The 66,056-nt window shown below is 38.6% G+C and overlaps 3 protein-coding genes across 3 annotated transcripts; 1 reads left to right on the top strand and 2 right to left on the bottom strand.

The window, feature by feature from the left end:
• Positions 1 to 1,859: 1,859 nt before the first annotated feature.
• LOC121387402 (protein mono-ADP-ribosyltransferase PARP6-like) lies at positions 1,860 to 10,331 on the bottom strand. Its single transcript, XM_041518509.1, has 3 exons — positions 10,206 to 10,331; positions 7,361 to 7,601; positions 1,860 to 2,046 (listed from the first exon to the last, which is right to left on the bottom strand). Exons 1-3 carry the CDS (start codon positions 10,313 to 10,315, stop codon positions 1,939 to 1,941), a joined length of 459 nt encoding a protein of 152 aa, XP_041374443.1. The 5' UTR covers positions 10,316 to 10,331; the 3' UTR covers positions 1,860 to 1,938.
• Positions 10,332 to 12,951: 2,620 nt separating this feature from the next.
• On the bottom strand, positions 12,952 to 34,380 carry LOC121387233 (protein mono-ADP-ribosyltransferase PARP8-like). Its single transcript, XM_041518259.1, has 8 exons — positions 34,293 to 34,380; positions 26,245 to 26,343; positions 24,590 to 24,679; positions 21,629 to 21,789; positions 20,287 to 20,375; positions 15,028 to 15,088; positions 14,173 to 14,263; positions 12,952 to 13,025 (listed from the first exon to the last, which is right to left on the bottom strand). The coding sequence occupies exons 2-8, from the start codon at positions 26,336 to 26,338 to the stop codon at positions 12,952 to 12,954; spliced, it is 660 nt and encodes a 219-aa protein (XP_041374193.1). The 5' UTR covers positions 26,339 to 26,343; positions 34,293 to 34,380.
• A 1,498-nt stretch (positions 34,381 to 35,878) lies between these two features.
• Positions 35,879 to 43,122, top strand: LOC121387232. The gene is made up of 2 exons (XM_041518258.1): positions 35,879 to 39,469; positions 42,614 to 43,122. The coding sequence occupies exons 1-2, from the start codon at positions 35,879 to 35,881 to the stop codon at positions 42,728 to 42,730; spliced, it is 3,708 nt and encodes a 1,235-aa protein (XP_041374192.1). The 3' UTR covers positions 42,731 to 43,122.
• The last annotated feature ends 22,934 nt before the right edge of the window (positions 43,123 to 66,056 follow it).

Below are 66,056 nucleotides of genomic sequence, written 5' to 3'. Positions count from 1 at the left end.
AGAATTATTATTAATATTAGACCAGCCCATCTAAATTTGCGTTGAAAATATATTATATTAATAATTTATATAGGTTAGGTATGTTGATATTTTTCTTTAACTTTTAGCCAAAACTTTTTAACCCCAATTTTCCCCTTTTTATACTTTTCGCGTTAATATTCAAAATTTCCCCTATTTGTTAGGTTATTCCTCTCCCGAATCAGACCCCCGATCCTATTGGAGGCCGGACTCGGGATAGGCGTGTTTGAAACCCTAGTGGTATATGGACATGTTAAACAAGTTACTAAGTAAGTAAGTAACAAGAGTACACTTCAAGGGATTATTTTTGTACAATTAATAAATGTTGTGTTTGACATAAAGTTACTCAAGGTAAGTGGGTATAATTCTGGTATATTTCACAAGATGTCAGTAATGAGGTTTTACTTATGATTAGTGGAAATTCAGTGTTTATTGCATCGTTATAATGATTTTAAATACACAATGTAAGTACTACGCCATGGTTCCTCATTATAGTAAAAACTCAATATTAATTTATAAGATTTATATAAATTTGTCTTAGGTACTTGGGTACACAAACCACAAATACTGATATAACATAACATGTAAGTGTAATACCGTAAATGTAAATGGATAAAAGTGTTATTTTTTAAAATATGTATTAAAGCCTAATAATATTTAAACTTTAAAAACAAAATAATAATATATATACTCTTAAAAAAAGTAGAGGTAGTCTAATAAGAATTTACAATTGCCAAAATTGTAAGGTATATTAGCTGTGGGGAATGGTTATATGATAATAGTGAATTAATTGGGCAAACATTACGACCGGTAGTTCAGTATTACAGTAGGTTTTATGACCACCAAAGATCTTGAAGGACGATTGGGGTCAGAAGTGAAATTTGAAAGTTGATGGGTTTTTTATCAGTCAATCGCAAATTCAAACAATAAAAATTACTAAAAACAAAACAATAACAACTGTATGATCAACAGAATGAAAAAGATTGACAGAAATAATGTTCCACAGTGATTAATCGACCTTCCTGGAAATTGTCAAAATCGTGAATGACACCCCATGCACCTGTACGGGGCAACTGCATGATGCACATGCAAACTATGGAATGTGTTTTGGTGTGTTCATAAACAGACCTGAACGTTCTTTACTAGGATGTCTGTGGTCAAAACATATGTTCGGTCTAATAGTTGATATTAACATTAATACTTCAGGTTCCCCTACTCATTTTTAGAGTATATATAATTATATTTTTATTTTTTTATTTTTTTATTTTTTTTAATGCCAAGATCTAAGGTTGACAAGTATATATGACATTATGTAGTGTTCATATAACTTATTGTAATAATTTTTAAAAACTTATTTGGTTAAATCAAGTGCATTTAAAAAATCTCCTGCTTTTTGACAAAATGTCCTGCTTTTTCAACACACACCTGCTTTCACTTGACTAAAGGTTGACAGGTCTGTGGGAGATTGGATGTGAAATATTTTTAATTCCGAATAATAGTCTTTTAGAGGAAACCTGCTACATTTTTCAGTTAGTAACAAGGGATATTTTACATGCACCATCCCACAGACAGGATAGCACATTCCACAGCCCATGATATACCAGTCGTTGTACACTAGCTGGAACGAGAAATAGCCCGATGACTTGGATCGATCCCAAACAGATTGCATATCAGGCGAGCGTTTTACCACTGGGCTACATCCCGTCTACTTGATTTAAGAAAGTTTTGTTGCTCTGCAGTGAAAAAATGCAAATACATTTTGTAATGTCTTTCTTTTGTCTAGAGAACACATATAAATTTAGGAATCACGTAAACCTGAAGGGGATAGGGGTAGATTTGCATTCACATTACAAGTGAAAAACCATGATTTTGGAAGGATTTTAGAAACTGCCTGATTTTATGTTACCTGTAACGTCACCACTAGTGACTCACCTGCAACATGGCGCCATTTTGAAAAATCTGAGGTTCATCACAGACAACACAGTATTCATTTAAAGTGGGAATCCTCTGACGAGTGTAGCGGAAAATCTGAAAAAGTTAAAGTTTTTTTTAGAGCACATTGATTTTGTTAATTTTAACATAGTCTTAGGGATGGAAACCTGCTACATCTGAGAAAATCTGAAAGTCAACAAGCATTTTGAAAGTACTGCTAAAGCAATACATGTTCCCTACTATGGAGAACAATTTTTCTAAGTTCAAGGGCCATAATTTTGTAGGAAAACTAAAAAAAACTTAATTTGGCAACAACTCTGGAAAACATAGGTAAATCCCAATAAAAGTCAAACTTGATCTGTAACTTCACATGATAAAACTATGTATCAAATTTGAGCTCCATATCTTGATGTATTTTGATTTAAAAAACAGTCAAAGAAAATTATATGTTGGACAGACAAAAAATGAAGAAAACTTGGAGTGTTTTCTCTTTTATGGATACATTACCTGTCCTCAAACAAGTGCACCTCCCCCCCCCCCCCCCCCACACACACACATAAGTGGTCTGGTCCGAACATCCCAACAGCCAATGGGATGGCCTAAATTCTTCTACTGCATACTGCTCTCTAGTTCCGGTCACATGACTGTAACTTCCTTCTTTTTCCCTGAGCACATCGCATGGAGAACAGGAAGCGGGGAGGCTCGGGCGGGATGAAATTCTTGAGGACAGGTAATGTATCCATAAAAGAAAAAACACAAAGTTTTCTCCATTTCTTTTCACATTACCTGTCTTCAAACAAGTGCAGCATTCAACAGATAGTGGTGGGTTCCACGATCCATAGATCATCTGATAACTCCCCAAGATCGGATAGAGGCTGACTAGTGGAAGAATTAGGCCAACCATGGTAAGCCCTCCTCCTGGGGATGCCCGTCACAGACCAATGCAGGTGATGTTAGTAACAACCAGAATGGTGGCATCCGTCAGCAGTGGCAGGTACGGCTCCTAGAACACATGGACAAGGAGGCGGAAAGCCACATCTTATGCTTGTTCCAACAGGGTGGGAAGACGTAGCCACCAGGGATGCAGGTGTTAGGTAACCCCTCACGTATTGAAGTGTTAGTAATAACAAGCGACAACTTAATGAGGTGCATCCATCAGAACATTGAACTGAACAAGCCCCCCCCGAGTGTTTTCTGTCTAGTCCACCAAAGAATTGTTAGTTCAATAATGACAACAGATAACCACATGCAATGCAGGGTAAATGTTATCGAGACAAAAGTTCCGGCACCAGTGCGTGAACCGTGCAAAAGAACTAAAGTCTAAGCAGTCCTGTCGATTCAATGAACATCTCTGGATGCAGCCCAGAATCCGACAGACATCAATGACGACGAGGACGGCTTGTAGTCACCAGAGTCGATGCAGCAACAACAGGACCCAAATGATGCAACCCCTCAACGTCTTCTGTGGAGACATCCCTCAGATAAAAGGTAGCAAATATGGAGTTCGTAACCCACAAGCAACCAGTGAGAAGGTGCTGAATGGGTGTGTTGCAGTGCAGGGACACCGTGGCAGCCAAGGCACGTAGTTCATGCGGGTTAGTAGCAGATGGAGCAGGCAAAACCTCTTTCTGATAGGCACTCAGGATTGAAGACCGAATCCAGATGGACACCATGTTCTTCGTAATATTCGTCAAACAACTCTAGTTACAAAAGAGGAAAAGTCTTTTGCAGTGTTGGCGAAAAGATCTAGTCCTCTTGATGTAGTGGAGTAGAGCTCTGACAGGACACAAAGCCAAGTCCTCAACATCCGCTGAACCGACAATGGAGGAGAGGGCTTGAACGACACACAAGCGAGGCGCTTGGTCGGGTAGCTGATTCTTTGCCACAAAGTTCATGAGGAACCCCAAGGTAACCGCATGATGGTCTCGGTCCACATCAAGTGCATGGATTTCAGAGACACAAGCAGCCGTGGCAAATCCAAGTAAAAACACTGTCGTCCGAGCCAAATCTTGTCAAGACGATTCAATCAGTTCATAAGGTGTGGTCGACAACGTTCGTAACACAAGATTCAAGTCCCATTTCGGTGGTCAAAAATGATGAATTTGATCTTCAAGTCAAAACCCCTTGATCATCTTATGTATCTCAGGGATGCTCGATACTTCGTTCCAGTAGCAACATCACGAACAGTAGCGATGACCGAAACGTAGCCAACAATGGTTGGCCCCTTCAACTTCAAGAAAACGTCTGTAAATACAGCAAAAAAAGTCAGCTAGACGAGGAACTTGAATAGTCTGTGGTTTGATTTTCTGCTGGACACACCATCGATGAAAACAAAGCCATCGGACATTGTAAGCCGCAGTAGTGGATGGTCTTTGAGCTTTCAAAATGGCTGCTGTGGATTGGGAAGAAAAGCCTTACTTCCTCAAACTCTTGGTGATAATGTCCACGCATGCAGTTTGAACAACTGAGGATGTGGATAGTGTAGTCTTGACATGGGATGCAACAACAGATGATCCCAGTCTGGCAGAGGTAGTGGATGTGGTTGGGCAAGACAGACGAGGTCTGGCGCCAGCGGAAGTAGCGACTAACTGGCAACACCACCGGATGTAGCGATTGACCTGCTGAATATTGTGGTAACTTCATCGATCAATAGACGGACCGACGCATTCAGTCTTCAGCACCTGCCTGGAACGCATGTAACTGCGAATCGATGACGTAGCACAACTGACTGTGTGGCCCAACAGTAAGAGCGGCGAACTGACAATTGACTGTAGCAAACATCGGAGTGGGACATTTCGTCGAAGGTACCAGAGAATGCAAAAATTATGGTAACACACAACAGCAGCAAGGCAAGCACGCATCAACAGATGAGCTGCAAACACCGTATCTTCAACCACAGATGGGGCTGGAACATCATGTAGAAATTCTTCATAATGCGAGCACAAGCAAGGCCATCGGAAGGAATAGCAGTCGCTGGAGACAGAGACTATGAAAAGTCCAGTCAGGATCCATCAGAAGCCTGGAAGCTAACATCAGCCGAAGATCGGTGACGACGGTCCGTGGGACCCGTGACAGGCCGTAGAGACCGACTGCGTGCACGGCTCCGATGAAAGGAGGACGACTGGTGATGAGAAGAGTATGACGAACGCTAACCCAGGAAAACTGATGATATCCTTTCCACAGTAGCCGCAAGCGACGTAAACGGCAAAAGCAAAGCCGCAGGATGACCCGCATACGGAAAAATCAAGACAGGCGAAGTCTAGATAGGGCCACACACACAAAAAAAGGTGTCGCTGGAACCATCACTGGACCCTCCTTGAAACCACAAGAACCGTGGCGGCAGCCATGAAAGCAAACGTCATCTGCAACATCGTCGGTAGCACCGACTTGCAAAGTACCGGCCGCCAAGGAACAACCAAAGTATACATCGGTGTCGGGCCTCATCTGCGAAGTGTCACATAACTTGAGCACAGGCAAGCCGGTCCGCTGTAACGGACGCCGTAGGTAATCCGGACCGTGGACAGTCCCGTCTAGAACCGTCAGAGGCCTTGGAAGCCACGTCAACTGAAGATCTGTGATGACGGTCCATGGAACCTGTAGGAAGCCGTGAAGGCCGCAGAGAACAGCTACGGTTCCGACTCTGATGTGCCGGTGAAGCTCTGTCCTTGTCCCATGACGGTACCGAAGATCGGCAAACCGTGGATTCCGTAGAACGTCTACCGGAATGAGCAGGCTTCTTAGAGGGCTGAGTAGAGGCCGCAGGACGCTTGTCATCCGAATTCTCAGCAGGTGGAACCGAAGGAACCAAATTGCCCGAAGAGGGGACTGGAACCAGCCCTGACCCCGAATCCGCTGGTTTGGAAGTAGCCGCCATCGACGCCATAGTCTCTTGAAGCATGGACTGCAAGATGGAATGTAAAATGTCCGCCACTGATTCTGCGATGGAAGGAGAAAAGTCCACCTTCTTAGCCCTCGCTGACACCACCGTCAGGTACGCAGAGAATTCATCTTCTGATAGGCCCGAACAAAGTTCGCATCTCGAGTCAGTAGCACACGGAACACGACACCCCGGACATAAGTCGTGTGGGTCGTCACCGGTGGTAAACTTCTTACAGCGTAAACACGCACGCACAAGATGTTGAACACTAACATCAGACATGATAATAATTTCTATCTGTGAGATAGAAAGAAAAAACAACCATGAAAAAGCACAAAGCCGGTCAACAAAAGACGCCATTTTGCAAACCGGCCTCGGTGGCGTCGTGGTTAGGTCATCGGTCTACAGGCTGGGTAGGTACTGGGTTCGGATCCCAGTCGAGGCATGGGATTTTTAATCCAGATACAGACTCCAAACCCTGAGTGAGTGCTTCGCAAGGCTCAATGGGTAGGTGTAAATCACTTGCACCGACCAGTGATCCTTAACTGGTTCAACAAAGGCCATGGTTTGTGCTATCCTGCCTGTGGGAAGCACAAATAAAAGATCCCTTGCTGCTAATCGGAAAGAGTAGCCCATGTAGTGGCGACAGCGGGTTTCCTCTCAAAATCTGTGTGGTCCCTAACCATATGTCTGAGGCCATAAAACCATAAATAAAATGTGTTGAGTGCGTCGTTAAATAAAACATTTCTTTCTTTTTTCCATTTTGCAAATGGCTGCCGACACGATGCTAACCGACAACATAAAACAAACATTTCAAGCAAAATAAACACTTGGAAAACCAAGTGAAATACGCGAAACGAAGTAATAAATACAACGAATACAATGGAGGAAAAGATTCCACCAAAATACATGAATACAAAACCAAAGAAGATAAAAAAAAAGGTGACTCTGAAACAGAGCCAAAGAAAAGACGTCCAGACCCTTTAGCGAAAAGAAAAAGAAGGAAGTTACAGTCATGTGACTGGAACTAGAGAGCAGTATGCAGTAGAAGAATTTAGGCCATCCCATTGGCTGTTGGGATGTTCGGACCAGACCACTTGCGTGGGAGGGAGGTGCACTTGTTTGAGGACAGGTAATGTGAAAAGAAAATGGACAGACAGACATACGGACGGATGGACGGACGGACAGACAGAAGGACAGAGACAAAACTTGCAGTCCCCTCTTTGGACTGGTTAGTCCCCTCTGGTGGGACCATTAGGGGATGAATAACATGTCCTTACATGTTTTCATACATCTGAAAATGTATAGAGGTATATATGACACACACATTAAATAAAAAAAATTAATCAGTTTTTATGTTATGCACATACATACACATATTAAAAATATCATATTATCACTGTCACAAAAATGCAACTAACAAAAAAACAAAAAGTATAATTATGTAATATTATAATAATTCAAAGACCTACATAACTGTGTCTTAAAAATGTATTTCACAACCAATCCAATCCTAAACATATCCTCACTCACTTGTACAAGAAAACCATTTTCTAAACTGGGTAAAGCTTTGGCATTTTTTCCACAGAGTGTTGACGTAGGCATCAACGTCACGTCATCCACTGTTGATACCATACCAGCAATGTCAGGTGCTCTACCGGTTGCCAACGTAGAAATGCTTTTACATCGTCCATAACCTGGCTTGTTCTTCTTTCGTCTCCTCAATGATGCTGGCAGCGACAACTGTCGAGATAATTTTGGCACAGGTTTCAAACTGAAAATGAAATGAAATGTATGAATGGATGGATGGATGGATGGATGAATGAATGAATGGATGGATGGATGGATGGATGGATGGATGGATGCATGGAGGGAGGAAGGGAGGAAGGGAGGGAGGGAGGGAGGGATGAATGGATGGATGGAGGGAGGCAGGGATGGATGGAGGGATGGAGGGAGGGATGGAGGGATAGATGGAGGGAGGGAGGGAGGGATGGATGGAGGGATGGATTGAGGGAGGGAGGGAGAGAAGGATGGGTGGATGGAGGGATGGATGGATGGAGGGATGAATGGATGGATGGGTGGATGGATGGGTGGGTGGGTGGATGGGTGGATGGATGGGTGGATGGGTGGAGGGATGGATGGATGTATGGGTGGATGGATGAGCGGATGGATGGGTGGATGGATGGGTGGGTGGTTGGATGGTTGGATGGGTGGATGGGTGGAGGGATGGATGGATGGATTTTGGCACAGCAATGGTTGGATGAATGAATGAATGAATGAATGAATGAATGAAAATATTAATGAAGAAAATTAATGAAAGCATGAATTAAACAATAAACAAAATAATAAATTAATTAATTATGCATCACAGACTAATCAAGTTTCAGGGTAACATATGTTACAGATCAATCATTTTCGATTGTGGGTTTTTTTTGTTCATTGGATAGTATAGCTGTTGCCACCAAGTCATAAAAAAAAAGGTCCACTAGAGCACATTGATTTATTAATCATCGGTTATTGGAAGTCAAACATTTGGTTATTGTGACATATAGTCTTAGAGAGGAAACCCGCTACATTTTTCAATCAGCAATAAGGGATCTTTTTATACGCACCAACCCACAGATAGGATAGCACATACCATGGCCTTTGATATATCAGTCATGGTGTACTGGCTCAATGAAAAATAGCCCAATGGGTCCAACAATGGGAATCGATCCTAGCCCAACCGTGCATCAGGTGAGTGGTTTACCACTGGGTTACATCCCATCCACAGCAGACCAGACGCACATAATTATGTTCCCATATACAATCATAAACTGTGTATACAAAGTTTTAACTTCCTCGACCTGTCGTAAACCATAGCAGACTGAGACAGCATTCCCATAAAAGCTGTCAGCGACTGGATCAGTAGTGATCAGCGGTGTCTGGGATCGATCCCCGTCATTCTAGCCTGTGCCCCATGACTGGTATATTAAAGGCTGTAGTATGTGCCATATCCTGTCTGAGGGATTGTGCACATAAAAGATCCCTTGCTACTAATGGAAAAATGTGTCAGGTTTCCTCTCTGAGACTAAGTGTCAAAATGATCAAATGTTGGACATCCAATAGTCGATGATTAATAAATCAATGTGCTCTAGTGGTGTTGCTAAAGAAAAACAAACTTTAACTTTGATCTGTGGTGTAGTGAATGTTTTTTATGGTAACCATGGTTATCATGCCTTCTACCTCTCTGGGTTATTCATCAGAAGATCGAGAGCTTCCTGGATGTTGCCATGGGTGATAATGAGAGCCTTACAACTGACCTCCGACGAGAATCCCATTTTTACAATCTGAGCAAGAGCTTCATCATTTATACTGGAGAAACTGTCAGCGTGTGTGTCTTTACAAAAATGACAGGTACGTTTTTCTCCAAGTAAACATTTTCAAATTACATGGATAGCTTATTCATTTTTAACATCACATTTTTATATTTTGTGTGAATACAATTATCATGCTTTAGATGATTATGGTGATATAGTCTCCCACTAACACAACGAGTTTGAGTAAGTCCTTTTTTTTTTTTTACATCTCCCGACACCTTTAGATCAGTCATTGATGTGAAACCCTTTAATTCAAGCCTGTAGCCAGCTTGGACCAAGGGGTGGGTTATTCTTATCAAAATGTGGATCTTTTGTATGATCCTAACTTTTTAATAGACATGTTAATGTTTTTAATATTTCAATGCTGGAATTTTGTATAATTAAATCATTTTACAATGTTTGAGGTGCAGTTTTGTTCTGATAAATACAGTACAAAATTATTTAGCCTAACCAAAACAAGCCATTCGTCTCCCCTTTGAGGCCTGAATTAATATGTCAGCAATTTCCAGACACTAAAGGGACATTCCTGAGTTTGCTGCAAGATGTTATCGACTAACACAGACTTTTTAATGATTGTAATTACATATCAAATATATTTTTCTGCATAAAATATTAGTGGCTGTATATTAAACGTATTTCTGATCGTTCTAATATTTGTACTAGGTTAAATGTTTCCTAAAATATTTTTTGGGCTCCTTACAAATATTAAGACGGCCAGAAACACATTATACAGACACTGATATTCTCAACTAGAAAATATATTTAAGATGTAAGTTTTATCATTGAAATATTTTATTAGTCGGAAACATCTTACAATGCAGATACCTTTAAGGTTTTTAATATTTCAATATGAATTTTATGCTGAAACTTGAATAATTAAGTTATTTTACAATGTCTGAGGTGTAGTTTTGCTTTGATAAATACAGTACAAAATTACTTATCCAAAACAAGCCATTCAACTCCCCTTTGAGACCTGTAATATGTCAGCCATTTCCAGATATTAAGGAATACAGTGATACCTGTCCGTATCCTTGGTGAATGACGACAGCTCAGCAGGAACACTGATTGACTTTGACGCAGCCTGCTGACCTCGGTTGCTATAGCTTTTCCAGTTATCATTTATGAACATCTCCAAAATTCTAGAAACAAACAATATAATTATTGCTCCATAGTATTTTTTCAAAAGTTTAAAACATTCTCGAGACTAACATCTTGAGTCTGGACATTAATGTTTCATAAGCACAGATACTAATGTTACATATCTTGTTTACACATGTATATTAATTTTAAAACATTCTCGAGACTAACATCTTGAGTCTGGACATTAATGTTTCATAAGCACAGATCCTAATGTTACATATCTTGTTTATACATGTATATTAATTTTAAAACATTCTCGAGACTAACATCTTGAGTCTGGACATTAATGTTTCATAAGCACAGATCCTAATGTTACATATCTTGTTTATACATGTATATTAATTTTAAAGTTTCATTAAATATATAATACAGGGAAACCTCTCAAGACTGGACCCTCTGTAAACCGGAATTCCCTCAAAACCGGACGTTTTACAGAGTCCATTTTTAAAAATCTGTGCAGAACTTAACCTCTGTACACCGGATCCCTCTTAAAACCGGACATTTGTCTTGGTCCTAAGGGTGTCTGGTTTAGAGGGATTTCATGGTTTCCTAAATCTGACACTACTTTTTTATTGCCATATATTTTTACAATTTATTTCCATACAAACATGGAGAGTGATTTACCTTTATGAGTTATTATACACATGGTTCAACATAACCGAGTTAATATAATCATACGAAGCACACATGCAATGACAAGTGTAATGACATAATTTTGGGAAGCGACGTCATAACATGATATCACTTCCTGATGTCGTAGCTCAGACTATGCATCTGAAATATGACATAATTTTGTGGTTTCCTTCAAGTTGTAGTTGAAACATTTTGAGACGGCCCTTATTATTCATAAAAAAAGTAAAAATAATACATGTGTAATATGAAAAAATAAAACAAATTATTACACTCGCATGTGAGCAGTACTGATTTTATAAAACTCAGGTCAGGATCCATGTATTACCCTCGCTCTTGCTCGGGCAATACAAAAATCATGATACTCGCTTCGTAAAATCATTATGACATACAAGCTTCTATAATAATCTCTATTTATCCTATAACTTACCCATGATATCCATGTCATAAACCCATGTGATAATTTAGTATATTAACCCGGTATGCAAATTTAAAGGTATATGCAAATTAGCAAGGTCTCTAGTTGCTGTGAATGGGTCATTTGTTTACAAGACAACAAGATCTGTATACCTGAGCGTAACATTTTCATAAGATTTACTTAACCTAATGACTACTGCAGGCAAGATATCTCGCCCGATATCACGCCAGTCGATCTACTGTACACTGTATACAGTGAATTCCCCAATTCATATTTCCCGCCGTTTTTGCTTGACAACAATGGCGGCACGTCGCAGTCATTTTCAGGGATCGATAGCTGGATGTGACAGCTATTTTGATAATAAATTTGATAATTTTACCAGCAACGAAAATCACCAAATATTGGGATAAGAATCGTAGTTCATTTTTTTTTAATATTCTGGTCAGAAAGCCACTGTTATCGGGAATAATGGACATAAATACTGGACAGCTGGCCACAGATATCTGTAAGTAAATGCGACTTTTTAGGTTTTTTGCATAATTTTAAACAACATTAACTGATTTAAAATATTATAAAAATTAGAAAAATAATACTTACCGATTCAAATATGAACTTTATTTTATGTATTTATAAAACATTCAAGTGAATATATGCGAGTAAAATTATAAACTTGTACCCACTCAACGTGTTTTTTGTCCAAAATTAATCCAGTAGTCTAGAGGTTAAAATGCGTGATGTCAAAGTAATTTGTGCTAATCGAAATTACGTCAAATATTACCGATGGATTTTAGAAGTGTTATAGGATAAATCGAATTCGCTACTCATGTTTTTTTATATGTAAAATATCAACCTCATCTAGTTAATCGGTATTTGTCTCGGCAGAGCTTCAACAAATACCGATTAATGTAGCCTTGGTTGATATTTTACATATTAAAAAACACATTTTTTGACGAATCCTCTATTTATTAAATTCATAAATAATAGTAACATAATTAATATCAAACATCACATACCTTTGACTGGTCATTTTCAAGGTCACTGATATCCAGGCCCTAGTCTAGCTGGTGAAATGAGTGATTTTTTTCGCCAAACATTGGCTCACTTCTTAACAATAACTTAATAATATTGTGTGTTTAACATAAACATACAACTGTTTTGCTTAAATTTTATTACCGAAAATAGTATCTTAGATTGAAATAGCACAATTTGAACTCGGTGTATAATTTGGAGTCTTTCCAAATGAATGCGGAACATGACAAAACTTTGCAAAATGTACTAATAATGTTCACTTTGCCTATTTTTATCAAACTTTTCCCCTTTCTCCTGGGAAGAGAGCAGTCACTTCTCTCACTTTTTCAATTCTATTATAGGGCCTGATGTCATTAGTTATACATTTATTTAGTACCTAGTACAAAAAAGAAAGCTGATAACCCTATTCAAAACAGACAGAGTGATTGTAACATTGATACTACTTACTAACATATAAGTTTAAGGTTGCTCTACCTATATACTCATAATAATTATAAACTTATAAACAGGAGAGGGCTAGAAGACACTCAAACTACGCTACTGTTATCTTACTTTGTAAGTTGAATCCCCAATCCAAATTTTCCTTTTCTTGAGGGTTGAAAAACTTTTACATTTGGAGGATCTAAAAGCAAAAATAATTAATATACTAGACAATATTATTATTTAAATTTAGTACATGCGTGTACATATACAGTACTATGACATTTATGACCCTGGAATGTAAACATTGCTGTATAATTGATGAACTGAAGGAAATAACACAATCCCAAAGGTAGTAGTCTACCAAATAGCATCTTATCTAGGTCAAAGTTTGAGGTGCACCCAACTTCTGATACAGCACTTCATGGTTCCTCGAATGCCATTGGTGACATATATGTGACATGACTTGTTGTAATAAAGTGTTATTTTATGTGACCAAAAACTTGCTGTGATTTGATTTGAACCAGTGTTAAGTGTACCACATACTCTGATGCTTGAAAGATAGGTGGGATGTGTTCTAGTATTTATATAGGTTGTGTGTACGTCGATTGATACATTGCATGTAACAGTTGTAGCCACATAAGTTACCATGGTCATCTGTGGGATTTTATTTGGTGTAATACACCCATAATGACTTTTTAAAATCATTGTACAACAGACATGTGATTATTCATTAGTTTTATTTAAAGAAGATGTAACAAAAAAAAATTATGAATATATAGGCACATAGCTAGGCATACGAACATATGCACATGAATATCAAAGAAAAGAAAAGAAAATTAATGTGGACATCAACTTTAACTTCAACAGAGTTCTGTCTAAGAGAGGTTCAGTTTCATTTGAACTTACTTTCATGCATCTATCCAATTAAGGTTCAAGCGTGCTGTCCTGGGCACACACCTTAGCCATCTGGGCTGTCTGTCCAGGTCAGTGGGTTTAGCGGTTAGTAGTTAGTGGTTAGTGAGACACATACGTGTAGTGGCTGTACACCTACCCACTGAGTCGTTTAACTACCTCTGGGTGAGAGCTCATACTGGGATACGAACCCAGTACCTACCAGCTTTAAGTCAGATGGCTTATGCACTACACCAATGACGCTGGCTGGTTTAAGAGAGGTCAGTGAAATCTCAAGGGTGAATGTTCATGTGAACATTTCATTTCATTTCAACTTATTTTCGTGCTTATATCCAATTACGGTTCAAGCACGCGGTCTGATTGAGGTAACTAACAGACAGGTGTAATTGACCTTTCTGATCGAGGTAGTTAACAGACGATAGGTGTAATCTGACCTTTCTGATCGAGGTAGATAACAGACGATAGGTCCAATCTCACAGTCAGTGGGTTGTCTAGATCAAGATTCCACGCTTCAGCAGTATCAGCCTGAAAATCACAGCAAAACAAAATAGCTTTAAGAACTGTATCTCGAAAATAGATTAGTATGGGTGGAACAACCTACTACTGCTGCTCCTACTACTATAGGGCTTCTAGAATTTTTTATAAAATCCTTTAGCCATGGGATCAGTGATTTAAAAAATTTACTAGCCACAATTAAAAATTCACTAGCCCTACTTTACTTTAAGTTAATACCATTTTACTAAATAATAGTAATAATCAGATATGTCACCTAAAGAGGGAGACAGAGCTTAAAACACTAACTTTGGGGGTTTGGGTGGGGACAGGATATTCATATTTACAAAATAAGACTTAACTGCAACTTTCTTTTTCACTAGCCGTCGGACATGGCAATAATAGTTATTTACTAGCCCAACATTGAATATCACTAGCCATGGGAGTGGGGCTACCATAATCTAGAAGCCCTGTGCTACTACCACTACCACCACTGCTACTAAAACTACATCATACAGCTTTCATGATTAATAAATTCACCTTAAAATCTTTATACAGATATATAGATCAGGAACATATTGTTTTGTATCGCATTGCAATTTTCTATACAAGTTGCAGAGATTGCTACACAATTTTAAAACCATTAAACAGTGGTTGCTAATCAATTTTTAATTGACTAGAAATATCGCTAATTAAGATTTTGAAAACAAAATGTTCCCTGTAGATATCATAATAATTTTGTATAATTTATACATATTACATATTATACATTAAACTTCATAAACAGAGATACTCACGTAAAGGAAGGATATTGGTATATTCATCTCCACAGTAATTTCACCAATAGACTCAAGCAATCTGTTCAAAAAGATCACATAATGTAGACTATTTGCATGACCATTATGTATTATTGTGGCTGGCACTGAAACTACAATAATTATAATATAATTACTACATGTATATAGCGATGAACAATTTTTCTCCCCACCTTTCCCTACAATGTTCACAGTTTTTGATGTATACAAGACAACATTATAATTGATAACCACAGAAATGACATTTTGATGCATCTGTCCCATATTCGGGGGGGGGGGGGGGGGGGGGGGGGGGGGGGGGCAAAACATAGCCCAGTGGTAAAGCGCTTGATTGATGCACGGTTGGTTTGGAATTGATCCCCATCAGTGGGCCCATTGGGCTATTTCTCGCTCCAGTCAGTGCACTACGACTGGTACATCAAAGGTCGTGGTATGTGTTATCCTGTCTATGGGATAGTGCATATAAAAGATCCCTTGCTGCTAATCGAAAAGAGTAGCCTATGAAGTGGCGACAGTGGGTTTTCTCCCTCGATATTTGTGTGGTCCTTAACCATATGTTCGATGCCATATAACCATAAATAAAATGTGTTGATCACGTCGTTAAAAATAAAACATTTCATTTCCATATTCGGTGCCAACACTTCACGTGGACAACATAAAACTTTTGGTTTATAGTTCCCAGCCTATTTAGGAATGTTCACTGGAAAAGAAATAGCACAAAAAGACATTGTATCCATATTTAATGTAACTATTTGAGTGTGGTATCCAGCATGTAAGCTGTTACTCGCCAAATACACATTAAAGTTGATTTTGTCAAATATATAGAGGATTTGTCACAAGTGTTTTCTAATATGTAAAATATCAACCTAGTCTAGGTTAATCAGTATTTGTCGAGGCATATAGCGATTAACTAGATGAGGTTGATATTTTACATATTAAAAATCATGTGCAGCAAATTCTATTTATACTACAACACTTCTGAAATAACATTTTAATTTGATATTTAGTAAATTAAAGTTCTGAAGTAATATGACATCACATACTTTTAACTAAATCTTATCAGGTATACAGATCTTGTTAACTGTAAACAAATGACCCATTGACACCATATTTTGGCAAAACATTATTAACCGAGTTAATACCGGTAAACATCACATGGGTTTATGACATGGATATTATGGGTAAGTTATAGGATATAGTATAAATTTCATTACTAATTTGCCAAAAAGGTAGATCGAAAATCGCCCGTTGTTTATAGATGTACCACCATTTTTGTTGTTTGGCTAAATGAAACATGAATTTGGCAACAGATGGCTTTTTTTAAAGTAAATTCGTCAAATTGCTAATATTTTATGGGCTACAAGGGGCTGGGAATTAAATTATTTTTTTAAAACATTTTTTTTTTTTTATATATATATATCGTCGCATGAGAGCCAGAAGGGCGTAAAGTGCATCAAAATTCATTTTTAAAAAGCCGAGATAATGAAGTAGTTAAGATGTCAAATTTGTTTTAATGACAATGAAAGCTGAACATATTTACGATTTCTTTGTATATTTGCGGTATTTATAGCATATTAGGTGTTTTAGTTATTTGCTTAAATAGTTGTAGTTACGACAATTATTCATGATTAAATTAAATGCGTCATTTACGACCAACAGTATATCAAGTAAATTTAATATTTATTCTGAAAGAACCATCACTTCTAAAACATTTCAGTTTTGCAAATCATATATTTATTTTTAAAAAGGAGAAAGCTAGTAAATAGAAAATATTTAGAAGCAAACATTCAAAAAGGAATACAAGTAGAAGTACGTATTAATAAAATCACCGCTTAAACAAAATATTACGTGAAAAAAGTTATTTTACTTTTGTTAATAATAATACGATAAATAAAATCACCAATTGAACAAAATAATAATGTGAAAAAAACTACTCTGACTCGTGAAATCCTTGTTTTCGTTGACCCACCCCTGATTTTGTGTGACCGTATCTGGTGCAGTGTTTCTGCCAGAGGGTAAAATGGGTATGGTACCATACCCAAATATTTTTGCAATTTTTTTTTTAAGTTAACTTGACAAAATTAATTACTCTTATCATTACTGTATGATTTTCTTAATCCTAATCGTAAACTTAACCCATTTTCTGAGGGAGGACCCCCCATATCTCTGTTAACTGTGGTTGCATGCATTCAATTCCATAGAGCCATACTCAAAAATGTCTTTCTGGCAGAAACACTGTGGTGGTAGTGCTCCATGTTCATTGTTTGATGATGGTGCATCAGAATCAGACGACTTGTCCATATAAAACCTCTTTTCCTAGGCAAGTATTCGTTCCTGATGAGTCATCAGAAAAGCTGATGTCATGTCTTTCCGTGTTCTTTGCACCATGGGAGTCCTTTTGCAGATAGTTCCTGGTTCTGTTGCTTCAGGGTGTACTTCACTAGTTTCAAGAATACCTGGTTTATCAGCTAGTGCAACAGACAAACCAGAATAGTTAAGCAAACTGAAACTGGTATCGTTTAATGAAGAAACTATATTTAGCAGCTTATTGGTTTGGGATACACCAGGTTCAAGTGAAGCTCATTCAAAGGATATAGGATTTACATTTCCAATGAGGGTGTGTACTGAATATCAAATCCAGAAGTAGTGAACACTATACCATGTCCACCTGTTGAGTATGCAGGATTCTCTCCAGGTTATATTGAGTGAACAGTAACCCCTACAGCTTCTGCTGTGCGTTGGGTGTATTCTCCAGGTTCTGTTGTGTGTTCAGTGCACACTCCTGGTTTTATTGTGTATTTGGTGATCTCTCCGGGTTCTGTTGTGTGTCCAGTGATCTCTCCAGGTTATATTGTGTATTCAGTGATCTCTCCAGGTGCTGTTGTGTGTTCAGTGATCTCTCCAGGTTCTATTGTGTGTTAAGTGATCTCTCCAAGTTCTATTGTGTGTTCAGTGATCTCTCCCGGTTCTGTTGTGTGTTCAGTGATCTCTCCAGGTTCTATTGTGTGTTTGGTGATCTCTCCAGGTTATTATGTGTGTTCAGTGATCTCTCCAGGTTATTATGTGTGTTCAGTGATCTCTCCAGGTTATTATGTGTGTTCAGTGATCTCTCCAGGTTCTATTGTGTGTTCAGTGATCTCTTCAGGTTCTGCCGTGGTCAGAGATCTCTCCAGGTTATGCATGATGTATGTTCAGTGATATCTCCAGACTATGTTATGTGCAGTGTTCTCTCCGTGTTTTGTTGAGTGTTAAGTGATCAATCCTCCGGTTTCTGTTGTGTGTGCTAAATTATTTTCTGCATCTGTTGTGTGTGATATGTCATGTTCAAGTTCTCTTGTGTGTGCTATGTCATGATCATGGTATGTTGTATGTGTGTTCTGTCATGTTCTTCTTCAGGTTCTGTTGTGTGTACCATGTCACGTTCAGGTTCTGTTGTGTGTGCCATGTCATGTTCAGATTTTGTTGCGAGTTCTCTATTATGTTCAGGTTCTGTTGTTAGTGCTATGTCATGTTCAGGTTCTGTCGCAAGTGACTGGATAAAGGCCTTGGTATGTGCTGCCCTGTTTGTGGGGAAATGCATATAAAAGATACCTTGCTGCATAATTAGGAAAAATGTAGCGGGTTTCCTCTGATGACTATGAGTCATAATTACCACGTTTCACATCCAATAGCCAATTAATCAATGTGCTCTAGTGGTTTTGTTAAACAAAACAAACAAATAAACTGTCACAAGTGCTATGTCAAGTTCATTTTCTATGGTGATTATTTTCTCATGTTTAGCTTTTTGCTATGTTATGTTCAGGTCTTGTTGTCATTGATGTGCCAAGTTCTTTTGTGTATGCTATATATCATGTTCAGGTCCTGTTGTGTGAGCTACATGTATGTTATGTTCGTGTTCTGTTGTGTATGCTATGTCATGTTCAGCTTCTGTTGTGCGTGCTATGTTGTGCTAATGTTTTGGTGTGTGTGTTGTGTCATGTTCACGTTCAACACTCTGTTGCTTAGCTTAGCTTAGTAACTGGTTTAACGTGTCCATAGTCCATATACCACTAGGGTTTCGAACACGCCTATCCCGAGTCCGGCCTCCGATAGGATCGGGTGTCTGACTCAGGACAGGGATATTCTGTTGCAAATATGTGTTAACTGTAAAGTTAATCAAAATTCATAGATCTTGCTATCGTTTATGTTGAGGCCACATTCACTTTATTCGCCATTTAACCTTACGTCTGATTACACTGTCTTTTGTTACTGGACTTTGTCATGGATAACTTACAATGACATTTGTATGTACAATATTGTTAATCCATAATGCCTACATTAGGGCAATCCTGAAAGGCAGTTGAAAGGCAGAACTTGATCACTGTAACATATAATTAAATACATGTACATCCAAAATCAGTGTGATTATGCTTGCACTTTGGTCGTATATGCCACATACAACATTATTATGAATTAAAATTGTATCTACAGATACAAATTACATGTTGGAAACTTTGCTTCAATTAAAAACATTTCAAAATAGATATTTGTTTTTCAAGAAAATTCACCAAAACATGTTTATTATTATAATTATGGTGCACATAAAAAGCAAACCATATAAACATTAATGTTACTGCAATTCCTATTTATATATACAGACACCATTCTTGTCTGTTGCCAAATGGTTCGTTGCATGCAGTACCAAATGTTTTTCTTAAATAGACTGGGCTCTCAAAACGACAAAAGTCATATCATTTTTAGGATTCAAGCATATAAAAATATTGACATAATGTATGCTCTATTATACTTCGCATTTGTAATTTCTATTACAGACCGATAACAAAGAATACATATGTGTCGTATTTGGCACATACGACCTATGTCAGACATAATTATATAACGAACTGTATTTAAAAAGGGTGTATCTACCACACACGACCAGTCGTGTTCACATAATGGACAGCAAGCAAATCGGAGGAAAGTCAGTTACGTCTATTTTCGTGCAAATTGGTAATCTGTGATTTACTTACGACCATTTAAATCCTTCTGTATAAGCAATGCAATTAGGGACACAGCTACGATTTTTTTTGACAATATGTACTCGGGGATGGTGATTCAGAATATGCAAAAAAAGACGTTTTAGGTTGTATCTGCCATTTATGACCTTTTAGCTCTCGTGTGACGATATATATATATGGGCTTCAGCCAACATGTCGACCCAGTGGTTAAGAAACAGAATACAAACACAGCTACATGCCATACGTGTATGACAGGGAACGATCTCCATAGAGAAGATGAACGTGGTCCATGTCCTCAGCCAACTGGCTATTTATTTTTTCCTCTTGATCATTCTGAAGAAAAAAAGAGAAATAGATGTAGATAAAAACAAACACAAATAAATGTAAATAGAAAGAAAGTTAAGTCTGTTTTGTTTAATGACACCACTGGAGCACATTGAGTAATTAACCATCGGCTATTGGATGTCAAACATTTCATAATTCTGATACGTAGTCATCAGAGGAAACACGCTATACTTTTCCTAATGCAGCAAGGAATCTTTTATATGCACTTTCCCACAGACAGAAAAGCACATACCACGACCTATGGCCAGTTGTTGTGCACTGGTTGGAATGAGAAAACCCTCAGAAAGAAAGAAACAAACAATGGCATTATATTTCCAAAAATCAACATGTATTTATAGGCTATTAAACAAACTTCTATTTCGTATCATGTTTATATCCCGAGTAAAATAATTTTCAATTGTCACAGCTTTAGCGAGTGACAATGAAAATTATTTCATGATGGACATAAACATGATATGAAATAGTGGCAAGTTTAATATCCTATTTATCACCCATTAATCAATTTCAATTTATATCATTACACTCGTTTGATTAATGATTTGGTACGGTCGTAGTGCACCAGTCGTATAAGTTTGTGGATAATTGATTTTGATCATACCCGCATGAAAGTAAAAGAAATAACAGACAATCCATATAATTAAATTTAAAACATACTAATAATAGTAATAAATCTAAAAGTTCACATTTTAATATGAACTATTTTTTGGTTGTAAACCAAGAACAGTCAATAAAACAAACTACATTACCAATATAAAGTGACATCATCAGATATGACGTTCCCATACGTTATTTTACAGAAAAGAACAAACTCACGTTGCTACGGACCAATAAGATGACGTTATATTGTAATGAATGTAACGGAAATTTAATTATAAATAAAGAAAGAAATGTTTTATTTAACAACACACTCAACACATTTTATTTACGGTTATATGTCATTAGACATATGATTAAGAACCACACAGATATTGAGAGAGGAAACCCGCTGTCACCACTTCATGGGCTACTCTTTTTTCGATTAGCAGCAAAGGATCTTTTATATGCACCATCCCACAGACAGGTTAGTACATACCCCGGCCTTTGATATACCAGTTGTGGTGCATTGGCTGGAACGAGAAATAGCCCAATGGGCACACTGAAGGGGATTGATCTCAGACCAACCACGCATCGAGTGAGCACTTTACCAATGGGCTACTTCCCGCCCCTGAATGTAATGGAACTTTAATTATAAAAACTATAACCTCTATATCATCATAGTCATAATCCTCATCACCATCATCATCATCATCACCAGACACACATTCCTTGTAGTCAGAATTGTCCGACTCTTCGCTTTTAAACCCATTGTAGCCGATGCCTGTATCATTCTCTGTACTCTCCTTCTTCTGTTTACCAATCAGCTCTGAAAACAATTAAACCTCTGGCTCAGCTACAATACTATCAACAATCATTCAGTTACCAGGCATCAAAATAAGTATTGTGTCTGGTAACCCATTATAACAAAATATAGCCTGGTAACCTACATGTATAGGTTACCACAACTATATGAAAGTTAAAATTGAATTCCTGTTACTACTACTTATTTATCTAGTAGGCGCTGCTTAAACGCAGATTGCCGGGAAAAAAAATAATTCATTTGAGCGGAACTCTCAATCCTGCATGGGGGGATTGGATGATCCCCCCAATCCCCCCCTGACTATGGGCCTGACATGGTACTTAAAGGTAGACTAAACTCCAACAAGAGCCTTATGTGTTGGAAAGATGCATACCCGGACCACCAACACATACTGACACTTTAACAAATGAAAAACGCGTAATTTTAGAATTTAAAAAAAAACATGATTATTCCTGCTAACTGGGGGTAGCCATTTTGTTTCGTTTTTGTGACGTCCGGTGGTATAGCTTGGGGCAATGTGACGTCAGCTCAGGTCCAACTTCTCTATTATGCACAGTGTAAACAAATGCTCTAATTTACGACAAGGCGCTTCACTTTCATCAACCTGACTTGTAAAACAACATAAATGACTTGATAGTATAATAAACTATTTAACTAAATATATTCAATTTGCATCAATATAACGAAATGGAGTTATAGTATTATTTTTTTTTAAATCCAAAGAAAAAATGTATATTATTAGACCTACTGGTAGGATACGTTCGAGCAAAAACGACCACTCACGACACCTAAGTGATAATTTTCTTTTCTCTGGGACTACGTAATTGGTCAGTTTTGTGATTTTAGATGGGAAAGTCTACTTAATCAAGGGTTTTACAGAATTACTTACAGTAATAAAGCTTTGAGGTTATCACACAATACCCTGTGATCTTTATAAAAGAGGCACGTCTTTTTAGTGTGTCTAGACACAATGTCTAGGGACCGTCTAAATATACACCTGCCAATCAAGAACCACAAGTACAAGCCACGGAAAGAAAAGACCAATTAAGCAAGAAAACACTCCGACTATTATTTCAGTACGTGGGTTAATTTATATACAAAATATAATATAGTTATTTCAACACTTTGACTATGGTGGTTTATTTTGTATTGAAAAATAAACCACATATTGTCATATACACGTTGCTGTGTTACTGGGATGAATATTATTACAGGACATTGCGATGCTTCCGCAAAAATCAGGTATGTTTTGTTTCTTCAGTTCGAAGACTAATTCCTGACGTGACACGTTAGGTATTACGTAACCACCAGCTCGCCAGAGGGCGTATTCACTGGGATGGTACAAAATGGCTGCGCCCGTTATATATAATAGCCGTCACATTTAATCATTTTATTAATTAACTATACGATTATACTTGTTGATATTAAGCAATAATGTGCATTATGTATCGTTGAATATGCACACCAGCCCAAAAGCCTTACTTTAGCATTCCTTTAATATGTTTGCTTCAAATATTCAAACGAAGTACCTTATGACTGCACATAATAAACCCTCACAAGTTTATAATAAAGAGACCATCCTGAGTTTGTAGCTATATTATCAAGCTGTCGGCTAGTCTAATCTGTTATAAATAAAACTTACATCTTTCTTAGGTTAAATAATCTTGCTTCGAATTTAAATAGCTGTATATGCAATACAGTTACATTTCTGACCATTTTCTGGTCAGTAGCAACCAAGAAGTCGGGGGGGGGGGGGGGGGGGGGACTATAGCCCCACTTTTATAAACCATGTTTCCCTCCACTACTGATTGTGCCCCCTCCCCTCCCCTCCCCTCCCCTCCCCCAACTCCAGATATCGTTCCTACGAGCCTGATTCTAATGTTTTATATACATGTACCATAGCTCAACTTTCATATGCATCATTTAATTTTATTCTAAATACCGAACAAAATTTTAAATAACTTTATGAAAAGAAATCACGACAAGAATCCTAAATGTATTTATCTGTATAATGCTTTATAAATATTTAAATTATGTTAAATACAATAAATATCTGCATACATACACGCGCGCACACATTAATATTGTTTCAGCCCATATCCGATATTTATTGCGCACGAATCCGAACCAATGCTTTATCGGGCGTTAACAACAAAATATTTTTTATTTCGTGATATGCAATAATTTATAAATGTCTCCAATAAGTCTTGTTGGATGTCGACAGAATTTTCGGATTCCCTACTGATAGAATAATTAATCATGGAGATATTCACATTCCCATTGCGTGGCCTCCAATTGTCTATACCCCCCAACTTGTCCACAGGTCTATTTTTGCCAGATCTCGCGGTTTGCGTCCTCGAGTTACCCCGCAACAGGCACATGCGCAGTGGAATGTGAAAGAGGTCTATTGCACAAGTGCACGCGAACATCGATGCAATTCCTTACGAGAAAATGAGCCGCGGAAGTCCGGAATGCATTGCCTGGTTTACGTTCGGAAATGAAACTACTGTTAAAGTTGAAATTTTTGTCGAGAAAGAAACACAGTTTTCGACTTTTCTTACACGTCGTAACCTCCTGGTAACCTGAACGACCGTTCTCAACTTATTTCGATGCCTGAGTTACAACATTATTATTATAGCATTATTATAACTACAGGTAACCCATGCTTAGCACAGGAATATTTACACAGCTAACTGTGGGTCGGCAGAAAATTTCACAAAATTATTTATTAAAGTTAAGAAATTGCAAAAATTCACCGGTAAGGATCTAATAAAATATTCTGTAATCATACTCTTAGTGATCTTACCATGTTGAATTTGAAGCAACAACACATGGATTGGTTTATGTACAAGGTTTGTAGTCTCGTTTTCGGCATGGTCTGTGAGAACACTGTTTCCTGCAAAAAAAACATTAGCAAGAGTAAACAATGAAAACAAAATTAACCTTTTATACTAATTAGATGTACATGTAATGAGTTCTTATTTTTGTTATTGTACCATTAAAGAAAATATGATTAAAATGTTTTAAACATGGACTTGAGTTGTTTATTTAACAAAATGCAAGGCACAAAAGATGAGACACGAGAGACGGAATCTACAGTTGTCTGTGTACGTCAAATAATATACCGGTATATCAATACCCAACAAACATTTAATAAAATAGTGATTTTTTGCCATTCTAAATAAGTGATGTTTGAGAGAGAGAGAGAGAGAGAGAGAGAGAGAGAGAGAGAGAGAGAGAGAGAGAGAGAGAGAGAGAGAGAGAGAGGAGGGGGAGGGAGGGAGGGAGGGAGAAGGAGGAAAGGAGAGAGAGAGAGAGAGAGAGAGAGAGAGAGAGAGAGAGAGAGAGAGACACACACACACACACAGACGCCTAATCATTCAAAGTACACACAGTTCATGTATATATTTATATTTTAGGGATGCCTACCAGTGTTTCTTGCCAGAAAGAAATGTTTGGGCATGGTGCTATGGAGTTGAATGCAACCAGTCAACAGGTGGTACGGGGGGGGGGGGGGGGGGGGGGGGTCATGATAAGAGTAATTAATTTCGTCAAAAGGTTAACTTAAAAAAAAAAAAAAACCTGCCAAAACATTTGGGTATGGTGTCATACCCATTTTACCCTCTGGTAGAAACCCTGCCTACCTATACACACACCCAACACCCTACTCATCCAGAATCCTATCTCATATAGTTCTGGGAATCAGTTGGAAATTCATCATGGATAATGGCTCAACTGATGTGATGATCAATTATAAAACTCCATCATCGATTGTGTGAGAAAATGTTAACTGTAATTGTTCCTCCAGTTTGGATGACAAGACTTGATGTACATCAACTAGTGTTTGTGTTTTATGTGTTTTCATGTGTACATAAAGAAAAAAGTAGAGAATAACTAGTTAATGATGTCAGATATCTGCTTTATCCTGTGAAGGTAAGAATGGGAAATTCTGTGATTCTCTGCCGAGTGGAATTTCTCATTCGGTCTGAACAGTATAAAGCAAATATCCAACGTCATTAACTAGTTATTATCCTTATCCTGCAGACCATAAAAATTAAGGAAAAAAGCTTTCATTTCTGTTATTTCAGCCCATTGTACGATGACCTAGAGGCCAAATGAGCAATTTTGTAATGTAGCTATGCGTGTGGCATCATATGAATGACGTCAAAAGTGATAATCTGCTAGTATACATTTATGACTTTGCTTTAATCGGTAATCATAATTTGTCATTAGAAACAGTGGTTGCAGGATTAAAGATATTAAATATTTAATATAGGTAAAAATTAGCAATTTATTGGGTACACACAACAATATAGGTGCATGGTCCTTGCAATTCAAATCCTTCTTATAATTCTAACCAATTGTGTGATCAATAGTTGATCAGTTGGTGCCAATTTAACCGATTATATAACCGAAGATGAAATTCCAACCGATTCCCAACAATTATAACTGATCACTAACGTGGATACTCATCTGGGGAGATACACAAAGAATATTCCTTGCGTCCATCCTGATCATGGAGACAGGTGAAGGTCAAAATGGTATCATGTAGCATAAAATCTACAACAAGAAACACAGAATTATGTTAATAGTCTGCATTAAAAGGGAACCGATGAATTGACATGTACATGTTAAACACATACATGTACCAACTTTCACTATTACTAATTAAACCCATACCAACTTTCACTATTACTAATTAAACCCATACCAACTTTCACTATTACTAATTAAACCAAACCAACTTTCACTATTACTAATTAAACCCAAACCAACTTTCACTATTACTAATTAAACCCAAACCAACTTTCACTATTACTAATAAACCCAAACCAACTTTCACTATTACTAATTAAACCCAAACCAACTTTCACTATTACTAATTAAACCCATACCAACTTTCACTATTACTAAACCCAAACCAACTTTCACTATTTTCACTATTACTTTCACTATTTAATAAACCCATACCAACTTTCACTATTACTAAGTAAACTCATACCAATTTTTACTATTACTAAAAAAAAAAAAAAAAAAAAAAAAAATTAAAAAATGTGTTCCCTTATTTCATTTGAGTTATTACATTTCATTTCATTATTTTATTTTCGGTTTTCGTCACAAATATCATACCATGTTTATTAGGAACAGAAATTGTATTATGCGAACAGCCTCTGGCGAGCCTCTGGCGATTATTATTTTTATTCCTAATATATGATACTGATGATACCGAAATACACGAGGGTAATAATCTCTTTATCATATAATCTCAAGCTTAATAATTTCAATCTGACAAGTGTGAAAAATAACGCACGTTACACTTAACAAAGAGCGCACGTAAAATAATTGGGTATATTGATTGCCACTATTTATCTTATGTTGCTGATAGAAAGATCCGTTTAATAATACCATAAAAAAAAATGTTACGAGAACAGTAGCGTCCATGCAAGATTTTAATATATGATATATAACTTTGATACACAGGTTTAATAAACATCTTCAAAGACATGGGCGTACATAGGATTTTGAAAAGGGGGTTCCAAAATAGAGGATTTTGAAAAGGGGGGTTCCAAAATAGATTGCAGAGATATTGGGCATATATTTCTATGTTGAGTAAATATAATAATGTCAGATATCAATGTCAGATATATTAAATTATAAAAAAGCGATTTCGGGGGGTGGGGGGGGGGGGGGGGGGGGGTTCGGTCGAACCCATCGAACGCCTCCTATGTACGCCCATGAAAGACGTACCAATCCGATCAAAACTTCTTTGCCTATTTAATTTATTATTAATTAGAAACAGTCCACTTTTGTAAGGTAATAGATCACAACGTCTGATAAGGATAACTCATGTATACTGTTCATATAGTTATGACAAAAAGAGAAATGGGATTGAATTAAATAGTGGCTTCTGTAACCTACACAAATGAACTCGTTACGGAAATCAACGAAGTCAGTAAAATTGTCTAGACTAGTTCATAACTGTTAGCCTACAAAGCTTACGTGAAGTCCAGAAAATGGCAATTGTGTAATTTTATACTTTTTTTCTTTTTTTTAAAGAAAAAAAGTAGAGCTAATTTTAATCAGATTGTGATGCACAGTACTCTGTGGCATATTGACCAATCTAAGCTATCGGGGTCAGATTATTTTTACTCTTGGAATTCTGCACGGACACGCTGGTCTACTTGACAACTTATTACGCATTGATGATGGTGTCTAAAATTATGGGGTTTTTATTATCTTTATTATAGCATCCCACGTTTGGAACAAAATCATTTGTAATGACAGATTTTGTCAATTTGTATATTTTTTATGAACAACATTGGGCCGTTCTAGATCAATGACGTAACATTGTCAAAGCCGTTCGTAACTTGTAGCGGTAGGTTAAATGGCGTGTTACACAATGTTGAGGGAGGGAGACTGGTTGCATAATTGTTGAATTAAAAATGTCACGTGAATGTCATTGTCCCAACCAAAACTATCAACTGAAGTAATTAAAGGCCTACGTTTCACGAGTTATTTAAAAAAAAAAAAAACCAGTGGGTTTTTCCTATCCCAAATATCCTAATCATATTCGTTGCACATAATAATGAAATGCAAGACAAGTTGATTCCTATATATGTTTAGCTGCACGTTCATCAAACCATCTAACACTGAAAAGGTATATGTATGTATGTATGTATGTATGTATGTATGTATGTATGTATATATGTATATATATATATATATATATATATATATATATATATATATATATAATTGTGTGCATCAAATTATCTGAATAGTACATATTGTAATTAAAAAATCAAATTATCTGCATCAGTGTATTCATGTCATAATTATATTTCTATAGTACTACTCCTAAAACTTTTTAATAAATTATAACTCCATTCCTGAAAGGGAAAAGAAGTCAGACTACACTAATGAACCAAACAACATAAAATTAGAAGAAAACATTATTGGTTTATTGGTTCACTTTTGCAACATATGACTCTGCATTTACATGTACCAATTAGGGGAGACCGGGGTTGGTTGTCACACAGGTTGGTAGTCACAGTGGCCATATCTCTTCCATTAAACGGCGTAAGCGTACTGGACTAAGACAGGTATGTGGCTTGAAATGTTTGTATTACGTCATATTTAAATTACAAAGAATTCACGGCATTTTTTTGAGATTTCAAAACTTGACTTTTTTTTTCGCTCTGTGTGTATTTTTTTAATATTAATATCATTATATTCTAGTTTTTACCATTTGTACATTTTGTTTCAGATTAATACAGTGCTAAACAGATATGAAAGTCTGCTTCTTATGGAGTGAACTTATAAGCAATAGACTAGTACATTGGTCTGACAGACAGTAATTATTGTGAATGGGTCATGAGGGGGCAGGTTGTCACACGGTGTCGAGGGTTGGTTGTCACATACAATAACACGTTACAACCAACCCCGGTAACGCAAAAGCATGGTGAATTGCAACTTACATACCTGCATGCATATAATACATACGTACATGCATGCGTACATGCATACATTCATACATACATAGATACATACATACATACATACATACCAAGGATGATATATCAATTGCTGTGGTATGTACTATCCTGTCTGTGGGATGGTGCATATGAAAGATCATTTGCTACTAATGGATACATGTAGCGGGTTTCCTCTCTAAGCCTAAGTCAGAATTACCAAATGTTTGACATCCAATAGTCGATTATTGATAAATCAATGTGCTCTAGTGGTGTCGCTAAACAAATCAAAGTTTAAAAGTTTATATACATTCATACATACATACATACATCAATACATATGAGGCCAAAAATAATTTTATATACACGTCTGTAGGCTTCATGTATATCCTCGGTTAATATTCTTTTTATAACGTCTCGGTGACCAAGCGGTAATCGTGGTGGTCAAGGAAATGTGAGCGATTAGGTGCCATATGTTCGAGTCCAGGCAACGGCATGAGAGACAATCCGCGTCCAAAACAGAGTTTTATCCCATGTGCCCGTCAAATGTATGCAATATATAGATATTCATACATTTATAAATACATACATACATATACTTTTGAAAATTCAAGTGTATCGTTATTGTTTAAAGTATGGCATATTAAATAAAACAATTGTTGAAATTATTTTTTATTTTTAAATTAATAACATTTGACAACATTGATATCCAATCACAAGAACTTCAACTTATTGTGTTTTACTGTATTTTAATACTGTAGATCTTGAAATTAACGCGTCCCTAAATTAATACGAGTGACGGTGGGCAGACTAAAAGCGACATGAAACTAATGCGAGTGGCCTCCATTTGAAATATTACTTTACTAGCAACACACGTCCGTGTAGTTTTTTGTTCAATCCAAGTTACAATTGTCTTCAATGAGATCAACTTACTAACATATCTGTGTACACATCAGTTAACCTGTTTAGTCCTTAGTGTTTTGGTGAGATCAACTCCATATTTTGCAGCGTTCATTTACGTAACAGGTATTGATGTAGACATATTTCAAAGTCATAACAAAAGAACAATTCAGCCAACTAAGTTGCAGTGAACTTGAACAGTTAAATCACAGAAACGGTCGATCTCAGGATTAGCGTACTAAAACCCGTTCACACGCGATGTATTGTGTCGGCTTTTGATAGGATAGCCAAAGACCCTGCAATCATCAAGCGTGGCTGGCATCTTGTTAGATTATTGTACGATTAGTATGTCTCGTCTACAATGAATTGTGCTCCAGTTGTTTTATAAATGTATTAGCATTTTAATCTTTGTTTTAAAAGAGTGTGACACATAGCTTGCTGGACTAGTCAACAATTAGTCAGACTTGCCTACCATGAATTTATTTCCAGTTGTGTTATATGTTAGAATTTTAATCTTGGTTTGTTTTGTTTTAATAACGTGGGACACATAGACAAAACAAAGAAATAAATGCGTCATATTATTAATGCGAATAACACGAGCTCGCAGTTTTTGCATTAATATTATGATCGCATTAATTTCAGGATCTACAGTACATTAAACATATAGTGACAACCAACCTCAGGACCTGTGACAACCAACACCGTAACGGGGCAGGTTGTCTCAATAATTTTAATATTTTCAATTGCCAGAATCCTATATTTAAATGAAGCTGGGCGAAATTTACCTTTACACATATATGGCTGATATAAACGACTTAAACTTTACAAGAAAATCAGTTGATAATAAGATTTTATAAATTGTGGAAATGTAACGACATAAAAAGTGTGACAACCAGCCCCGGTCTCCCCTACTTCATAAATTAATAATGCTTGGTTTTCACTCGCCATAGCATTTTGATGAGTGCAATATTTCACTTGCCTAAGCGTTTTGAGGTGTGAGATTTTTCACTCGCCTTTGTTTTTCAAAAGGAAAGGACTGATGTAATGTTAAACAATCCTAAGTAAACAAACATTTTACACCACTGTCATTGTCAAAATCGTGTCTGCTTCGCAGATTCATTGTATAACACACATCACTCTTGAAAAACAACAGCCCAATTTACGGGAGTAGCTAAAAAATGTCAACATTACATAGACTACGGCATGCATTTAATCTCTTCACAACTGAAAATGGCATGGATATTAACATTTGTTGTTTGATTTTGACAATAAAGTGAACAAGGTAAAACATTATTTCATCAAATTGATAGTACATTACAATGCCCGTGTGCAGAAATCATTTCCCATTAATAGCCTGGTTCACTTGAGGATACTAACGAACAGCCGAGTGCATGTTTAGCCCCAGTCCGAATCAAACGTTGAAAAAGGGGGGGTTTTCTTGGGTCCTTTGTCATTAAAGGGACATTCCTGAGTGTGCTGCATTGTAAGATGTTTCCGACTAATAAAATATTTCTACAATTAAAATTACATGATAAATATATTTTCTTGTTTAGAATATCAGTGTCTGTATATTCAATGTGTTTCTGGTCGTAAGCCCAAACTGGATTTTGTCGTGAAATAATTTCGTACGTACGAAAAAAAATATTTTAGGAAATAAAATGAAATTTAACCTAGTACAAACAGCCACTAATATTTTATGCAGAAAAATATATTTGATATGTAATTACAATCGTTTAAAAGTCTCTGTTGATCAAATCTTAAAAAATTGCTGCAAACTCATTGGCGAACACCCAGAAATTATCTCCCCCTTAGAGGTCGCGTCGTCACTATACACCCCAATCGGAACTCCTCGTACATTTCTACGAAATATAGCGTAGCGGAATGTGACGAATGCCAGACAACTCGGACCCGTGGACAACTCGGCCCAGACAACTCGGCCCACGTCGAGACAGCTCGGCCCATAGTTCTGAGACAACTCGGCCCACCTCAAGACAACTCGGCCCGGAGTCCAGAGACGACTCGGCACATGCACAATATTGTATATTGTTGAAAAATATTGTTGAACAAGTGTTGTTTTTTAAATTAAAGTATTCTCACAGAAATAAAAGAGTGTTTTTTTTGTTAGTTTTGAATTAGTCTCACCTTAACATAAACGTCCCGAAACGAAGTGTCATGTCGGATTGATAAATTGCTGATCCATTTATCTTTGAAGATAGTTTCCGCTGTTCGAATAATTTGTTTTCGTTCTACAATCAGTGACCTAAACATTGACGAGGTGTTCCGATTGTATACACCCTAGAGTCTCGCTTTAAACAGCTGTTCGGTAGTGTGATTTGAAGCCGCTGGTCGTATAAAAGTACTTGAAGTGACAGAGAGGGATGTAGTGCCACTCTGAGTAGAGAAATATAGTACTGAAGTAGTAGGTAGTGAGAGAGAGAGCATTAGAGATAGTGTAGTGAACTGTAGTATTAAAGATAAAGCAATATATTAAACTAGCACATCTGAAGTTAGAGTATAAGTAAATAGAAATTTAGTTATAATGAAAATAGTTGTGTAGTTGCATAATGTAGTTTAATGATAAAATAGGTAACCTGAATACTACTTACCTTAATGAATACATACAGCTGAGACAATGTTAGTTTTTAGCAACATTTAATGATATTGGTCAATGTGTATGACCTGAAAGTGCTTGTTGATAGCAAATATACAAATAATATAGTGAGATGCAAGAAGCATTTTATTGAGACTGTTGGAAAACTTTTTACCCTTGTTGTTACATAATAAATGATTGAACTTTACAAATTTGTTGTGTCATCTTTGCCTTCTATAGTTATTTGGGAGTTTATTACCAGCCATTCACAAAACATTCAGACGCTCGGTCGTCACAATATATATATATATATATATATATATATATATATATATATATATATATATATATATATTTATTTATTTATTTATTTATTTATTTATTTATTTTGTTTGGGCTGGGTTGGGTTGGGTTGGATTTTTTTTTTTATTTATTATTTGATTGAAATAATTTATTAAAAATAATTGTTGACAAATTTGGTTGAATTTACTCTACTCTGCAAACGAATAATTTGTGGTTTTAAACACATATGCCATTCTATAGCACCATCCCCATCCCCCATCCCCCCCCCCACACACGCCCCCCCCCCCCCCACCCCACCCCCTGCCTGTTACCGATTCCGGTCGGGCTGCTGGTGCTCTCTTGTTCCTGCCAGAGCAAGCGGTCCATTCTCCCACCCAACCCAATGCATTCCTGTCCTGGACGGAGATGGCCGAGGCCAGCACATGTGCCCATGACAGGCGTGCGCTAAAACACCTTGCGGTAGGACTTTCTTTTGGTAGTCACGTATAAAGAACATTATAAATACTTGTAATAAATAGAGTTATGGTTTGGGTTAGGGTTAGTGACAGTGCCAAAAGAAAGTCCTTCTAGCTCCACAAATATTAGTCCGTAACATCTACCATCAAACTTAGTTGACAACAGAATCGAACTACACTAAAACATACAGATCTATGTACACTTGAGGATACATTCAACTCACGCATAAATGGCCAGCCATATTGGGTAGACAAGGATTTTGCTTTGTCAACATCCGCGAAAAACTTATCAGATCTAGAAGACATTATTGCAAACTTTTAATATTTTACAAAATAACAATAATATATACTGGGTACCGGTACTTTCGGTTTGTATGACAAATGTTGACTGCTTGAGCAATACATATCCTACTTCCGGGTTTCTGGGAACACCTCGCTGATTTCCCTACCGTCTCCTTGTCATTCGGAAATCCTCGGTTGTTTTGAGTGGAATATGTTGGCTACTGGATAATATCTAATAATAAAAAGTTTGTCACCCATACTAAATTCAGAAACTATAGAATAAGAATAATTTATTTGCATAACACCCGCATATGGGCAGAGCAAAAATAACAATATAATATACATTTAACTGCAGTAACAATAACATAAATATACGTTAATTACATGAACAAACATCTGCATCAACAAATACATATGTAATTTAAGCCTTATTACTAGTGATAATAATATTTAGGTAAAGCAAATATTGTCAGAAGTGTAGAGCCATGAAAAACCATCAATACGTACCTATGAGTAGTAGGAAACTACCGTTTCTGGGACACTTTCCCCCATTGGATTAACATAGGATAAACCGAGCCTCTCCCACCGAGCCCCCTGCGAGCCTCTCTGGCGAGAGGCGCTAAAAATAGATGGGGTTTCCCAATCGAGCTAAAAATAGAATGAGGTAACCCTCCTTGTGATGGCCACCCTTCGTGATGTACCCACCCATATGCTCCATTGCACCCCACTCAACCCCAAACCACATGTTCTAAACGACTAATGGGATGGCTAATGTGTGCAAAACGCAGACTGTGACAGAGACGAGTCGGTATGTTGAAGCCTGCGAGAAAAGTAGTAGTAGGAAACTACCGTTTCTGGGACACTTTCCCCCATTGGATTAACATAGGATAAACCGAGCCTCTCCCACCGAGCCCCCTGCGAGCCTCTCTGGCGAGAGGCGCTAAAAATAGATGGGGTTTCCCAATCGAGCTAAAAATAGAATGAGGTAACCCTCCTTGTGATGGCCACCCTTCGTGATGTACCCACCCATATGCTCCATTGCACCCCACTCAACCCCAAACCACATGTTCTAAACGACTAATGGGATGGCTAATGTGTGCAAAACGCAGACTGTGACAGAGACGAGTCGGTATGTAGAAGCCTGCGAGAGGCGCTAAAAATAGATGAGTGATAGAGACATGTCTGTACGCTTGTTGGAGCCCACGACAGGCGCTAAAAATAGCTCGGGTTTTCATAAGCTCAACATGAGGAAACTCTCCCTTCAGTGGACTTCGAGGTTATTTTCTACTATGCGATTATTTATTTATTTAGCCTGTTCATTTATTTATTTATTCCCATTACCCATCGAGTTTACAAAGTGTAATCCAAATGGTGGAGGAATGACCGCGTAAAAATAAACAGCGATTTATAGCCGTGTTTCGGTGTTGTTTCCTGTGTGCTTCACGGAAGTCGACAGCGATTAACTAGGTCGTCGGAGCGAGAATTAGAACCAGGTTGTGATGCGGACGAATTCACATTTAACTGATTATAGTTTCTCCCTTATCGACGAAGTATTCATAAGTGTAGAATATGTCAGACTGTAGTATCGTTTAAATGATTTATAGATTGTAATTATTTTATGCTATAAGCATGGTGGAATTGAACACGTTTGAATGTGCGAGGTATAACGGTTTGGGATGTCTGTAACGGGTGATATATAACCATTTTTTATTTATTAAATTATTTTATTTATAGTATTAGTGTCAATACGATTTTACTGTGGTATTTACATATTAATTTAGCAGATGACAAATACTGCAAAAGTCCCAGGGCCATCCTAAGTGCGGGAGACAATTTAAAACACGCCTTCACCGCTCGGTGGTCATATTACAAATGATGGCGGTATGGCTATCGTGTAAATGAGCGAGTTTACTTTTGTAATAAATAAGGGGGGTCAGATAGTATTACAAATGTAGATTTAACACCACCAGACTATTTACAACGGGTTTCCACCCTATTTTTAAACTATTCCAAATGAAGGGTATATATAGGATAGTAGCTAAAATTATAAATTGAGACGAAACATTCTGTCAGTGAAATTATTTTATTGCAGTATGGAAGCCCAGACAAGTATGGAATATGGAAGAACAGCCAAAAGGCAGAGGCTCGAATACGGTTGTAGTGACTGTGGTCAAACCTTTGCACACAAACAAAGTTTAAACCGTCACAAGAAGACGGCCCATGGAAGTCCGAAGCTAACTTGCAGTCAATGCAAAATGACATTCACGAGAAGAGATAACCTGCATCGTCATTTGAAGACACATTTACAACAGGGGGGTGCTAATGAAAGTACTCCACGAGGGACATCTGCCACCGAACCAACACCCACTCAACAAGAACCTGTCGAGCCACCGTGTGACCTTCAAGCCCTAGGAGGCACTATGCAGGTTCATACCATCCCAGGAGAAGGTATACAGAAATACGACCCCATGACATTCCTGAAGGGAAAGTACGACGAGGTCAAGAAGGTGTTGAAGCAAGCCATCAAAGATCGAGGTGAGCTAAAGTGGTACCTGACCATCAAAGTAAAGTTGAGCAGGCGGAAAGGTGAGGTGGTGGAAACGGTGGAACCCCATTTCAGAGGCAAGTGTCAAACGTCTCTTAAATTTGAAGACCCAGATGAAGGGATGAAGGAATCGATTAAAAAGATCTATACTTCTTTCATCGAATTTCAAAGGCAGGGTAGCAACTGGACGGTGGATAAGGTGGTAGACCCCACCATTCACATGGCTCGGTACCGACCCCTTCGAGGCTCGAGTTACACACCCCTCCCCATCAAATTGAGAGCTAAGCATGCCATCGTCAATGTTCAGAATCGGGACCAGAAGTGTTTCATGTGGTCGGTCCTGGCGGCATTATACCCCGTCAAACAACATGCAGAGCGGGTGGCTAAGTATGCTCAATACGTCAATCAACTTGACACCACTGGCATTTCTTTCCCCGTTAAACTGGTCGATATTCCCCGGTTTGAAAGGCAGAACAATATTTCTATCAACGTGTTCGGTTACGAAAGAGGCGAAGTCTACCCACTCCACGTGACCAAACAACGTTTTGAAAGGCACGTGGACCTGCTGATGATCGCCAACAGTAAAAAGTCACATTTTTGCTGGATCAAAGACTTGAACCGGCTACTATTTGATCAGAAAAGCTATGGTCATCGCCATCATTATTGTCCTTACTGTCTACAGGGGTTCACAAAACAGAGAATTTTGGATGATCATCTTGTTTATTGTCAAACACATGGTCCGCAGAAGGTTGACATGCCCAAAGACGAAGACAAATGGCTATATTACAAGAATGTAAGGAAACAACTCAAAGTTCCCTACATCGTCTATGCTGATTTCGAATGCCTCCAAGTGCCTATTTCAAGATGTGAAAAAAGCCCAGAGTCATCCTCCACTGAGAAAATGACTAAACACGTCCCTTCTGGGTTTGCCTATAAAGTGGTTGGCTTGTCACCTGAACATTGCAAACCACTTGTCACCTATAGAGGCCTAGGCGCCACCGACAAATTTGTCGAGTGCATGGTCAAAGAACAAGAGGAGATAGAAGAGAAATTTAAACAGTGTGAGCTAATGGTGATGAGGGGACGAGATTGGCAATCATTCAAGACGGCCACGCAGTGTCACATATGTAAGGCGCCACTCGGTCCTAATCCAGTCAGGGACCACTGTCACATTACTGGAGAGTTTAGGGGTGCAACCCACAGTGAATGTAACCTCAACTACAAGTTTACTGGGCGCATTCCCGTTGTTTTCCATAACTTGAGAGGCTATGACAGTCATCTCATCATGCAGGCCATAGGAAAAATTCAGAGTAAACCCATCAGTTGCATTCCCAACAATATGGAAAAGTACATCTCCTTCAGTCTAGGGTGCATGGATTTTATCGATTCCTTTCAGTTTATGAACTTTTCCTTGGAGAAACTCGTAAGCAATCTGGCCAAGGAACGACCTTCTAAGTTTGTCCACATGACTCAACATTTCGGCGCAGATCAACTGCCCCTTTTGTTGAGAAAGCAGGTCTACCCATACGAATACTTTGATTCTGAAACTCGGTTCTTAGAGACCCAGCTCCCACCCAAAGAAGCATTTCGAAGCTCCTTAACTGATGAAGACATAAGTGACGAGGACTATGCTCATGCCCAAGGAGTATGGGAGGAATTTCGCATCCGAGACCTCGGTCAGTACCACGAGCTGTACGTTTCAACAGATGTTTTGGCTCTAGCAGACGTTTTTGAAAATTTCCGGGGTATCTGTTTGAACTATTATGGACTCGACCCAGCTCATTTCTACACGTCTCCAGGTCTGGCATGGCAGGCAGCCCTAAAGATGACTGGTGTGAAACTCGAACTTCTTACAGACATCGACATGCACCTCTTCATCGAAAAGGGACTTAGGGGTGGAATCTCCATGATATCCCATCGTCATGCCAAAGCTAACAACAACCAGGTCCCAAACCACGACCCTGATCTTCCCAATACCTATATTGCTTATCTAGATGCCAACAACCTTTATGGGTGGGCCATGTCACAAGCCCTTCCAGTGTCTGGGTTCCAGTGGCTAGATGATCCCCATATAGATGTGACCGAGGTACCCGATGATGCATCTGTAGGCTACATCTTAGAAGTCGACCTGGACTATCCCCAAGAACTACACAACCTCCATAACGAGTATCCTCTTGCTCCAGAGAAAATGACGGTGACTGAAGACATGCTATCTCCCTATGCTTCCCAGCTTCTGAAAGAGCTAGATATGAGTGGCATTTCAACAGAGAAACTGATCCCAAACTTGAGACAGAAGGAGAGATATGTAGTGCACTACCGAAATTTGAAATTGTATATCTCACTGGGCATGAAACTGACCAAGATCCATCGAGTGTTGGCCTTTGAACAAAGCCCATGGTTGAAGGCCTACATCGATTTCAATACAGACAGACGCAAATGTGCCCAAAACGATTTTGAAAAAGAGTTCTTCAAACTGATGAACAACTCTGTCTTTGGCAAGACGATGGAGAACCTGAGGAAGCACGTGGACGTGAAATTGGTTAACAATTCAAAACGCGCTCGCAAGTTCATTGCCAAACCCACTTTTCATGCCTTTCGCATTTTCAACAAAGATCTGGTGGCCATCCACATGCAGAAGCAACGGCTGATTTTGAACAGACCGATCTATGTGGGTTTCGCCATTCTGGACATTTCGAAAATCTTAATGTATGATTTTCACTATAACTACATCAAGTCCAAGTATGCATCCAAAGCTCAACTCCTGTTCACAGACACCGATTCGTTGTGTTACTACATCCAGACAGATGACATCTACCAAGACATGTTACAGGACTCCAATCTGTTTGACACTTCAGAGTATCCCACTGACCATGTTCTGTATAGTACCGTGAACAAGAAAGTATTGGGTAAAATGAAGGATGAGACTCATGGAATCCCTATCCAGGAGTTTGTGGGTTTGAAATCCAAAATGTATTCCCTCATTTTTGAGGAGAAAGGTGAGCTGGTGGAAAAGAAAACGGCCAAAGGGATCAAGAAGAGTGTCATCAAAAGCCACACAAAGCATGAACATTACAAACAGTGTCTCTTTGAAAGACGCATACACATGTCAAACATGACTCAGATCAGGAGCTATAGCCACCAACTGTACAACATCAAACTGAATAAGTTAGGGCTATCTCCCTTTGATGACAAAAGGTATCTATTGTCTGATGGCATAAGCAGAACAAAACGATGTTGTTGTTTTGATTAATGTTATGGATTATAAATAACATTGATATTAGAAATATATGCTTAGATATTCGCTGATTTATGTATCCGTTGTGTATTGTAAGACCATATTGTGTTTTTCTCAAGAGTATATTTGACGTCATACTAGAGATTCAAAAAATCCCAGTGACGTCAATGTTGGGGTATAAATAGAACTGTTACGTCAGTTGTAAACAGTTGGATCCAAATTTTGACAACTATCAGCTGATCGAGCTAAACTTCGCAGTTATAACGTTTCATTGAATATTTTTCTTACATTTTGGACAGCATTGAGAGGTAAATAGACGATTGTCTTTAGCTTCCTTTGCAATCTTTCTAAATTAATAGGTTATCCAATTTAAATTACTTTAAAGTAGTTTTGGGATCCAACTCAATAATTACTCTTTCTTGTTTATTAAATTTAGGATAGATAATTAATTAACTGGTCATTGAGAGCATCTTGAGATAATGGGCGATTGTCTAGTCTCCTGGTTGTTTAAATAAATATCTGTAAGTGTATATAATATTAACTGTAGTTAAATATTGTAGTTCTTTTGTGTATAACTCTAATTAACTGGTCATTGAGAGCATCTTGAGATAATGGGCGATTGTCTAGTCTCCTGGTGTTGTTAGTCAGTCACTGAGAACATTCAATTGATAATGGGCGATTGCCTAGTCTTTTGGTTGTTTAAATAAATATCTGTAAGTATGTAAGTGTATATAATATTAACTGTAGTTAAATATTGTAGTTCTTTTGTGTATAACTCTTTAATTAACTGATCATTGAGAGCATCTTGAGATAATGGGCGATTGTCTAGTCTCCTGGTGTTGTTAGTCAGTCACTGTGAACATTCAATGGATAATGGGCGACTGCCTAGTCTTTTGGCTGTTCAAATAAATATAGATTTTTAACTGTGAAATATTGTAGTTCTTTTGTGTATAACTCTTTAATTAACTGATCATTGAGAGCATCTTGAGATAATGGGCGATTGTCTAGTCTCCTGGTGTTGTTAGTCGGTCACTGTGAACATTCAATGGATAATGGGCGACTGCCTAGTCTTTTGGCTGTTCAAATAAATATAGATTTTTAACTGTGATACTTGTAATTGACATCACTGGGTAACTATATGTTTTCAGAGTTTAGTGTTAATAGTATTCTTAGTTCATAACTTTGGTTGATATCTGCATAATATTTCATGTATAAAATTCCTGTGTTTTCAATGCAATAACAACCCGTCTTTAAAGTGACATCTTGTTGTCTTGTTCATTTTAACTATTATTTATGTGGTAAACGCCTTCATGGTCACGCGTGCGTTCGAGCGTGCGGCACGCACTCCTCGTCGCTTACCCAGTACGTAGGTCCAGAGTAGTTGCACGACACACGGGCACACCACTCGCACGCACGAAATTCTACCACACCCATACGAATACTTTGATTCTGAAACTCGGTTCTTAGAGACCCAGCTCCCACCCAAAGAAGCATTTCGAAGCTCCTTAACTGATGAAGACATAAGTGACGAGGACTATGCTCATGCCCAAGGAGTATGGGAGGAATTTCGCATCCGAGACCTCGGTCAGTACCACGAGCTGTACGTTTCAACAGATGTTTTGGCTCTAGCAGACGTTTTTGAAAATTTCCGGGGTATCTGTTTGAACTATTATGGACTCGACCCAGCTCATTTCTACACGTCTCCAGGTCTGGCATGGCAGGCAGCCCTAAAGATGACTGGTGTGAAACTCGAACTTCTTACAGACATCGACATGCACCTCTTCATCGAAAAGGGACTTAGGGGTGGAATCTCCATGATATCCCATCGTCATGCCAAAGCTAACAACAACCAGGTCCCAAACCACGACCCTGATCTTCCCAATACCTATATTGCTTATCTAGATGCCAACAACCTTTATGGGTGGGCCATGTCACAAGCCCTTCCAGTGTCTGGGTTCCAGTGGCTAGATGATCCCCATATAGATGTGACCGAGGTACCCGATGATGCATCTGTAGGCTACATCTTAGAAGTCGACCTGGACTATCCCCAAGAACTACACAACCTCCATAACGAGTATCCTCTTGCTCCAGAGAAAATGACGGTGACTGAAGACATGCTATCTCCCTATGCTTCCCAGCTTCTGAAAGAGCTAGATATGAGTGGCATTTCAACAGAGAAACTGATCCCAAACTTGAGACAGAAGGAGAGATATGTAGTGCACTACCGAAATTTGAAATTGTATATCTCACTGGGCATGAAACTGACCAAGATCCATCGAGTGTTGGCCTTTGAACAAAGCCCATGGTTGAAGGCCTACATCGATTTCAATACAGACAGACGCAAATGTGCCCAAAAACGATTTTGAAAAAGAGTTCTTCAAACTGATGAACAACTCTGTCTTTGGCAAGACGATGGAGAACCTGAGGAAGCACGTGGACGTGAAATTGGTTAACAATTCAAAACGCGCTCGCAAGTTCATTGCCAAACCCACTTTTCATGCCTTTCGCATTTTCAACAAAGATCTGGTGGCCATCCACATGCAGAAGCAACGGCTGATTTTGAACAGACCGATCTATGTGGGTTTCGCCATTCTGGACATTTCGAAAATCTTAATGTATGATTTTCACTATAACTACATCAAGTCCAAGTATGCATCCAAAGCTCAACTCCTGTTCACAGACACCGATTCGTTGTGTTACTACATCCAGACAGATGACATCTACCAAGACATGTTACAGGACTCCAATCTGTTTGACACTTCAGAGTATCCCACTGACCATGTTCTGTATAGTACCGTGAACAAGAAAGTATTGGGTAAAATGAAGGATGAGACTCATGGAATCCCTATCCAGGAGTTTGTGGGTTTGAAATCCAAAATGTATTCCCTCATTTTTGAGGAGAAAGGTGAGCTGGTGGAAAAGAAAACGGCCAAAGGGATCAAGAAGAGTGTCATCAAAAGCCACACAAAGCATGAACATTACAAACAGTGTCTCTTTGAAAGACGCATACACATGTCAAACATGACTCAGATCAGGAGCTATAGCCACCAACTGTACAACATCAAACTGAATAAGTTAGGGCTATCTCCCTTTGATGACAAAAGGTATCTATTGTCTGATGGCATAAGCAGTCTTGCCTATGGCCACTATCACATCTCAGCATAAAACATTAGGACCACCGGATAGTGTAGACTAAAAATGCCACCACCGTCATCTATATAAAGGGGCGACGTTCACGTCAACCTCATTTCGAGTCTGACCGTCGAGGTGTCAAGATGTATCAGAACACTTGTCCAGAATGTGGGAAGAACTTTTCCAGGAGAGACGTCATGTTGAGACACTTTCAGCATAAACATACTAATGACCTGCCACCACCACCGCCACCGCCGCCGCCGCCGCCGCCGCCGCTGCAGCAGCTGCCGTCGCTGTCACCAACTACCTTGCGTCATCCTTTCACCATGATCGTGTCGGGACCCACCTCGTGTGGTAAGACCTTTTTGGTGTTCAAACTGCTGAGAGATGGAAGAATTCACCCACCTCCCCAATGCATCATCTGGCTCTACAAACGATGGCAGCCTCTCTATGATACGATTAAATTGGTTGCTTTGCTTTGCAATGGTTACTTTGCAATTGTTGCGACGGAGTGTCACGAAGCGTAGCTGAATGTGGGTGCTGTCGGGTTTCTTTCTGTAGTATGTGTATTAGTGATTAATATGTGGATTTTTTTGTATCACTTAACTCGAAAATTATTGATGTAAAGGTATTTGACGTCAAACATAGGATTGTTGTGGTATTAGAGCGGGACTCGTTGCCTACCGTTTGGTAGTCAGGAATTGCCAAAAAAAGACATAGGTTAGTCTCTGACTGTAATGAGAGCGTGTTTATGTCCAAATGTCCGTCTAGCTCTCTTACAGTCAGAGTACTCGGGCTATGTCTGTATATTCAATGTGTTTCTGGTCGTAAGCCCAAACTGGATTTTGTCGTACGTACGAAAAAAAATATTTTAGGAAATAAAATGAAATTTAACCTAGTACAAACAGCCACTAATATTTTATGCAGAAAAATATATTTGATATGTAATTACAATCGTTTAAAAGTCTCTGTTGATCAAATCTTAAAAAATTGCTGCAAACTCATTGGCGAACACCCAGAAATTATCTCCCCCTTAGAGGTCGCGTCGTCACTATACACCCCAATCGGAACTCCTCGTACATTTCTACGAAATATAGCGTAGCGGAATGTGACGAGGTGTTCCGATTGTATACACCCTAGAGTCTCGCTTTAAACAGCTGTTCGGTAGTGTGATTTGAAGCCGCTGGTCGTATAAAAGTACTTGAAGTGACAGAGAGGGATGTAGTGCCACTCTGAGTAGAGAAATATAGTACTGAAGTAGTAGGTAGTGAGAGAGAGAGCATTAGAGATAGTGTAGTGAACTGTAGTATTAAAGATAAAGCAATATATTAAACTAGCACATCTGAAGTTAGAGTATAAGTAAATAGAAATTTAGTTATAATGAAAATAGTTGTGTAGTTGCATAATGTAGTTTAATGATAAAATAGGTAACCTGAATACTACTTACCTTAATGAATACATACAGCTGAGACAATGTTAGTTTTTAGCAACATTTAATGATATTGGTCAATGTGTATGACCTGAAAGTGCTTGTTGATAGCAAATATACAAATAATATAGTGAGATGCAAGAAGCATTTTATTGAGACTGTTGGAAAACTTTTTACCCTTGTTGTTACATAATAAATGATTGAACTTTACAAATTTGTTGTGTCATCTTTGCCTTCTATAGTTGCCACCACCGTCATCTATATAAAGGGGCGACGTTCACGTCAACCTCATTTCGAGTCTGACCGTCGAGGTGTCAAGATGTATCAGAACACTTGTCCAGAATGTGGGAAGAACTTTTCCAGGAGAGACGTCATGTTGAGACACTTTCAGCATAAACATACTAATGACCTGCCACCACCACCGCCACCGCCGCCGCCGCCGCCGCCGCCGCCGCCGCCGCCGCCGCCGCCGCTGCAGCAGCTGCCGTCGCTGTCACCAACTACCTTGCGTCATCCTTTCACCATGATCGTGTCGGGACCCACCTCGTGTGGTAAGACCTTTTTGGTGTTCAAACTGCTGAGAGATGGAAGAATTCACCCACCTCCCCAACGCATCATCTGGCTCTACAAACGATGGCAGCCTCTCTATGATACGATTAAATTGGTTGCTCGAGTGGAATTCGTTCGAGGCATACCTGGAGATCTTGAAAAAGATCATTATTTAGACCCCAGAGTCAGAAATCTCATCGTGTTGGACGACTTGATGTCTACAGCTGGAAAAGACCCACGCATCACCGACCTGTTCACCGAAGGAAGTCACCACCGAAACCTCTTCGTGATTGCCATCAACCAGAACCTCTATAACAGCAAGGATCCAACACAAAGAAGAAATTGTCATTACCTGGCACTTTTCAACAACCCCATCGACAAGCAACAAGTGATGACCTTGGCACGCCAGATGTACCCAGGAAATACCCAAACGTTCATGCATCCATATGAAGATGCCGTGAAAGAGCCATACGGTTATCTCTTTATCAATCTGAAGCCGTTGACACCCTCTACAGAAAGATTACGACCTAATGCTCTGGATCAAAAGGACGACACCCCTGGAGAAGAGCTGACAAAGTCTATAAAAGGGGAGAACAGTCAAGAGATGTTTCATTCTTATTCAGACCTTCAAAGTGAGCAGACGTGTGAAGAAGAGCTCCCAGAAATGTATTCTTGTGACGATTGTGGATTAGTGTTCCAAGACGTACACGATTTGCAGAGACACGTGAAAACATGGTGTCCCGAAAATAGAGGGGAACCTCCTGCAAAGAGAGCTAGATACGAGGTGGAAGAAAGGCATGATGACACCCATGATGAGTGGGAAATGGCTGGACTGGATTATCTGTGGCAGCTAGTCTACAATTGTTATAAAGAGGATATGCGTGAAGACCGACAAAACTACTTGGATAAGGGAAAGTCTGAAGAATGGGTGGATCGAAAGATAGCCAAGTCATGGGAGCAGACATATTTCAATACATTGGCAAATGCATTGTTGTTCACTCGTTGCTTCTCTCGACCTTCTTTGATGAAACCGATTCTAGACAGAATCCACAAGATGGAAAGCACTGCCGAGTACACGACACTCAAAGACAAAATCAAACCACTCCTGAAGAGGGTGGCTGAAAAAGTTAGTTCTCACATTGACATACCAGATGAGGAATCAGACAGTGATGAATCTGAAAGTGAGGAAGAGGAATCAGACACCGAAGACTAGACTGTATATAAGGCGTCTCCTTTGCCAATAACTGTTATTGATGCTGAAACTACTGAAGTGTGAGGATCATGTGGGAAGATTACTTGAAAGACATTTATTATGATCCATCCAACCCGGCCAGTTTTTCTGGTCCAGACAAACTGTATAGATACGTCAGAAAAGCCGGGAAATACGTCATTAGCAAGAACAATATCAGAAAGTGGTTGCAAAAACAGGAGTCATACAGTTTACATCGTCCAGTCAGAAGAACGTTTTCCAGGAACAGAATCATGGTCACAGGAATTGATGATCAGTGGTCGGCTGATCTCATGGACATGGTAAAGTTTGCACACTATAATCGTGGTTACACCTTTTTGTTGGTGGTAATCGATGTTTTCTCCAAATATCTGTGGTTGAGGCCCTTGAAAGACAAAAAAGGACTGACAGTGGCAAAAGCCTTAGAAGATGTATTCCAAGAAGGTAGACAACCCAATCGAATTCGCACAGATAGGGGTATGGAGTTTAGAGCAAAAGACATTCAAAGACTTCTTAAACAACGAAACATTCGGCATCTGCTCACCAACAACGAAACCAAGGCTGCAGTGGCAGAAAGAGTCTTAAAAACCATCAAGACCCGATTGTACAGATACTTCACATACAAACAGGACTACGAGTACGTCGATCATCTGCAGACATTTGCCAACAGCTATAATTCCACCTATCACAGAACCATTGGTATGGCTCCAGCCAAAGTGAGCCCAGGCAAGGAAACCAACATTTGGTGGAAAATGTATTGGCCAGAGAAAGATGTTAAAACAAAGAAGAAACGTTTCCAATTCAAGGTTGGAGATAAAGTGAGACTCTCACATCTGAGAAATGTATTCACTCGGGAATATGACGAGAAGTGGACAGGAGAAATCTTCACCATTAGCCAAACCCTATTACGTGGTGGACTACCTCTGTATCGAGTGAAGGACTATAATGGCGAAGAAATCCATGGCACTTTCTACCAGTCGGAGCTACAGAAAGTAGACGTCAAAGATGACGACCTGTGGAAAGTGGAGAAAATCCTAAACACGAGAGGTCGAGGGGTCAACAAACAGCACTATGTCAAGTGGTTGCACTGGCCCAAGAAGTTCAATTCCTGGATACGAGCCTCTGACGTTCAAGCTATTGAATAGAACAATCATTGTACATTGTAGATAGTTTTTGCCCTTCAGGCCTATCGATGTAACCCTATGTGTGTCCATTTTATATGTGTGTAGTAGTCTCTAGAGAAACCAGAGATTGTAATTAGAAATAAATGAAAACCAACCCAAAATTTCGCTAGCCCACACAAGTCCCGCTCGAATCGATGGACGGTTGGGAGGTATGGCACTGCGTTTTGTTTTTACTGTTAAATTAGTTAGAGTGGTTGAATCTGGAGTTCCCTATGTAACACTTGCTTGGGGGTCTATATCACATATGGGGAAAACAAAGTTAGTATATGAAGGGAAGGTTCTATTTTTAGCTTGGGGAACTCCAATCTATTTTTAGCGCCTCTCGCCAGAGAGGCTCGCGGGGGGCTCGGTGGGAGAGGCTCGGTTTATCCTATGTTAATCCAATGGGGGAAAGTGTCCCAGAAACGGTAGTTTCCTACTACTCCTATGGCGTCGGTGAATTATTTTTCACGAATCCACTCCTCCTCGTACATTCTCCATTAGTTTATACAGACGTGAAATGCAAGCAATTTGAAATTACTTCCAACTCATATGATTTCACGCAACTTAAGCATCGCTTTACAAAATTGCAAATGAAAGGGCATAATTCCGGAATATTGTTGCGTGTAAGAAATAAGAATGTTTCATTATTAGTCAAAAAAGAAAAATGTGATTCTTGTTTTATTATTTTATTATGTAAATCATTTCTAAAAGCATTATATATAGGGCACTTGATATATATTATGTAGCTACCCCATTTTATTTTTTGACGGACCGTTCAAAACTACGTCTATCTTCCTTCCTAAAAATGCGCACCATTTCCTTTTGGCTCTAGTCCTACGGGACATTCCAAATTCCATAGCACCACTCTCCGCCTGTTACCCACCCCGGTCGGACTGTTGGTGCTCCCTTGCACCTGCCATTGCAAGCTGTTCCCCTCCCTCCAATCCACCCCACCCCATCCCTTTACCTGTCCTGAACGGAGGAGCCGGCCGAGGCCGGCACCTGTGCCCAGGACCGGCGTGCGCTACAACAGCTTGTTCTGATCGATGTGCACGTTAAACAGTCTGACCTGACCTGCCACCCATGCCTTTTTTTATTTTAGGAACTGAAATTGGGATCAGACAAGACACGCGGTTTCTAAATGGGAGGGAAAGCAATTAAAGCTAATTGAACTTTGAAATAAAAATGAACTTTCTGTTGACACATTATATTAGGTCTCAGGCCGGTACGCAGGATTTTTAAGGGTGGGGTGTGAGAATTCCAACAATGGCTACTTAGTCTTAAGACTCAATAAATATCACCCCCCTAAAAAACAAAACAAAACTAAAATAAAAAGAACCGTTTACGTAACGTTATCAAACTTTGATAGAAAAATGTGGACCATTGGTACTTTGAGGGAGGGGGTACTTCTCAAATTGGAGGAATATCAATGCTGGAGTACCACATGGATCTATACTTGGGCCATATCTTTTCTTAATATTCATAATTTAATGATCTAGTAATAAAATAAAATTATTTGCTGATGACACCTCTCTTTATTGCATTGTCAATGACCACACAGCCGAAACGCTAAATGAAGACTTAGAATCTATAAATGAGTGGTCAACTAGCTGAGGAGTTGAATTTAGTATAACTAAAACCAAATCAATGTTATTCACAAGAAAACTACATATTGATATTCCTAAGCTATATCTTAATGGAATTTCTCTTGATAATGTAACCTCCCACAAACATCTAGGGAGATACTAAATAAAATTATTTGCTGATGACACCTCTCTTTATTGCATTGTCAATGACCACACAGCCGAAACGCTAAATGAAGACTTAGAATCTATAAATGAGTGGTCAACTAGCTGGGGAGTTGAATTTAATATAACTAAAACCAAATCAATGTTATTCACAAGAAAACTACATATTGATATTCCTAAGCTATATCTTAATGGAATTCCTCTTGATAATGTAACCTCCCACAAACATCTAGGGCTTACTTTAAACTCCAATGGTAGATGGCCTGATCATATAAATGACATATATACTAAAGCTTGTAAACGACTTAACATTCCACGTATGTTAAAATATAAATTAAATAGATATTCCCTAACTAAATTGTATGTTGCATTTATAAGACCAATCTTAGAATATGGTAATATAATTTGGAATAATTGTACAGCTGAAGAATCCAATACAATTGAGTCAGTGCAACTTGAAGCTGCCCGTATCATTACAGGACTTAGGAAAGGAATATCTCCAGACAAACTATGTTATGAACTTGGTTGGGAACCTTTATATAAACGTCGCAAAAATAGTAAATTAATTCTAATGCATAAAATACTTAAAGGCGAAACACCTCAATATCTACTGGATGAAATCTTGTCATATGTTAATCCCACTAATCGTTTTACACTCAGAAATCAACGTCCATTCACTCCACCAACATGCCATACTAATTCATATAAAAACAGCTTTATTCCTAATATTTTGGAGTTATGGAATGATCTTGACAGTTTAACTCAAAATGAACCATGTCTGCGTACCTATAAAAAAATTAATAAAAAAGGGAAATCCCAATCCTTCATCTACTCTCTATCTTTATGGAAATCGTAAATGTAACATTATCCATTGTCAGCTTCGTAACTATGCTAGTAACTTAAACTATCATTTATTTTTAAGCCATCTTTCTGATAGCCCAAGTTGTGCATGTGGAGATAACTGTGAAGATAATTTTCATTATTTTTATGTCTGCCCTCTATTCATTAGATAAAGATATGATTTATTTGCATGTTACGGAATTACCGTGATATCTTAGACATTGCTCTACTACTATCCGGGTCAATAAACCTACCAATTGAAGAAAACAATTTAATTTTTAACGCAGTACATAAATATATAGCTGAAAGTAAGAGATTCGAGTTGAACTAACTTATTATTCTGATCTTACTGCCCCATATAAGGTTAGCTCCAACAATAAGATCATTACTATCATATTTTTCTCGACTATCCCATTTTTATTCTATCTACTCTCTATCTTTTATTACTATATATTAAAAAATATTAATTATGTTAAATATTTTATGCCATTAGACATTGTTATTATGCTTCAGATATATATGGTTATGAATATTGTCTGATGTCCATCATGTTTAGGAGAGCACTTATATAGGCTCTGCCTATTGTGCAATCCTTTTGATTCTTTTTTTATCAATAAAATATCTCAAAACAAAAGCATCCGTCGCAACCTGTTCATAAGCTGCGGGCCTCGATATAGTTCGCGGGCGCTTGGTGGACGAGAGATTGCTGCTTTAAATAAATGTCATAATAGGTAATCATGACGTCATCCATGTGACAAATTTCGGTACTGTCTGTTGCAGACTGCATCTTTTATTATGAAGTCAATTACTACTGATCACTAATGATACAATTAGTTATAAAAAGTAGCAAGTATTAACAATAATGTACCTGAAAGATCTGAAAATGAAGTCGGAAGAAGGCGAATATTGGGAATCACGGACAGAGTTCGTTCTGGCATGTTTGGGCTACACGGTTGGATTTGGAAATGTGTTGATCTTCCCAAACACGTGTTTAAAGAATGGGGGTAATAAGACATATTCAGCTTGACTCATTTGCCTATTATACACCAACGAAGGAAAATCGGCAGCAGGCGCGTTTGAAAGAAATTTAGCATGTGGGTTCTCAGGTGCGTGTGCAGGGGAAAGGTTTTGGGCTCGAAACCCTCCCTGCTCAAGCAAATTTTCTTTTTTGTCTATATTTTTCGGTGGAGCATGACGACCCTCAATATTTCATTTAATTTTAACTTATTTTCGTGGTTATATCTAATTAATGTTGAAGCACGCTGTCCTGGGCACACACCTCAGCTATCTGGGCTGTCTGTCCAGGACAGGGGGATAGTTGTTAGTGGTTAGACCCTCAATAATCTTTGGTGACCACAGTCGACCACACCCCCTCCCATAGTAAAATTCCTGTGCATGTGTCAAGTCTAGACTACACTGTATAGTAAGCATAGTTTTTAAGAGTAGTTGTGTCATGCTGCCCCAGAAAAAAGAAAAGAAAAAGAAGAAGCTTGGAATGGGTGTTTCGACCCCCCCCCCACACACACACACATCCCCCATGGGCGGATCCAAGGGGGGGGGGGGACCAGGGGGACGCGTCCCCCCCAAAAATTGTTCAAGTGCCCTCAAAATGTCCAAGTGCCCTTTTTGTTTGTAGAATTATTTTTTTTTTAAGTAAACAATAATTATATTGTAGATAAATGAAATCAAGATTTTCGTGTACATGCGCAAGCTTGCAGATATGTGTCTGTGTTATTGAGTCTCAATGGGGCCCCATTGAGGTTCTAACGCGAGTGACGCCAATTTACTTCATTATTGCTAGTATATTATGACGTAGAACTGTAGGAATTCATATTAATTGTAAATATCAAAACTTGTAGTAAGGTGCCCTTTTGACGAGTCAATGTGCCCTTCTTTTTTGGTCCCCCCCCCCCCTAAAAATATTTCCTGGATCCGCCCATGTCCCCCATAACCCCTCTTAAGTAAAATGTGCCATTGCAGCTGCATCATAATTAATTAAGGGACAGACCCTAGTTTCAGCCTGTGAAAATTAACCCTAAGTTTAGTTAATCTACAAACCTGTAACATAATTTGGATAAAGTTAGAATTGAGTGAAACACGAGTCTGTGACTTTGAAATGCTGAAATACCCTCTAAAAATAGACTAAAACGTAACTCCATAACTGTTACGCCTACCTCTCAGACACACATGCTTTTTTAGAAATATGAGAAATGCATTTTAAAAACACCATGATGACCAAAAACACATCAAATGTATAGAAGAGGATAATTTAAACCATAAAATCTAAGTAAAGTATGATTTCAGTTATCAAAAACGGCTTTAGTAGTAAAAAATATGCCTTAGTGTTTAAAAACTAGGGTATGCCCCTTTAACGTTATACTAAATTTGAGTTGTTCATGATTATAATATATTAAATTAGTCAATACTTTGTGTTACCAGTTTAGGACACCATCAAGCCTATGTCTCCATACTCACCTGGATAGTTTTATGATAATGGCAATTTGATCACCTTACAATAAAAATTTAAGGAAGGAAATGTTTTATTTAACGACACACTCAACACATTTTATTTACGGTTATATAGCGTCAGACATATGGTTAAGGACCACACAGTTATTGAAGGAGTAAACCTGCTGTCGCCACTTCATGGGCTACTCTTTTCAATTAGCAGCAAGGGATCTTTTATATGCACCATCCCATAGACAGAATAGCACAAACCACGGCCTTTGATGTACCAGTCGTGGTGCACTGGCTGGGACGAGAAATAGCCCAATGGGCCCACTGACGAGGATCGATCCCAGACCGACCGCACATCAGGCAAGTGCTTTACCACTGGGCTACATCCCGCCCCCTTTGCTTGTGATTACATTCCTGTTTATAGGGGTAGATCATGGGATGGATCTCTGTGGCTTCTGTTAAGATTGCCTGATTCAGCATCCATATTAACTGCTGAAATTTGGGTAATCATTAAAGCCCTGGAAGAGATTAAGGATTAATGTGCATCCAAACATATTATTTTTACACTCACTTTTATGTCTCCAGGCATTACAATACAGGAAGCTAGAATATCCCTTGGTTGGGATGGTGGTACAAAAATGTGTTCTTTTATCCATTGTCAATAAAAATGTCATATTTGGTTGGGTACTCAGCCATTTTGGCATTAATGGCAATGAAAAGTCAGATTCAGCTGCCAAGTCTGCTTTGAAATATGAGTAAGTTATATGGTCAGTTGTTTTTCACTGTCCCCTGCGTGTGCTGTAACCTCACCGTGGTGCAGGGGTGTAACATTCTCTTTGAGAATGGCCAATACAGCACAAAATTGAAGTTTTGAGTAAAATTCAGTATCCGTAAAATTTAGTATCCGTAAAATTCTGTGATATTTGTGTTTTTGCACAGTTCTTTGTACTGTTTTTGTTTAAGTCTTGAATTTTTATATTGATGTTGATCACCACTTTATTTATTTGCATTACCATAGTTTGACACCCAATAGCAGATGTATATTTCGTGCTGGGGTGTCGTTAAACATTCATTCATTCATTCATTCATTTTTCACTGACTAAAGCAAATAGTCTACAGGTGAAATATGTGTTAGTTATAATTATGGTCCAATGACTGAAGCAAACAGTCTACAGGTGAAATATGAGTAAGTTATATGGTCAGTTTTTTTGTGTTTTTTTCATTCCCAGTCTGGAGCTCCACATGGTAAGACGTGTTTGTTTCGCTTGTGCACACTGCACGTGCTTTCGTGTGCTCGACTTGGGGGTCCTTCATTTCGTTGTTTTTTTCAGCAAAATGAAGTTTTCTACTGGGATGTATGCGGCCATTGGAACTGATTGAACACTGGAACACTTCTCGTTTCGACAGCCTGCACCACCAGGTTGGATTCTTTTTTAGCGAGATTCCTTGCCTCCACATCATTTCTCCATCTGACTGTCGACTTGTTTTTTTCGTGACTCGTATGACGGCCATTCTGCAGAACGCCACGGTTGTTCGCGTTTAGTCTCTACATGTCCGAGCCTGTCCTAGCAGCACTGGAAGATTGACCGCCCCACTATAAGAAGAAATAGGAAGCGGGGTCAGCCCCTACTACTCTTTTTCTAGACTTTACCTTGCTTTATAGTGATACCATCTCGTATCCTCCGGAGTCGGGCCCATCCGCACCACTATACCCACCCATGATGACTGGACTATACCCTAGTCAGATACTCTCTCGTTCAGACGGATCTGGCTTCTCAAGATCTGTATTTCAGCACAGCACTACACCTTTAACGTCTATCGACTGTCAATCTAGGGGTTTTCTTGACGGGATGCAACCCATCTCGTCCCTTTAAGCTGTGCACCCAAACGGCCTTAACGAGGCCACTCGCATGGACATATCGATCGGACTTTAAACTTTTAGATCTGCGTTCAAATTTTTGTCAAAATTACTTCTTTTTTAAAAATATTATTAAATAGTCCGATCCTCTCTTCTTTCTCTTATTTAATTTTGGACTGTCCTTCTAAAATGCTCCAAATTATATAAATATTCGGCCGAGCAGTCAATTCTTTTTATTTTTGGCTTGTAACCCTTTTCTTTTTTTTATTTATTCTATTAACTTTTTTACTAATTGCTGTTTTCAAAATTCTGCCCATTTTTAACTCACCCCCCCCCCCCCCCCCCCCTCCATCCCGAGTCAGGCCACCAATCTTATCGGAGGTCGGACTCGGGATGGGCGTGTTCGAAACCCTAGTGGTATATGGGCACATTAAACTAGTTATCATCATCATCATCATCATCATCATCAGTTGTTTTTCACTGACTAAAGCAAATAGTCTACAGGTGAGATTTGAATTAGTTACTTGGGCTTTCTATGACTGAAGCAAATAGTCTACAGATAAGATCCAAATGAGTTAATGGTCTTTCATTGCCACTTACTGAAGCAAAAAGCTTACAGGTGAGGTCCGTATACATTATGTTATCGTTCACTGTTCACTGACTGAACAAATAATATACCGATAAGATTATAATAAATTATATTGTTCTTTAAATTCAGTTAAAATGTATTTCAATCAGTCAGTAATGTTGGCTGTCATTTTTCACCGAGTTCACAAGTTTCTGTTGGTTTTGACTGCATAGAATCATTTTATGTTTATTTCTTTTTCATAGCTTTCATTTTATATTTCAGAAGATAATTATACATGTATTGAGTTCTAATATATTTCTAAATAATAGAATTTGTGTAATAATTACAGATTTAGTAGCACAATAAAACCTGTCTAAACCAGTTCCTGTTGGAGACCTAATATTTATAATTTGTGTAATAATTACAGATTTAGTAGCACAGTGAAACCTGTCTAAACCGGTTCCTGTTGGGGACCTAATATTTATAATTTGTGTAATAATTACAGATTTAGTAGCACAGTAAAACTGGTCTAAACCAGTTCCTGTTGGGGACGTAATATTTATTAGTTTTAGACACGATCCTGTTTAGAGGGTCGCATTCTAGAATTCAGAAAACTCAGGGCCGGTTTTCACAGGATTCTGGTTTGTCCAGGGTCCGGTTTAGACAAGTTTCATTGTATTTATCATTTTATACTATAGTCTGAATGTTGTGACACTGATACAAATTCTGTTGTCTGATTGCAGCGTCATTTTTGATCACGTACACTGTCATGCTGTTTATACTTGGTATTCCTATCTGCTTTCTGGAAATGTTTATTGGCCAGTTCACCAGCAGTGGTCCAGCCATACCGGCCTCGGTGGCGTTGTGGCAGGCCATCAGTCTACAGGCTGGTAGGTACTGGGTTCGGATCCCAGTCAAGGCGTGGGATTTTTAATCCAGATACTGACTCCAAACCCTGAGTGAGTGCTCCGCAAGGCTCAATGGGTAGGTGTAAACCACTTGCACCGACCAGTGATCCATAACTGGTTCAACAAAGGCCATGGTTTGTGCTATCCTGCCTGTGGGAAGCGCAAATAAAAGATCCCTTGCTGCTAATCAGAAGAGTAGCCCATGCAGTGGCGACAGCGGGTTTCCTCTCAAAATCTGTGTAGTCCTTAACCATATGTCTGACACCATATAACCGTAAATAAAATGTGTTGAGTGCATCGTTAAATAAAACATTTCTTTCTTTCTTTCTTTGGTCCAGCCATGTGCTGGAAATTTGCAAGAATTTTTAAAGGTATCAAAAACACATGTATGCACACACACACAAACAGTAATTTTTACAAATTGCACAGTTTTATTGGGATACCAATTCAAAGCCTTAATTATTATGATTCAAAGGGTTAATAAAAGTTTGTTTAACGACACCACTAGAGCACATTGATTTATTAATCATCGGCTATTGGATGTCAAACATATATCTTAGAGAAGAAACCTGCTACATTTTTGCTAATGCAGCAAGGGATTTTTTATATGCACTTTTCCACAGACAGGAAAGCATACATCAATGGCCTTTGACCAGTTGTGGTGCACTGGTTGGAACGAGAAAACCCCCCATTCAGTTGAATGGATCCACTGAGGTGGTTCGATCCTGCGACACAAGCACCTCAAGCGAGCAGTCGACTGATTGAGCTAAATGCCGTCTTGTCAGCTGGAAACCCTGCGGCTTCGGTGGTGCAGTGGTTAAGCCATAGGAATACAGGCTGGTAGGTACAGGTTTCGCAGCCTGGTACCGGCTACAATCCAGAGCGAGCTCTTAAGGGCTCAAAGCGTAGGTGTAAGACCACTACACCCTCTTCTCTCTCACTAACCACTAAAAAACTAACAACTAACCCACTGTTCTGAACAGACAGCCCAGATAGCTGAGGTGTGTGCCCAGGACAGTGTGCTTGGACCTTAATTGGATATACTGGTAAGAACGAAAATAAGTTGAAATGAAATGGAAACCCTGATCTCTTACATTCAACTGGGTTTTTTAACTGAACATTCAAAGATATGATAGAAGGGCCTGACATTATAAGAGTTCGAGTTTCGTTTAGCATTATTCTGTTTATTATGCGACAATGTTATGTTATTCTCACACAATAAACAGAATAATGCTAGAGGATACTCGAGCTGTAGCATACCATTTGAAGAGATCCATATTTTAAATGTTTAAAATTATAAACGTCTACTTGTATCATATCCATGTGGGGGGTTTTTTGGGGGTGGGTGGTGGGGCGTTTTTGTTACATGCCTTACTTAAAATCTGATGACTACAACATGATACAGGATGACATATTTCAGTATATGTATATCGCAATACAAAACGTATCACAATACCCAACCCTAGTGCTGTTATACCATGTTTTGTTTTCAGATTGACTATAGCTATGTGATAAATTGCTTTCCTTTCGCAGGTATTGGCGTGGCCATGTTTCTAATGTCGATGTTCGTTGCCATCTACTACAACATGTAGTCAGCTGGTCTGCCTACTACCTGTATGCGTCACTGACCGCAGCACTGCCTTGGAAAATGTGTGATCCAGAGTGGAGTAGTCAATGTTAGTTTTCACTCAGTAGAAGCTGCCCATCCTGCATGTAGTTCGGAGGCAACGTAAAAGATTTTAACACAGGCATTACTTACATTACTTACAAGTGAATTTAACTGAGCAACTTACGGTAATATTTTAACGTATTTAGGTCTGATGTTCCTGTTGTTTGAAGTATCTGCAGCTCAGATGGACGATAGTTTTTCTTTCAATGTATACACATCCTCAAACAAAACCTTTTGCCCACTATGAATCGTCTGTCTCTTTGTCTCTCCCTCTCTCTCTCTTTTTCTCTTCCTCTTTCCTATCTCTCTCTCTCCCTCCCTCTCCCTCTCTCTCTGTCTGTCTCAACCATGTGTCAAAATAACCAAATGTTAGACACTAAATTATCATAGTTTAAAGTCTGCTAAGGTGATATATTAATTGTCAAAGAAGGAATCCTTTAATTTTTCCAAATATTGCCTCCATGGTCGATCTATGCAATGGTTACTAATATTATGATTTTTCAGATTTCCAGATTTTAGAAAACTTTTTCACATCTGAGGTGCACCATCGTGCTTGCACACTCGAGCGCACCTTAATTTTATCTCGGAACCATTTTTTATTGTAAACTGAAATATATGGTAACAGCTAGTGCATCACATGCTATTGTTGTTTGAAAAACAAATCAGGGCCTATATTTTCTAAGCTCTCTATGAGCTCTCGACTATGAAATAGTAAAACCACCGTTTATGACGCCACCGCAGCACACATAGTGACAATTATTTTACGATTTTGTGGCGCTAATTAAGAGAGGTTTTAACATATGGGCCTTGCTTTTAAAATCCAGCAGGTTTGAATATCATTGTTATACTGATTCAGTGATTGTCCAATGTGCACTATTTAAAAGTTATATTTATCAGCATGTGTAAGCTTTACTCAAGATCAGGGCCGTACCCTTGAGGGGGCAGTTGTCCCCCCTGAGAATCTCACTTTTTTTTTACTCCAGAAAATAGCATACTTACCTACATGTATCTCAGGGTATAGTGTTTCATTTGTTTATAAAAAGTAGTGCCCCCCCCCCCCCCCCCCCACCCCCCTAAGATTTTGATCAGGGTACGGACCTGAAGATTGGGGTTTTTTTTCTGTATGGAATGCAAATCACTGGCCCGGAGCTTACGAGGTGAGTGAGGTGAGTGAATTATCACTGGCCCGGAGCTTATGAGGTGAGTGAATTATCACTGGCCTGGAGCTTATGAGGTGAGTGAATTATCACTGGCCTGGTGCTTATGAGGTGAGTGAATTATCAGTGGTCCGGAGCTTATGAGGTGAGTGAGGTGAGTGAATTATCACTGGCCCAGAGCTTATGAGGTGAGTGAATTATCACTGGCCCGGAGATTATGAGGTGAGTGAGGTGAGTGAATTATCAGTGGCCCGGAGCTTATGAGGTGAGTGAGGTGAGTGAATTATCACTCACCTGGTGTTGTCAAACGCGAAGGACTGAAAATGTTTGTACTGAGGTGCAGTTAAAGCAATATTCCTTTCCATTCTATTTACAGTCTGTTGGACAAATTTGCCCGTGTATAACAAGTCGCACTGTTCTCAGCTGGGTCTTCACTTGCAACAGAATGGCACATGCTACTCGTGTGCCGGGAAACTGGTGGCATTGTACATTGAATCGTTGGCGTGTTTTTACATCAAGAAAGATTTGCCATCAAAAGAATACTTATAGTATGCGTGTGTGTATGTGTGTCTGTGTGTGTATGTGTGTCTGTGTTTGTGTGTGTGTCTCTGTGTGTTTGTGTGTGTGTGTGTATGTGTGTCTGTGTGTGTATGTGTGTCTGTGTTTGTTTGTGTGTCTCTGTGTGTTTGTGTGTGTGTGTATGTGTGTGAGGTGGGATGTAGCCCAGTGGTAAAGCACTCACTTGATGTGCAGTCGGTCTAGGATTGAGCCATATTGGTGGGCCATTGGTGGGGCTATTTCTCATTCCAGCCAGTGCACCATGACTGGTATGTGCGTTCCTGTCTGTGGGAAGATGCATATAAAAGATCCCTTGCTACTAATGGTAAAATGTAACGGGTTTGCTCTCTAAAGCCCTGTTCTCATGCAGAAATTTACTCATATAAGTATATTTGCGTATGGATTATAAATAGACCCGTGAGCAAAAGTATATTTACTTTGCGTTCACATGTGGCAATTGTAGCAGGTGCAATTTGATAAAAGCATAGCTCAGTTTTGTTCAAAACATCAGTTGGTTAATAGGATCCGACATAAACAGTTTACTGCTTGCAAAGAAGAAGAGAGATGTTCAGTATTGTTTAAGTACAAGTCTTCTTTTGGGGTTAACTCAGGAAAAGAGAATTTGGATGAGAGAGCGATCTCGTAACTGATGGCAATACATTGTTAAGGAAACATTTGATAATGATCAGTGGATTGAAAGCTTTCGTATGACAAAAGAAACATTCTATTTTCTATGTCAGGAGCTTTGTCCACATTTGTCAAAACTGGTTACAGCAGTGCAAGAACCACTCTGCCTGGACTATAGGGTTGCCATTGCTGTCTATTGGTTGGCCTCTTATGCGGAATATCGAACTGTGGCAAATCTCTTTGGCGTTGGTAAAACAAGTGTTTGGAAGTGTATTCATGATGTCTGCACTGCTCTATCTGATTCTCTGTTTTCGAAATATATCGTATTTCCAACCGATGCAGCTCTGAAAACCCTTATCGATGGATACGATGAGATTTGGGGTTTTCCAAGCTGTGGAGGTGCCATCGATGGTACCCACATTCCAATCATCTGTCCTACCTCGGCACATGGAGATTACCTAAACAGAAAAGGTTGGTATTCAATAATCCTACAGGCAGTTTGTGATCATAGATACATTATAACAGACATAAATGTTCGTTGGCCAGGAAGAGTACATGATGCCAGGGTGTTTGGAAATTCAGAAATATTTTACAGAGGAGAGGTGAATGATTTGTTTCCACGGTGGCTTAGGAAACTTAATTGTGGGGATAAAGAAATCACAATGCCTGTTGTCCTTCTAGGTGATGCTGCCTATCCAATAAAGAATTGGTTACTGAAGCCTTATACTAACCAAAGGAATCTAACAGTATCACAGAATGTGTTCAATTACAAGCTGAGTAGAGCTAGGATGACAATTGAAAATACGTTGGGCGTTTAAAAGGTAGATGGAGATGTCTGCAGAAGAGACTGGATGTTGGTGTTGAATTTGCCAGTACCGTAGTCACAGCATGCGCCATTCTTCACAGCATGCGCCATTCTTCACAACCTCTGTGAACTACGGAACGAACCGTGCGTCTTTGTACAGGTAGAGGAGAATGGTGATGAAATGGATGGAATGGATATTGGGGAAGAAGCTCAAGTGAATGCCACAATTCTGAGAAATGATCTAGCAGCATATTTCGTGAATGGTTGAAAATGTACTTTGTATGATGTGATGAGGATGCTATCGGGATGACTGATTTTCTGAGTAGGATTCATTTGTGTTTTAAATAATATACTATATATAAATAACAGACAAAATCAGTTTTTGTGTTATATTTTTATTTTGAAAAACAATTCGCCAAAAAATTCACAACATTATGGAATTGCAATGGAAATAATGTCATTTACTATAATAATTAAACGGTTCGCTTCTTGTCCAAAGTAACAATAAAATCATGTGTACTCAATGTGGTATTTAAAACATCAGTTTCAATTAAAACACAAATAAAGGAAAATACCACAAAACAATATGCCGACATCTGCGTTTTTTTAAAGGAAGAAAGCAAATGTACTTGTAGCTCTCATTTAAAGTCATGTTTTATTACATTTGATGCAATGATTTACATATCATAATATGATTCTCCTGTATCATCGTAAGAAATATTACACTGCCTACTAGCTGTCATATTATGCGGCGTACTGTAATGTTGAGGCATAGGGACTGGGTTGTGGGTATCATATGAAGTGGACGGGATGTTCTGTTGAAGTACATGTTGCACATTCATTCTTCCAATTATCATTTGCATCATTCGGTACTGGTGCTCTCGCTCTTCACGTTTCTGTCTCTCTTCCGATTCAAGTCTCTGCTTCTCAAGTTCTATTCTCTTCAGTTCGGCATCAGTTTTCTTGTTCTCTAATGCTAAAAGTGTGGTTTCAAATTTACTGTTGCTGTCTGCAAATGCTGTCATAACAGTTGACAAAGCAATTTCTAAACGTGTTTTCTTAGGCTTTATCTTTGATGATTTGTTTTCTTTCACATGCTGTTTACTCTTTTGTTTTACCACTTTCCTTTATTTCTTCGTCCCCTTCTTTCTCTTTTTCGCCATCTGTACTTTCTTCATTTTTGTCTGTCATTTATATTACCGTTAACATTATCATTGGCTGTAGAAGCAATGGGTTCTTCGTTATCAGTGTTGCTGTCATCAAGTAGTTCTGTATTGTCTATATTTTGGTCTTCTGTATCATCTAATGTGTCACTTTCTGAATCATCTATGCACGATATTGTTCTCTTTCTGTTCATGCTCTCTATTAATTTCACTGGCGACGATGCAGGACGGTGACCTAAAATGTCATTCAGTTTTGTATAAATGACCTCTTCAATGTGTGCATTTTAATTTTGCACTGTAAATTAGATTTATTGTATCCAAATTTGTTCATCTCACTAGACAGCATTTGATAAATTGAGACATTGTTTCTTTTTGGATCATCTAATTGGTTTTCTACATCATTTTCCTGCCACAGGTTGAGTAAACATTCAGTTTCCTCGTCTGTCCATGATGAACCGCGTGTACCCTTTGCCTTCTTAGCCATTATCAATAAAGAAATTATGCAGTTTTAAAAATTAGTGCCGACTTAACTACTAGACAGTACTGGTCACGTGATGTCTGGCTGCCAGTGTCAGAAATGTCAAGATATGAGTCTGGTGAAATGGATTGAAATTGTGTCACGCCGGACGGGTGTGAAATCTGCATTTAGTTTTTTACTCATGTGAGCAAATAACAAATCTGTTCTCATGGCAAGATTTGCGTATCTAGTAAATTTAGTTATACGCAAATATACTTTTGCATGACCTCTGCTGGTCGTGCAAATAAAATACATGAGTAAATATAAACCCGTAAGCAAATGCGTTCTCATGACAGATATACTCACCGTAAGTATATTTACTTACGGGTTTATATATACTCACGTAAGTAAACGATGGCATGAGAACAGGGCTGTAATTACCAAATGTTTGACATCCAATAGCCGATGATTAATAAATCCATGTGCTCTAATGGTGTCAAAACAAACTTTAAAACTTTTTAAAAATTAATGTTAGCCGTATAATTTAACAAAAAATATATAAGAATTAGAGAAGCCGGTTACATACTGAAAACTGTAGCAGGTTTCTCTGAGACTATAATGTCAAAATTACCAAACATTTGACATCCAATAGCCAATTATCAATAAATCAATGTGCTCTAGTGGTGGTGTTAAACAAAACAAACTTTAACTTTAAAAGAACCCAGTGCATGGTAGAGCATTCCCCCTGAGGCACAATGGGTTACATGTATATATGATGTATAAAGTAATGGTGATTTCGACAGTTGGTCGAGAGAAAACGTATGTTGCTGCCACATAGGCTGTGCATGGTACTAATTCTACCAAAATGTCACCAAAGAGATCTTTTATATGCACTTCCCCATAGACAGTAAATTAAGATCAGCTTTTGACAGCAGTTTTGAACAAATAAAATACCATTACAGATCAATTTTGTAACAGGACAGGCCTTAATATAGGCTAACGCCTGTTGGCCAATCCCCAGACTGCAAAGAGAATGACAATAAATATTGTTTAAACCAGTTTTTCAACAGCCTTTTATGGTGGCACTGCATGCTGTAAAAAAACATTTGAAGGCTGGACAGGACTGTACATACCACGACCTTTGATTAAAATTATGAATGCAGTGTTATTTGTCATTTCAGTAAACAAGTCCTTGGTAAAGATTTCAGTACTGGAATTTCCGACTTTGGACCAATGAGGTGTCATCTAGTATTTTGCTATTTGTTAGCTTGGAGGTGCGTCGCTGTAAAATTGTCCAATCCTTGGAATCAGTTTGCAAAAGTAAGTCGGGGCAGGATGTAGCCCAGTAGCAAAATGCTCGCCTGATGTGCAGGTTAGTCTGGGATCGATCCCCATCTGTGGGCCTATTGGACTATTTCTCATTCCAGCCAGTGCACCACAACTGCATCCAGTGCACCACAACTGGTATATCAAAGGACGTGGTATGTGCTATTCTGTCTGTGGGATGGTGCATATAGAAGATCCCTTGCTACTAATGGACAAATTTAGCGGATTTCCTCTCCAGAACTATAGGTCATCCGCCTATCTGGACTTTGTACATGGACAAGAGAAGGAGAGAAAATATTGCTTTGATACATGCATCATACAAACTTTAAAGGTAGCCCCTACTTCACCTGTCATATGTGATATAATTTTACCAACATTATTGAATGTTCTGTTTGTATTTATGTTGGTTTGGGTTGGTAGAGTTAAAGTTTGTTTTATTTAATGACACCACTAGAGCACATTGATTAACTGATCATCGGCTATTGGATGTCAAACATTTGGTAATTCTGACACGTAGTCATCAGAGGAAACCTACTACATTTTTCCTAATGCATCAAGGGATCTTTTATATGTACATGTACTTTCCCCACAGACAGGAAAGCACATACCATGGTCTTTGTGCAGTTGTGGTGCACTGTTTATAATGAGAAAAACCCCCAATCAGTTGAATGGATCCATCGAGGTGGTTTGATCCTGCGACGCAAGCACCTCAAGTGAGCACTCAACCAACTGAGCTAAATGCTGCCCCCTGAATGTTTTGTAATACATCCCTTGATACTCTCTCCCTCTCCGAATGTTAACGTAATGCATCCCTTGATACTCTCTCCCTCTCCGAATGTTAACGTAATGCATCCCTTGATACTCTCTCCCTCTCCGAATGTTAACGTAATGCATCCCTTGATACTCTCTCCCTCTCCGAATGTTTTGTAATGCATCCCTTGATACTCTCTCCCTCTCCGAATGTTAACGTAATGCATCCCTTGATACTCTCTCCCTCTCCGAATGTTTTGTAATGCATCCCTTGATACTCTCTCCCTCTCCGAATGTTAACGTAATGCATCCCTTGATACTCTCTCCCTCTCCGAATGTTAACGTAATGCATCCCTTGATACTCTCTCCCTCTCCGAATGTTAACGTAATGCATCCCTTGATACTCTCTCCCTCTCCGAATGTTAACGTAATGCATCCCTTGATACTCTCTCCCTCTCCGAATGTTAACGTAATGCATCCCTTGATACTCTCTCCCTCTCCGAATGTTAAATGTAATGCATCCCTTGATACTCTCTCCCTCTCCGAATGTTAACGTAATCCATCCCTCGATACTCTCTCCCTCTCCGAATGTTAACGTAATGCATCCCTTGATACTCTCTCCCTCTCCGAATGTTAACGTAATGCATCCCTTGATACTCTCTCCCTCTCCGAATGTTACGTAATCCATCCCTTGATACTCTCTCCCTCTCCGAATGTTACGTAATGCATCCCTCGATACTCTCTCCCTCTCCGAATGTTATGTAATACATCCCTTGATACTCTCTCCCTCTCCGATGTTATGTAATTGTTGCACAGCCCCTTATGCATCAACTTTTGTGTTTAGCTGAACTGAAATTCTTGTGTAAAGTCCTAGATTAACTAAACTTGGGTGTTTTTCAAGTTGCATCTATGCTTGTTACAAACATTTTAAATGTGTTAAATTAAAAACATTTTTAATTAATTTTTAAAATTTATAAAAAAGAATAACTAAAAATTCTACAAAACTATAGTTTTTAGTAAATAATTTCAGTTTGGTTTGATGTAAGAAGAAAAGTAAAAGTGTTTTAGAATTATCCCTTGTGTGCTATTTATCCCTTTAAAATGCATTTGGCTCAGAAATAAATTAATAGCTTGTCATAACTTCTGTAGTATGAAAAAATGGCGTTCCCTGTGGGATGGACAATATACATGTAGTTTAATCATGAATTTTACATCAAAAATTATTTGTTTCCGTACATTATTCTGCTGATGTTGCTGGGACGTAGTCTTCTCCTGCCAGGACATCATATCAGCATAAATTTGTTCATGCAGACAGACTACAGTGCACTCCAAAATGTTCAGGTAAAGTCATTGTACATTTTTATAAGCCCGTCTTTGATGGGTCAGGGGCGGGACGTAGCCCAGTGGTAAAGCACTTGCTTGATGCATGGTCGGTGTAGGATCAATCCCCGTCGGTGGGCACATTGAGCTATTTATCGTTCCAGCTTCTTTAGTGGGTTTCCTCTCCAAGACTATATGTCAAAATTACCAAATGTTTGACATCCAATAGCTGATGATACAGTGCACTCCAAAATGTTCAGGTAAAGTCACTGTACATTTTTATAAGCCCGTCTTTGATGGGTGGCAGGGGCGGGATAAAATCAATGTGCTCAAAGGCTGTGGTATGTGCCATCCTGTCTGTGGGATGGTGCATATAAAAGATCCCTTGCTACTAATGTAAAAATTTAGCGTGTTTCCTCTCCATGACTTTGTCAAAATTACCAAATGTTTGACATCCAGTAGCTGATGATTAATAAATCAATGTGCTCTAATGGTGTCGTTAAACAAAATAAACAATTTTTTAACATGTTGTGGGACGGGATGTAGCGCAGTGGTAAAATTTCCCGCCTAATGCACATTTGGTCTAGATTCGATCCCCATCAGTGGACCCATTAGGCTAATTCTCATTCCAGCCAGCGTACCACAGCTGGTGTATCAAAGGCCATCGTATGTGCTATCCTGTCTGTCGGATGGTGCTGCTAATGAAAAAATGTCGCGGGTTTCCTCTCTAAGACTACATGTACTGTCAAAATTACCATATGTCTGACATCCAATAG

Source organism: Gigantopelta aegis, chromosome 13, assembly GCF_016097555.1.
Source record: "Gigantopelta aegis isolate Gae_Host chromosome 13, Gae_host_genome, whole genome shotgun sequence".
In the NCBI taxonomy this organism is placed as follows: domain Eukaryota; kingdom Metazoa; phylum Mollusca; class Gastropoda; order Neomphalida; family Peltospiridae; genus Gigantopelta; species Gigantopelta aegis.
The sequence above is the reverse complement of the archived record's forward strand: the minus strand, read 5'-3'. Positions and strand labels throughout refer to the sequence as shown.

Bases quoted from the DNA above. Each gene is read 5' to 3' on its own strand.
- LOC121387402 (XM_041518509.1), bottom strand. From the start codon at position 10,315: ATGTTCATAAATGATAACTGGAAAAGCTATAGCAACCGAGGTCAGCAG. The intron at 7,602-10,205 runs GTATCACTGTAT...TTTCATTTTCAG, and splicing joins TTCACCAAGGATACGGACAG to TTTGAAACCTGTGCCAAAAT. The intron at 2,047-7,360 runs GTGAGTGAGGAT...TAACTTTTTCAG, and splicing joins AAAATGGTTTTCTTGTACAA to ATTTTCCGCTACACTCGTCA.
- LOC121387233 (XM_041518259.1), bottom strand. From the start codon at position 26,338: ATGCTACATGATACCATTTTGACCTTCACCTGTCTCCATGATCAGGAT. The intron at 21,790-24,589 runs GTAAGATCACTA...AATTGTTTTCAG, and splicing joins GTTGCTTCAAATTCAACATG to AGCTGATTGGTAAACAGAAG. The intron at 13,026-14,172 runs GTCAGATTACAC...TTTTGCTTTTAG, and splicing joins TATCTACCTCGATCAGAAAG to ATCCTCCAAATGTAAAAGTT.
- LOC121387232 (XM_041518258.1), top strand. From the start codon at position 35,879: ATGGAAGCCCAGACAAGTATGGAATATGGAAGAACAGCCAAAAGGCAG. The intron at 39,470-42,613 runs CAACTGTACAAC...AGCTATAGCCAC, and splicing joins AGATCAGGAGCTATAGCCAC to CAACTGTACAACATCAAACT.